Here is a 72,089-nt window from a genome sequence, read left to right on the forward strand (position 1 = left end):
GAGAAAGAGATACATTTATATGAGAATGGTTGGTAACCAGTTGCTTTCAGGATGCTCTACCACTAGCAAACTGTGCTAAGAGATATAGAGTTTCTTCTTCAACAAGACTCCTTGCTTTCAGGGTACATATAAAGAGGAGGGCCTGAGACTATAAGAAAGTGATAAGAGAAAACAAAATAGGGGGAAAAATAAAGCATTTCCCAAATATAATAGATCATTAAATCATCACAACCATTATCATGTTTTCCAGAAGAAATTGGCGTTCCAAAAAAACAACAATGAGGTATCACCTTACACCTGTCAGAATGGCCGCCATCAACAAATCATCAAACAACAAGTGTTGGCGAGGGTGTGGAGAAAAGGGGACTCTAGTACACTGCTGGTGGGAATGCAGACTGGTGCAGCCACTATGGAAAACAATATGGTGTTACCTCAAAACATTAAAAACCCAGTGATCCTGCTTCTAGGAATATACCCTAAGAAACCTGAAACACCAATCAGAAAGAATATATGTACCCCCATGTTCATAGCAGCACTATTTACAATAGCTAACACCTGGAAACAGCCCAAGTGTCCATCAGTAGAAGAATGGATAAAAAAGCAGTGGTACATAAACACAATGGAGTACTATGCAGCTGTAAGAAAGAAAGATCTCTTATCCTTTGAGACGACATGGAGGGACCTGGAAAGTATTATCATAAGAGAAATAAGCCAAGCAGAAAAAGACAAATACCACATGATCTCACTTACATACGGAATGTAATGAACATAACAGTCTGAGGAATACGGTAGACCCAGAAACATGGAAGTAGGGCACAGACTGACATCCATCAGAAGAGGGGGTGGTGGTGGGGGGAGAGATAAACCACAGAACTTATATGCATGTATACATAACCAATAGACATGGGCAACAAAGCCGGGGATGGGGCGGTGATGGGGAGGGGGGTGCTAATGGGGTAAAAAAGGAGAAACATCTGTTAACAAAAAAATTAAAAAAAAATTTAAAAAAAAACTAAGTATTTCCCTAAGTTCACCCAAATAATAAGTGGGGGGAGGGAATATTTGATTTTTCATCAATATAACTAATATTTCTAGAACATATTCATTATGTCAGACACCACTCACAAAGCCCACATTTTTAACCACAGTATTATGCCTTCCTAACACCGGTCACAAAAACATATAGAGGAGAAATCATGGAAAACACATTTTAATATTAATTTTTAGAAAGGCAACCTCTTTATATTTAAAGGCAAACAGAAACATTGATTTCAAATTTTAAAAAAATTTTTTTGGTTTTTTTTTTTTACTGATATTTAAAATAAATATTTTACTTAGTTTTAATCATTGTTTACTATGTGTAGAGGCCTTGTTTCAGTTTCATTTGAAATATGAACAAAATATACATGTAGAATAAGAAAAGTTACAAAGATTTTCAAGGCATTGATATTTCAACAGAGCCAGAGACACAATGTCTCAATCATCTTGGGAGGATTCCTTTAGATAAATCTTTTAGACTTGAGTCATTCTAAGTATGACTTAGTGGCAAAATGAATGCAAATTTATTTAATTAATAAATTTAATTTGCTGCCAAATGTATAAAACTAATATACAACATCTTGCTCAAAACAATTCTAAATATTAAAAGATATTTCAGAAACATCTAGAAAGACAAATAATAGCTTGTTCATTTGATAATTAGTTCTGAGGCTGCTATAAAAGTCTTTACTCATTAAATATCCAACATCTATTCAACATAATTGATATACCTGCGTATGTAATTATTTTGATTGTAATCGATTCTATAAATAATGCATGCCATTTACAGCACACATCATTTTGATTTGGCTTCAATATTTATTTAAATATATATATATGATATTATTTCTGTCTGATTTCTGAAATACATTTATATTAAATATTCACAGCATTTTTTTGCTATTTAAACACTATTTGATTCATTCCTATTTAAATATCAGTCCTTAAAGCATCCACACTAGAAGTATCATTAATCATGAAAAACCTATTAAAAACAAGAAAGTTTAGTTAAAGTTAGTTTTAACATTACTTCACTCTTACAAAACAGTTGAATACATCTTGCAGAAATGTAAGCAGTTTGCTCATTCAAAAGGCCCATGCCACCTAGATTCTTATTTTGCATTTTTATTTTGCAGTTCTTAATTTTTCTCTTTTTGTTGATCTAATTTTCTTACCATTAGCTTTACATCACTTATAGTAATACATTTTTTTGGCAATGCTTGTCAAATGGACTTGAAAGTCCCTCAATATCTAAAGGGCAAATAAAACCCTGACTAAGAACACTTTTAAGTCACTATCCTTAGAATGAACCATCTAGCAGTCCGGGATCTATGTCACTATCCTTTCTTTCACTTCCCGAGGATTTTTACAAAAAGCAAATTGCTTACTAGGGACTGTCTGGATATTCTTGCCCTGCTATACTCCCTCCATTTCCTTTCTGTGTCATGTTCCATAACCCAGAAGTTATCTGGAAAATAATCCAAATGAGATTACAAAAATAATAAATCTAATTATTTATTATTTCAGCAAATAAGTATTGGCTCTCCACTGTAACCTGGCTCTTTGCTACAACTGATAAGTGACATATGGTTTCTATTATCAAAAAGCATAACATACACCAGAAATTTCCTAACATGGTAAGAGCGACAATGGAGTGAATGATCCCCTACTCTAGGTCCAAAGAAGGGGCTCCCACTCTGGTTTGTGCGAGTTAGGAAAGGCTCCCTAAAGAGAATGGTATTTAAAACCAGTCCTAAATGATAACTGCAATTGAAGTGTGAGGATAAAAAAGGGAACTCTAGGCAAATTGTTCCCTAACTAAAGGGGTCCATTTGCTTGCCCGTATCAAAACCCAATGAAACGGGACCAGGATTTTGCAGCAAAAAGTAAAGGTTTATGTCAGGAAATGACCGCTAGCCCAGAGAAACGGGCGAGAAGTGCTCTGAATCCTGGCCCCCAGTGGCTCCTAAGGGATGGATCATATTTGGGGAAAGTCATTAATCATGGTAACAATGGAGTTGGGGTCCTGGGCTCTACTGACTGTTTGGGGCCAGGGTAGGAAGTAGTTAATTATTGTGTTGTGTCCTGATGTCAGTCATAGTGTTATTCTGTCCCGTTTCGTGAGGATGGGTCAGTAGGGTCGTTCTGCTTCCACGAACCTGGGGCTGAAACACAACTAAGGTCAACCTGTTATCATTAGTTTGACCAAAACTCTGTTTCCGTGATCAACAGACCTGAGGCTTTCTTTTTAAGACAGTTCGATGTTGACAAGAACTTAATGTTCTAATGATGTAATGATTAAGGGGTGAATGTGCAGTATGTCATGGTGTTGTTAGACTGGAAAAAGCTAGCTTGAATTAAGGAAAAAGTCATATTAAAGAAAGGTTATAAAAGGGTAAACCACAGCTTAAAGTGGAAAAGAACATAGTCATCTCAGGGAAGGATGAGTCATTCTCAGCAGCTCTGTGATCTTAGATTATGGCTGAAGGCTCAAGGGTAGGTTTAGCGAGTGGGAGCCCTTATTAACCTTGGAGAAGTGAGCATCATGAAGGGTCTTCTTTATGAAATGAGTTAGTGTATATAAAAATCCTAGGATGATACCTGTTATAAGAAATCATTGAATAAATGTTACCTATAATTATGCATAGTAGTATTGCTTTGTTATGAATATTATTATTCTGATCACCTATTATTATTAATTGAATGGTTATACTCTCCCTCTACTTTGCCCAGATTCGTGTGTTAAAAACCTAACCCCCAAAGTATTAAGAAGTGAGGTTTTTGAGAGATGATTATGTCACGAGAGTGGAACCCTCATGAATAAATTAGTGCTTTAAAAAGAGGGACCAGAGAGGTCCTCGGTCCCTCTCACCCTGTAGGGCACAGAGTGAAGACGGCCATCTGTGAACCAGGAATTGGGTTCCTCACCAGACACAGTACTGAATCGGCCAAGAAATGGGTCTTGGACTTCCCAGCCTCCAGAACTATGAGAAATACATGTTTGCTCTTTATAAGCTACCCAGTTTATGGTATTCTGTCAAAGCAGTTCAAATGGACTAAGACACGTACTCATTAAAAGACACTGACTAGAAGGAATAACATCCATAAATTGGTATCTCATACTTACATATATGTGAGTAAAGACACACATTATAACAATTTAACAAAATTAATTTATGTGTATGAATAAACACAAAGATAGAATGTGGCCTTGTTAATTAGGAAGAGATGACAGTGTGGCTTTTGAAACCAACTTCTCCTTGACTTAGCATCACTTTAGCGTTCTTATGGTTGATGAGCGTATTTCATTGTTTCGGGGGGAAAAAAAACAAAAAACTGCAGTTCCTTCATAAGTGAAACTGAGTTTAAAAGGGGTGATTTAATTTGATATTGCACCACCAGGTGTTTAATTCAGTCGCACCTCATTATAAAACGTTTCCCCATCAAGGGAACCCAGCTTCACTGCGGGTTCAATCATGTTTCTCGACAGGTTTTTTTTTTTTTTTCAGTGCCTCTTTCTCACTGTTCTTGTATCTGAAGTAGGTAACATGATGGGAGAAAACTCATTTTTGTTTAAATGTTAATGTGCTGTGTTTACCTACTAAGTATCACTTACGTGATGAATGGTTCTAGCTTAATATTGCGCACATGTGCACTTTGAGAAACTAGATTTTGTAGGTGCATAAAAAAACAATATACATACATGGGCCTTTAAAAATAAATGGGAACTTGAAGTCTGCCTCAGTTTGATGGGAAACAACAAAGCAGTCAGATCCAACTAACAAACTAGAAGAGAAAATATTTCTGGACTGCCTAAAATAGATGCAAACTTCCCTATGACCTTTCAGACCCCGTGTCGCATATTCAAACAAAGCATACCTGTAAATTGTCATCTGGTAGCAATTATTTCCCATACATAACTGGGCATACAGGGCCACCTTTATCCAGAGGAAAATATAAAACTCTTCAGGGAGAAAATACAGTCTTAAGAATTATGTTCAGCTACCACTACAGTGATTTGATAAACCATCACTCTTCAGATTCTTGATTGATAATGTAATAGCATTTTTTAAAATACCATTTATTGAACAATTACTATATACCCTGTGTCATGCTTAGTATCTAAAGTGAAACACTTTAATTTACAACAGTCCTATATGCTGTATACGATTGTTATCTTCACTTTACAAGTGAGAGAATTGAGATCTGCTCAGGTTAGACAGCTGGTAAAATGATGGTGACAAGTGATTTTTTACACATTAGGTCTTCATTTCCTACCAACCCCATTCTTTACTATACACAAGCGATTCTTTGCAAGCTGATGTAAATCACTGTGCCAACATGGCTTCAAAACAATTCCTCTCCCCATTCCCTTAGCATCAGAATCCTAGCTTCACCCTATACAGAAATGCTGGGGCCACGTGAGCTGTCTTCTTCACAGAGGTGGGGTGCTCTTTCTAGGTTGTCTCTTATACTTACCTCCTAGTTTGGGTCTTGAAAGAAGTTATACCTCCTTATAACTTCAGCTCTTCTAGGGCATTAACTCCCTAAGTTTTCAGTATCTAATGCAAGAATTGTTCCACTCTCTACCAGTCCTGAGCCCACCCAAAATGATCAGTTTCATATGATGTTGCTATACAGTTCAAATGACACCAATCTCATCATAGAATGTATAAGCCTGAAGTAATCAAGCCAGTGGGTTGAAAGTATTACTTGTAAAAAATAATAGGTATAAATAAGATTAGATAGATAGATAGATAGATAGATAGATAGATAGATAGATAGACAGATGACAAAGTAGCAGCTGAGATAAAACCATGAAGCTATACAAGATCTATGATAATGTAATTTATGTCACTAAAAAAAAGGTTCAATGCCAGTTTCCTGTGTCACTTGATAATTAATTTAATCCAAACATCCTAGAGTACCTGTTCCCAGCTTCTAAGCCACACATTGTATTTATTTGTGAGAGAGATGAATGAGGGAAAGAGATAGAAACAGAATAACCCAACCCTAATGACTGCTTGACCAGTTCTCACAAATGAAAAGTACTTCTTGTTTGGTTTTTCTGAAACTTCAGTGCAAGAAATAAATCTTTCCTGAACCACAGAGGATGCCAGCATGCCCACCTTTATACAACTTCATAGACACCCATATGACACATCTTCCAGTTCAAATCCATAGCTGTCTTTCACCTCGAAACTTGTGTAGGTGCTAGAAGATTCACCCACCTCAAACCGCCGAAGATCACTGGCCTACTTGCCCTTGAGTTATATGGGCTCCCTGCTAGCACCCATAGATTATGCAGCTCTGTCAAAGAATGAAAGGGGGTGAAGAAGTAGAAGGAAAGCAGCATTTACTAATTCCTAGCATATATCATGCCTTGTGCTAAGTCCTTTCACCTGTAGTATTAATCCTGTTTCATAGTAGAGGAGACAAATTATAAGAAATTTGTCCGTGGTCCTACCTTCTGTCAAATAAGTAACAGTGATGGGACTTAAAATCAAGTCTTCTGCCCTGGCTGGTTTGGCTCAGCAGTCGGAGCGACGGCCCAAGGACCAATGAGTCGCGGGTTTGATTCTGGTCAAGGGCACATAACTCAGTTGCGATTCATCCCCGGCCCTGGTCAGGGTTGTGCAGGAGGCAGCCACTCGATGTGTCCCTTTCACATTGATGTTTCTCTCTCTCTCCCTCCCACTCTATCTGAACAAAAATGGAAAAAATTCTGGGGTGAGGATTAAAAAAAAATTAAGTTCTCTAACTCTAAACTCAGAATCCTTATTTCACCATGGTCTTTAAGAGTAGCTCCTTCTTTCTCTTTACAACAGAATGCTAATTTGGGGGGGGGGGGGGCGACAAAACTCCAAACTTTTGCTCAAGAGTTTATCACTTACGCAATAAAACTTTGATGTAATATATATTTTTTCTGCCAACAATAGAGATTTAAAGAGGCAATACCACCTATATTAGTTAATTAGCTGCAAAAAAAAAAAAAACTTTTTACAACTCAAAAGTGCTAAACTTTAGAAAATGGCTTGAAAACCATACATGATCTCACAGTTTCTGCATTCAAGAATCTGGGCATGGCCTAGTTGGGTCTTCCTCAAGGTTACAATCAAGGTGCTGGCCGGGGCTGTGTTTTCATCTGCGTCTTCCCCAAGGAAGGACCTGCTTCCAGATTCACATAGTTGTTGGCAGCGTTCAGTTCCGCATAGGTTGCCAGACTGAGAAACTTCAGTTTCTTGTTGGCTGTCAGCCTGCGGAGGCCCTCAGCAACTTGGCGCATAGCCCACTCCGTATGGGAGCTCATGGCATGCTAGTTTGCTTCCTCAAAGCTAGTGAAAGAGAGTCCCCTGGCCAGGCTGCACAATTTTATGTAACATAATCCAGTACAGATCATCAGTCATGTAAGTGCCATCACCTTTACCATATTCCATTAATGAGAAATAAATCACAGGTCCCACCTACATTCAAGGGGTAGAAATCACAAGAGAATGAACATGCGGAGGTGAGGATCATCGGGACAACCCAAGAGTCAGTCTGCCAGACTACCTATTAATGAGTTCTTAAACCCATTTCCTCATTTATAAAATAGGGATGTTGATTCTATTAGTGTTCATGAGTGTATTAGCCAAGTTTCACAAACTTGGTGTCTTAAATAATAAAAGTCGTTGCCTCACAGTTCTGGAAACTAGGAGTCCAAGGTCAATGTTGTTGGTAGAGTTAGCTTCTTCCGAGGGCTGTGAGACAGAATCTGGTCCGTGCATCTCCCTCAGCTTCTGGTGGGTGGCTGGCAATCTTTGGCATTCCTGGGCTTGTACGAATATCAGCCCAGTCACTTCTTTCATTTTTAGGAAATATTGTCCCTGTGTTCCTGTTTCCAAGAGATGAAACCTTTTTATAAGGACCCCAATTATATTGACCCCAATGATCTCATTTTAACTTGATTTTCTCTGTAAAGTTGTTATCTCCAAGTAAGTCACATTCTGAGTTACTAAGGGATAGGACTTCAAACAAATGAGTTTTTCAGTGATACAGTTCAACTTCTAACACTAATGAAAGCCATCATCAGGCTGGTTGGGAGGAATAGAAATTTTTTATAAGGGTTAGTTCACAGACTCTCACATGGTAATCTCTCAATAAATGTGTAATTTTAAGTGAGTATGATTGATTTTGGCTCTCCTACTTTGAGACAGGACTCCTCATTTTCCAAAGATCGCAAAAGTAGAATGTCGTGTTTGTCACTTCTGCCTTCCAAAACTTATCTTGTATTCCATTAACTTAAAAACAATTTCCCTACCTTGGCTGGTTTGGCTCAGCGATTGGAGCATCAGCCGGTGGACCAGAGAGTCCCTGGTTTGGTTTCCGCTAAGGGCATGTACCTCAGTTGCGGTTTGTGCCCAGTCATGGTTGGGGTCGTGTGTGTGGCAACCACTCCATGTATCTCTTTCACATCGATGTTTCTCTCTCTCTCTTCCTCTCTCTCTCCCTCCTGCTCTATTTGAAGATAAATACAAAAATGCCCTCCGGTGAGGATAAAAAAATAATAATAATAAAATAAAAACAACTTCTCTGAGTTTTATAGCCTTTTTTTGCATGTTTCCTTCTTAATAACGAAGTACATTTTTAAACAAAATATGATTATTTATTTGTTTATTTATTTCAAACTCATTAAAGGATTTTTTTTGCATGTTTATTTTGTATCAGGCAATTTTTCATTTGGTAAAAAAATTTAACATTTGAAAGCAAAGAAACAGAACAATTATTTGACTAGCTGACGGTCATAAACTAAGGACAGAAAATGCATATAAGAGGATATCCTTTAGTATCAAGTGCTAGACCTGGAGACAAAGTTCACAGTTTCAATAAGTTGGAAAAAAAATACCAGCCATCTCTTCACAAAATGCCCTTCCCACAACAACAGTCTCACCCCTTCAGATACAAGTTTGCTTTTAAAAGAATGCAATATTCCTGAACATTGGAGGAAGAGAAAAATGCCTTCTCTCCCCAGAGCCAAGATATCTTGATGAATAATGAACAAAGGTTAATTAATGTCTTAATCTGCTTGGGTTGCCAAAACTAAATACTTACGGTGTTTTACAATAGAAATGTATTTTATCACTGGTCTGGAGGCTAAAAGTCTGAGATCAGGGCCCTGGAATCGTTGGGTTCTTGGAGTTTCCTTCCAGGCTTACCTTTTTATTTTTTATTTTTATTTTATTTATTTATTTATTTTTTAAATTTTTTATTTATTTTTTTGTTGCAGATATTTTACCTTTTTTACCCCATTGGCACCCCCCTCTCCACCCCCGCCCCGCCCTGTCCCCGGCTTAGTTGTCCATGTTCATTGGTCACGCATACATGCATATAAGTTCTGTGGTTCATTTCTTCCCACCTCCCCATCCCCTCTTCTGAGGGATGTCAGTCTGTGCCCTACTTCCATGTGTCTGGGTCTACTGTATTCCTCAGACTGTTATGTTCATTATATTCCGTATATAAGTGAGATCTTATTCAGGCTTACCTTTGGAAGGAGAAAGCAAGCTCTCTGGGATCCGCTCTTGTAAGGGCACCAGCTCAGTCTGAGTGCCACACCCCGAGGGCTTCGCCTCATTGTAATTCCTTCTCAGAGGCTCAACTCCAAATACACATGGGCTGGGGGAGGGTAACACAATCATTCAGTTCATAGCAATTAGTTTGGGGGAGTGGGGGTTTTCACGGAGCAGGAATTAAACCTCCCTGATGGTTGTTTGCTTCTTTCCTCTCCTCCTCATCTTCCAGTGTCCACACGACTGTTCAATGGCACTCTTGCAAAAGAAGTTCGAGAAAAATGGCATTGAGGTGTGAAGAAAGATGGCTCAAGTTTGAGCATTTTCTGACATACTCATTTTACCTGTGGAAAAAGTCCTATAATCTGGCTTCTAAACTTAGTAATGTAGCAACTTCTGCCACTGTCTCCTTAGACACTCTGCTGATTGCGAGTATCAGTTGACAGGTTAACGGCAAGTCCTCTGTCGGTGGGGGACAGAGAGTTGTCACAATGGTAACTTGACTAGTCAATTCTAGTCCCACTTTAACTTTGGACAGTGAAATATCTCTAATCTCTTCAACGGCCATGAGCTGAAAAAGGGAGAGTACAATCTTCCCTTGGGAACATGCACTTCTGCAAGGGTGACCTTTCTCCCACACAGTTCACTCCTTACATCACTGGAAAAACAATTTGCTAGCAAATGACTTTGCTGTCTGGTGCCTCTCGGTAAGCCTCCCAGTGACATGACACCAACAGCTGCTGATTTATCTGACAGAGTGGGATACTAGACAGGCTTTTGTCCCCAGATGTGGGCCGTGGTCATCAAACCATGCACTTGGCAATTAGCACTAGTCTGTAATACAAATTAGTGACAAGTATAGACAAACGACCTTAAATTTTAGCAAGCATCACAATGACCTGAAAGGGCTTCTTATTCCACAGATCTCTGGGCCCCACAGTTCCAGTTTAGTAGGTTTGAGGCAGGGCCTTACAATTTAACAGGTCCCTAGGTAGTACTGCTGCTGGCCTGGGACCACACTGAGAACCACTCCCGTAATCTAAACCCAAGCACACAGTGCAGTCTCCTGTAAAATGATGAGTTTTCTGTCATGTCGGTTAATTACTGGCCACAAAGGTTCAGATTCCGTTAATTATATTTACACTAATAAAATTAGTCAATGTGTCTACTCCCCTACACAGTAAGTGATTAAAATGAATGTAGGCTTATTGACACAGCGCAGACTTAAGGGTAATAACCACAGAGTTCTGGTACGCATTTCATGCACACTTGCTGCTAAGACCATGTTTCTTTTATATTATGGCATTTCCCATCTTCAAAAGGAAATGTAACAATCAGAATGTTGATAATACAATAATATGTTCTATATGCGATCAATTTTGTTTGATCATTTCTAGTTCATAGGCAGCAGCTCTTTGTTGAAAAAATAATATACCAGTGAAATGTTTTATTAGATATCTGCTTTTATTTATAAAATTAAAATGCATTCTATATTAGGGGAGGTTTCTGTCTTGATATCCATATTCAATATTCTTTTTTTTTAAATCTTACTTTAGCTCTATTGAATTGGTATCCAGTAAGTATTTTTATTTTTAAATATTGCAGGTACATCTTGAACTTAAAGGAAAGGCTATCAGAACTTTAGCTACAGCAGAAGTGGCTACAGGGCTCTGTTATCAACTGTGTTAATTATTTATTCACACCTGGTTCACCACTGATTAACAAAACCTATTAAGGCCTTCCCTTGAAGACCTTGCTGTTGACATATATTTGCAGCTGTTGTTGATTTTTTTTCCAAATTAGCACATTATGTGTTTGGAAAACAGACAGAAAACAGCTGCAGTGTCTGAATGCATTTATTATGTACTCTTCTCAAAATGCTATTTAGGTTTATAGTAAATGATGAAGCCGAGTGAAATGGGCTGTTAGCGCTGCACTTGGAGTACGTGCGGGTCTAGCAGGAACCAATGCTGAAGGAGTCACACTAAACCTTCAGCCTTCAGCTTGGAAATGATTCCACACGTTTCGAAGCTGACTGTTCATGCATATGCATCAAATCGGGTGTCACTCCACAGCGGTTTCCCTTTCAGGTCAGGAAGGTCTGGAAAAGAGGTTAACGCGATTAAAAATGCAGATGGCTTTAGACGGGTTTAAATGTTTATTAAAATAGCATTACCTTGACTTTCATGTTATGCTATACTGAATGCTTTATTGGTTTTAGAGTCTCTCCTAAAGCCATTTGCTCCAGGTTGTAGTAACAAAATATTATCTTTAAAGGCTGGATTAATAATTAAAAAATATTTTTTTATATTTAAGATCTTGATAGTTGCTGTAATAAAGCAGCAGCAGGCAACATATCTTCCTGGAGTCAACTATCTGGCATTTAGCTGTGCTTAGAAATTATTTCCTACCCAAAGTACTGGTTCCCACCTAGACACGGGGCAACTTTGGGAAAATCAAGGGGTTCTCTATCTCCAAATAGTATGCAGAGACTCTCCTCTTACAGGAAAAGGAAATAGAACGAGAGAAGCGGTCTGACTCTCAGATCACATTTCCAGTTGCATCTGCTTCCCTCCTTTACCCCATACTTCAAAATCAGGGCTGACTGGTTATTCTTGCTGATCTTTTCTATCCCAAGTCCCATTTTCCAGTAGAGAAGCTATTGCATGGAGGGCTGACTGTACAGCAGATGGAACTTCTCTTATCATTGCACGCCGTGACAGTGCTCCTTCCAGTTCCTAATTCCATCAAGTTGCATAAAGCTTTCTCAAAATTTAAGGCTAAAAATATGCACATTCATCTTTATCAGAGACAGGTGTTGTCTAATTAGCATTCTTTGTTTACTTCATCATTCTTGTTACAGATATGCTTACTAGATCAGACATACACATCTGTCTATGTTATTAATTATACTGAAAAATACCAAACTATATTAAAATACCACTGCTATAATGTAAGGCCACAGCCCTCATGCACCCTGTCTCCCTAACCTGAAACAAAGCATGATTCTACACTTACATGACATTTGGCGGTGTTGACTGCCAGCAAGATAAACAGACGCTGACTATCTTAAGCAAAAAAAATAAAGAAAGAAGAAGAACTTATTTGTAGCCTACAGAATCACTAGAAGACTGCAAAACTAGACTTACAAAACCAAGAAAAATCAAAGCAGTCTGGAAGACCAAGCAGCAACAAACACGTCACTACACACCACCACCATGGAGGCATTATTTCATCTCTGTCTAATTTGAACCATATGAAAAATTCTAGGTAAGGACATTTGATAGACAGAGTCATTTGCCAGTGTGCCTCATGCCAGTTGGCATTTCGATAATCTGTACTTTGGGAAGTAGGATATTTCATCTTGCCAGAAAATACACAATTGTGAATTCCCCAAACATTAAGAAGGGTTGTGTATTTGTAGGCAAAAGAATGACAAATGTACTCACCATTTTTCAAGACCCAAGTTTAAGCCTGAACTTCTAAATAAAACCTTTCCTAAACACTTAAACTTGGTCATTTTTATCTTTCCCTCTGACAACTAACCCCAGGGTAATTGAGTCAGTATCATTCAGTTTATAACTTATAAGCATTAAGTGTATTTTAGAATTTTTTTTCACATTTTATAGGTTTCTTTTCAATAAGATTGTTAGTTCCTTGAGAACAGAGCACATGATTAAAATTTTTGTATTTCATCACGACATATACCACATCCCAAACATAGATAGTAGGGTGACTGATGACCAAATCAAAGCTGAACCCAAATAAATATTTACCAAACATGACATCAATGAGACAATATGCAAATAAAATTGTTTTAAGGATACTGCTGTAGCAGCATACTTATTTTTTTACATCTCCTTAGAAATTCTTCACAATGAGCCCTGGCCGGTTTAGCTCAGTGGTTGGAGCGTCGTCCTATGGACCAGAGAGTCCTGAGTTCAGTTACCGCTAAGGGCACCTACCAAAAAAAAAAAAAAAAATTCACAATGATGATTTGTATAAACGACTTGTGTTGTAAGACACCAAGTACATAATGGATTAATATATACTACCACTACATTCTTTAATAAATTCTCTGAAATTCTGGTAAGCAGCTTTTGAAATGATTCCCAATGATATCTGCTTCCTGGTATTTATGCTCTTATGTAAACCCCTCCTACAGGCTTGCTTCTAATGAATACAATATGATATAAAAAGTGGTATGTCATCTCTGAAATTAGGTTAAGAAAGGTACTGACTGGAGAAGATGGTGGCAGGCAGGACCAGAGGGAGGGTGAGTGTTTGAGAGAGTGTGAGTGGACGTGAAGGTGGACGACCAAACCCGAGCAGTGCAGAGATGCGGAGCAGAAGGTTCCTGTGCTGTGGACGGAGCAGTCGGCTACTGCGGGAAGTGGCCCTTCAGGGTGCTTCCCCATGAGACGCTGGGAGCTCCCACCATTTTGGAAGATCCCGGGTCTTCCCTGGGAGGAGGCAGTGGGAGCGGCCAGGGCCCAGCAACCTGAGCCCACCAGTGCACCTGGCACCATCAAACCAGTGGACACCCTGTGTTAACACAGACCAGTGCACAGTAGTGGAGCTGCCAAGGTGCCAGTTGTGGAACCTCAAACAGCAGGGAGCCCAGTACCAGCCTCCATGGTAGCGGCCAATCAGGGTCGAGATTTACCCCAGCAACAGAGACTCGAGAGCAGAATCCATCCCCAGTCAATAGAAGCACAGACCAGCAGCTGAGACCCATCCTCCAAAACTACAGCAAAGGCTGAGCAGGAGCTGAGCCCCACAGGGCAGCAGCACTCCCCAGCCTCCAGTGGCAGGACCTGGGGCTCCACAGAGGCCTGTGCAACCCAGAGGCCCATAAGAGGGGTGGGAAGCCAGGGCTCGAGAGGGACCAGTGTGATCCAGATGCCCATGGGACCTGTAGGGTGCTGGAGCACCAGAGAGGCCTATGTGACCCAGTTGCCCACAAGATATGTGTGGAGTCGGGTCTCCAAAGGGACTGTGCAACCCAGCTGCTCACAGGACCTGTGTGGTGCTAGGGCATCAGAGAGGCATGTGTGATCTTGCTGCCCACAAGATAGGCATGGACTCAGGTCTCCGAAGGGTCTGTGCTATACACCTGCCTGCAGGACCTGCGTGGTGCTAGGACACCAGAGAAGCCTGTATAACTCAGCTACCAATAAGATCAACGGGGAGCCAGGGCTCCAGTGAGGCCTGTGCAACACAGCTGCCCATGATACGGGCAGGGAGCATGGCTCCAACAGAGCCTGAGCTATACAGCTACAGGTGGCACCAGCGACCAGCTGGGAACACAGCTCCAGAGGAGCCCACGTGATCCAGTGTCAGCACCTACCAGGGCACACCAATACCAGTCCCCAGTAGTCAATCCTCAGGATCCACAGCAGGCAAGAGGTGACATGCAACAAAACAGTCTGGGAGGCACAGTAGCCTTATTTCATATACAGTGAACTGCCTACACATCCAAACCCCTCACCGGGTCTAGAGCTACCAAACAGAAAAAATGGGGAGACAAAGAAACAACACCCAAAGGAAAGAAAAAGAGGACTCACCAGAAAACGAACTACAGGAAATGGAAGACAGCAACTTGTCAGATAAAGAATTCAAAGCAATGATTTTAAGGGTGTTCAAACAATTTGGTGAGAACTACATGCAACTTAATAAGAATTATGAAGAGCTCACTGGGAACTACTTCAGCTTAGAAAAAGAGGTAGAAGCTATGCATAAAAATCAAGAGGAAATAAAGAACGACATAGTGGTTATTAAAAATAGAAGCGTTCAATAGTAGATTAGAAGAAGCTGAAGATCAAATCAGAGACTTGGAAGACAAAGTAGAGAAAAACACCCAAATAGAGCAACAAATAAAAGAAAAATTTAAAAAGCAGGAGGAAAGTTTAAGTGAGCTGTGGGACAATACAAAATGTAAAAACATTTGCATTATAAGGATACCAGAAAGAGAAGAATCAAAGAAAGAAATAGAGAAGCTGTTTGAAGAAATGATGACAGAAAACTTTTCTAAACTGGTGAAGGAAAAAGTCACACAAATCCAGGAAACACAGATAGTCCCAAGCAAGATGAACCCCAGAAGACCAACAGCTAGACACATCATAATAAAAATGGCAAACATTAAAGACAAAAAAAGAATCTTAAAGAAAACAACAGAGAGATGGAAAGTTCCCTACAAGGGAGCTCCCATTAGACTGTCAGCTGATTTTGCAATAGAAACAATGCAGGACAGAAGGAAGTGGCGTGAAGGGTACAAAGTAATGCAAGGCAAGGGTCTGAATCCAAGACTACTCTATCCAGCAAGGCTATCATTTAAAATTGAAGGAGAAATAAAGAGCTTCACGGATTAAAAAAAAAAAGCTAAAGGAATTTACCACCATCAAACCAGCACTGCAAAAAATACTGAAGGGACTGTTGGAAGAAGAAGAAGAAACAGAGCGAGAGAGAGAGAGAGAGAGAGAGAGAGAGAGAGAGAGAGAGAATACAGGAATAAAATTAAAATGACAACTAATAACTATCTATCAATAATTACCTTAAATGTAAATGGCTTAAATGCTCCAATCAAAAGACATAGGGTAGATGATTGGATAAGAAAACACAACTCATATGTATGCTGTTTACAAGAGACCCACCTGACAACAAAAGAGTCACACAGAATAAAAGTGAAGAGATGGAAAAAAATTTTCCAAGCAAACGGAAATGGAAAAAAGCTGGTATAGCAATACTCATATCTGACAAGATAGACTTTAAAACAAGGGCCATCATAAGAGACAGAGAAGGTGACTACATAATATTAAATGAATCAATCCAACAAGAGGATATAACCCTGGTGAACATATATGCACCAAATACTAAAGCACCAAAATATATTTAAAAACTTCTGGAGGATTTCAAAGGAGAGATCAATAGCACCACGATCATAGTGCGTAACTTTAACATTCCACTGATACCACTGGATAGATCTTATAGACAAAAAAATTAACAAGGACATAGAGTCCTTACAAGACAAGGCAAACTAGATCTGTTGGACTTCATTGATATTTACAAAACATTTCATCCCAAAGCTGCAGAATATCCATTCTTATCAAGTGCACATGGGTCATTCTCAAAGAGAGACCACATGATAGGACAAAAAGCAAGTCTCTACAAATTCAAGAAAATTGAAATCATACCAAGCATCTTCTCAGATCACAGTGGCATGAAACTAGAACTCAATTACAATAAAAACACACAAAAACATTCAAACACTTGGAGGCTAAACAGCATGTAATTAAACAACAAATGGGTTACTAACAAGATCAAGCAAGAAATTAAAAACTTCCTGGAAACCAATGAAAACAAACACACAACAACAAAAAATCTATGGGACACAGTGAAAGCAGTCCTGAGAGGGAAGTTCATAGCACTACAGGCCTACCTCAAGGAACAAGAAAAGTCCTAATTGACTTTCTAACCCTACGACTTAAAGAACTAGAATGTAAACAAAAGGAAAAGTCAGAGCTAGTAGGAGGAAGAATATAGTAAAGGTTAGAGCAGAAATAAATGAAAAGAGACTAAAAAAAAAAAAACAATTCAAAAGATCAATGAAACAAAAAGCTGGTTTTTTGAAAAGATAAATAAGACCGATGGACCTTTAGCAAGACTCATCACGAAACAAAAAGAAAGAGACCAAATAAACAAAATCAGAAATGAAATAGGAGAAGTAACAACTGACACCACAGAAATACAAAGGATCATTGAAACATACTATGAACAATTACACACCAACAAATTGGACAATGTAGGAGAAATGGACCAATTTCTAGAAACTCACAGCCTCCCAAAATTGAACCAGGAAGAGATAGAAAACTTGAACAGACCAATAACAACAGAGGAAATTGAAGATGTAATTAAGAAACTCCCAGCAAAAAAAAAGCCCAGGCCCAGATGGCTTTACAGGGAAGTTTTACCAAACATTCAAAGAAGACCTAACACCCATTCTCCTCAAACTATTCCAAAAAACCCAAGAAGATGGGACATTTCTAAACTCATTTTATGAGGCCAGCATAATTCTTTTTTTTTTTTTTTTTTTAATCCTCACCCGAGGACACTTTTTTGTTCAGGTAGAGTGGGAGGGAGAGAGAGGAGGAAGAGAGAGAGAGAGAGAGAGAGAGAAACATCGACGTGAAAGAGACACAACGAGTGGCTGCCACCCGCACGACCGACCAGGGCCGGGGACAAACTGCAACCGAGGCACATGCCCTCAGCGGGAACCGAACCCAGGTCTCTCGGGACTGCAGGTGGACGCTCTAACCGCTGAGCCAAACCGGCCAGGGCAAGGCCAGCATAATTCTAATTCCAAAACTGAATAAGAACACAAGGGAAAAAAACTACAGGCCCGTATCCCTGATGAACACAAATGCCAAAATCCTTAACAAAATATTGGCAAATTGGATCCAGCAATACAGTAAAAAAATTATTCATCATGACCAAGTGGGTTTTATCCCAGGGATGCAAGGATGGTAAAATATTCAAATATCATTAAATATAATACACCACATAAACAAAAGAAAAGATAAAAATTATATGATCATATGAATTTTTCATGCTGAAAAATCTTTTGACAAAATCCAGGACCCATTTATGATAAAAATGCTCAGCAAGGTGGGAATAGAGAAATCATATCTCAACATAATAAAGGCCATATATGTAACACCTACAGCCAACATCATACTCAATGGACAAAAAGTAAAAGAATTCCCCTTAAGAACAAGAACAAGACAGAGATGCCCTCTTTCACCACTCTTATTTAACATAGTACTAGAAGTCGTAGCCACAGCAATTAGACATGAAAAAAATAAAGGGGAATTAAATTGGAAAAGAGGAAGTGAAACTGTCACTATTTGCAGATGATATGATATTGTACGTAGAAAACCCTAAAGACTCCATCAAAAAATCTACAGTACTAGACTTAATAAATGAATTTAGCAAAGTAGCAGGATACAAAATTAATGTCAAAAAATCGATGGCATTCTCATACACGAATGATGAAATCACAAAAAGAGAAACTAAAAAAAACAATCTCATTTACCTTCACAGCAAAAAAAATTAAGATACCTAGGAATAAACTTAACCAAAGAAGTAAAAGACTTCTTCACAGAAAACTACAGGTCATTGAAAAAAGAAATAAAGGAAGATATAAAAGAGTGGAAGCAGCCCTGGCCGGTTTGGCTCAGTGGTTAGAGTGTCCACCTGCGGTCCGGAGAGACCTGGGTTCGGTTCCCGTTAAGGGCATGTGCCTCGGTTGCAGTTTGTCCCCAGCCCTGGTTGGTGGTGCGGGTGGCAGCCACTCGATGTGTCCCTTTCACATCGATGTTTCCCTCTCTCTCTCTTCCTCTCTCTCCCTCCCACTCTGTCTGTGCAAAAAATGGAAAAATGTCCTCGGGTGAGGGAAAAAAAAAAGAAGAAAAAAAAAAAAAGAGTGGAAGCATATACCTTGTTCATGGATTTGAAGAATTAACATCATTAAATGTCTATTCTACACAAAGCAATCTATAGACTCAATGCAATCCCCATCAAAATACCAACGACATATTTCACAGAACTGGAACAAACACTCCAAATTTTATATGGAACCAAAAAGACCCCAAATAGCCACAGAAATCTTGGAAAAGAAGAAAAAAGTAGGAGGGGTCACATTACCAGATTTCAGGTTATACTACAAAGCCACTGTAATCAAAACAGCCTGGTAGTGGCACAAAACAGGCAGATAGATCAATGGGACAGAAGAGAGAACCCAGAAATTGACCCAAGACAATATACTCAATTAATATTTGACAAAGGTGGCAAGAGCATACAGGGGAGTCAAGACAGTCTCTTCAAGAAATGGTGTTGGGAAAATTGGACAGCTACTTGAAAAAAATAAATAAATAAAGGTAAACCACCAACTTACACCACACATGAGAATAAACTCAAAATAGATAAAAGACTTAAATGTAACTTGTGAAACCATAAAAATTCTAGAAGAAAATGTAAGCAACCAAATTTCAGACATCATATGCAACAGAATTTTCACTGATACAACAACTAAGGCAAGAGTAACAAAGAAAAAAATGAACACATAGGACTACATCAAACTAAAAAGTTTCTGCACAGCAAAAGAAACAACCATTAAAATGGAAAGGGATCCCACTGTATGGGAGATCATAATCACCAATGATGCATGAGATAAGGGGTTAATTTCCAAAATATATAGAGTGCTCATACAACTCAACAAAAGGAAGACAAAGAACCCAATTAAAAAATGAGCAGAGGACCTAAATAGACACCTCCCCAAACAGGACATACAGATGGCCAAGAGACATATGAAGAAATGCTCAGCATCACTAATCATCAGAGAGATGCAAATTAAAACAACAAGGAGGTATCACCTCACACCTGTCAGAAGGGCCGCCATCAACAAATCATCAAACGAGTGTTGGCGAGGGTGTGGAGAAAAGCGAACTCTAGTACACTGCTGGTGGGAATGCAGACTGGTGCAGCCACTGTGGAAAACACTATGGTGTTACTTCCAAAAGTTAAAAATTGTACTGCCATTTGACTCATTGATACCCCTTCTAGGAATATACCCTAAGAAACCTGAAACACCAATTAGAAGGAATATATGTATCCCTATGTTCATAGCAGCACTATTTACAATAGCTAAGTTCTGGAATTAACCCAAGTGTCCATCAGTATATGAGTGGATAAAAAAGCCATGGTACATTTACACAATGGAATACTATGCAGTTGTAAGAAAGAAAAGATCTCTTATCTTTTGAGATGGCATGGAAGAATCTGGAGAGTATTATGCTAAGCAAAACAAGCCAAGCAGAGAAAGACAAATATCACATGATCTCACTTATTTGTGGAATTTAATGAACTAAACAAACTGATGAACAAAATAGACCCAGAGACACAGAGGTAGGGTACAGACTGACAAGCCTCAGAGAAGGGAGGTTGGGGGGAATGATAAGCCACGGAACTTTCATGCATGTATGCATGACCAATGGACATAGACGACAAAGCTGGGGATGGGGCGGGGAGATGGGGAGGAGGGTGTCAATGAAGGAAAAGGGAGAAACATCTGTAGCAAAAACAAATTAATAAAAAAAGAAAGAAAGACACTGACTCTGTCTGGTTCCTGTCTCCCTGTTTGCCTTTTGCCCTCTCGTCCTTCTCACTTGCTTACTCTGATGAATGAAGCTGCCATATTTTGAGCTATGCTATGGAGAGACCCAAGTGGCAAGGGACTAAGTTATGGCAGCCTATCACCAAAGACAACTTTGAGACCCCAAGTACAACAGTTCAGGAAAAACTGAATCCTACACCTACCATGTGAATGAGTGGAAAGTGGACCTTCCCCTAGCTGAGCCCTGAGAACTGTCCAGCCAGCTGCTTGATTACAGCATAACCTGTGAGAGACCTTAAGGCAGAGAACCCAGGCCCCCCTTCTCCAAAGAGCCAAAGAAACTGTCATATAATAAAAATGTCATTTCAAGGCACTAAAGTTCCAGTGATTTATTACACAGCAATAGATAACTAATAGAGATCATAATTACTAATAACAAATAACAGCTCATTTTGATTTCTTTATAATATTTCATAGCTTTATTGAGATATAAATGGATGTGTTTTTAAAAATTGCTTAGGATCAGATAGCTTCACTGATGAATTTTGCCAAATATTTAAAAAAGAAATAATACAAATTCTTCTCAAACTCTTCCAAGAAATGGAAGAAAAGAGAACTCTCTCAAACTCGTTTTATAAGGCTAGCATTGCCCTGATACCAAACCTAGATAAGGACACAACAAGAAAGAAAGAAAGAAGTGCAAGCCAATATCCTTGATGACATAGATCCAAAAATTCTTGACAAAATGCTAGCAAATCAAATTCAACAGCTCATTTAAAGGATCACACACCATGATCAGCTTATTTTTATTTATGCAACTCTTGGTTTCTGCATTATTAGCTCTTATAATAAAACTAGAGTTGATTTTTTCTGTGGTTCATTTTATTGTGGTAGACCTGAATTAAAAATAGCTTCGAAATACAAGTGTATTTGTCCTGGTTGGTTTGGCTCAGTGGTGAGAGCGTTGGCCCATGGACCAATGAGTCATGAATTCAATTCAGGTCAAGAGCATGTACCTTGGTTATGGTTAGTTCCTGGCCCTGGTCAGGGTGGTGCAGGAGGCAACCAGTCGATGTATCCCTCTCACGTCTCTCTCAAGTCAATGTTTCTCTCTCCCCCTCTCTCTCTCCTTCCCTCTCACTCTCTCTGAAGATAAATAGAAAAAATATCCTGAGGTGAGGATGAAAAAATAATGATAATAAATAAATAAATAATTACAGGAGTATTTAAATATTTGTTTTCTAAGTTGTGTACACATACACTGTCTTAGCTTGAGTTCCTTAAAATATACAGGATGAAATAAGTGAGTGTTAACATTTTAAAACAGGTAGGATGAGAAGCATCATACTGGTTTCTTGATGAGCTTTTAAACAACAGAGCAAATCAGTGGCAGTGTGTTCGTTCAGCCAAGTGGTACATATCTATACATGTTCAATGGAGAGAGCATGTCTCAGAGAAATCTATACCGGACAGAGGAGAGAGGTACATCTACCCAGCTCCCTTCTGTTGCCTGTTTCCATTAGTCAAATTTCACCTGACAGTAGACCAAATTCCACTGCATTTCTGCCTAAGGAGGTCTTTCAAAGCCAAGTTTACAATTCTGGGTATGGCGTTTCAGTCAAATCTTAGAGGAAGACACAACTCTGGGTGTGGGGCTGGCTAGCTTAAGTGGTGGATCCCCCAGACTGTAGTAAAGTTGCTTGTCCAGCAGGCCAGTGTCTGAAGGCTCTTTAGGCAATGTGGGAGGACTCCAAACAACTGCATACATGTATTATGGAATTTTTGTAAATCAGGATTATTTTTAAAGTAATAAAACAGTGCATGTTTGGTGGATCACCTATAAATTTTGGCTAAATGCCGTATAATTGAACTAGGTGATTTTGACACTCAGGGAAAATCATAACTAAAGAAAATATTCAAGGTGGTTTTGAGATATAATGATTATCTCTTAATTTACTGGTTTGAAAAGAACAGGTTTTTAGCTGTATTTTGTAAAGAAAGAATACCTTCACATACAATGTCTCTTTTTTTCTAAATATTTTTGTAATTTTTTAGCTCTTTAAAAAAATAATTCTGATAAACACTAAAGTTAAATGAGCTGTATATAGTCATCTATTGTTTACCCAATACACACACATATTCAGACAGACATAAAGCTACACTACATTAAGCAAATATATAAAATTATTATACTCAATATACAAGAAACATTTGTTAAAACCAGGGCTATTTTCACTGTCACTTTATATAGGCAACTAACATTAAATATAATTTCAAAAATTTTAAATTAAATAGCTGCCAACTTTTCAAGAATATCTATTGTATATAAAAAATATACCTGTGCATCATCTTTTTCTAAAGTTTATTGCAGATTGACATACTTTTTTTATTGACTCAAAGGCAAAATAAATCAGAGTGATTTTTTTATTCTAACTTATTGCTCTATATAGCAATTAAAATGTGTTTTTATTTCTTTTGTTGGTTTTCATTTTAGTTTGCAAAATGTGAACTGAATACTTTTTTCTTTTAGAAAAGCACATTTTCATTCTACTTTAAAATAAACAAATATGTCATTGAACTTGATTGTATACTTATGTATATGAAAGCTGTCATTTTTACTTCAACTCCTCATTTCAAATCTCTATCCTTTTGTGAAAAATAAATAGTTTGTGTCTAAAAATCACAAATCTATCCACAGCAAAACAGTACAGAAAAAAAGTCATTTTGATTTTTTTTAAGCAAAAATGTCAACTCTCTATATAGGAAAACTTAATAGGTTGTAAATATTGAGTCAGATTCTGCAACTTTCAGCAGAGTATGCAGATAATTTTAATTCTATGTTAACTCTTTCATGTAGGATTTTCTTCTTACAAAAACTACTTTAAAAATAATAAATAGTACACTTTTGGTTGTTGGAAAATATTAAGCATTGATCAATAAATAAGTCATTGCTTTAATGTCACTAGTAACACACAGTGGTTCTTACTTATTTTTTGTGTGGCTCTTCTGCAATTTTTAAAAATATTTTTATAGATTTGTAGCATATAATTCAGTATCGTGAACACTACATATTTAAAAAATAGCAAATGATGAAAATGATGATGATAATGATAATAATGATGTGTTCATGATTTTAGTCACTTTAACATGCACATTTTTTGAGAAATTCTTAGCAGATAGGTTTTTTTTCTTTCTTTTAATAAGAGCCTTTTCCAATTTCCATGATTTACATAGGCTTTGAACCATCTAAATAGCCAATGTTGCATTGTATTCTAGAACTTCAGCTTCTAAATCCACACGGGAGAGCTGTACATCATTACTTTCCCATTTTAGATCTTTATCTTTAAGATTTCATTGCAAAATAAGAAGCATGTGATGATTTTTGGATCTACAAATACATGGGATATTCTAAGTGATTGTGAATTCTTCACGTAACCTCCATTTGGTAAAAGCCAATCTGCTTTTTCTTGAAAGAGGGCAAAAATCACTCTTTACAGTGGTAAATTACAGCCACATAAAATTTAATGGCATGTCAGTGAGATGGTTTTGCAACTCTACAATGTCCTAGTGGGACTGTCCCACTGCCGGAGTCAGAAGGTAGGAGATGGGCCGCGTCAGACAAAGCTGCACTACGACATGCACACGGGCCGTTCAGCGGGCTACTGAGCTGTCCTGTGTTTCAGTCTCTTTATTTATAAAGAAACAATAATAGGGATACTTTGAGGATTAAATTAATGAGTGAATAAGTGGAAAGCAGTTAGAAAAGTATCTGACAAATGCTTGGTGCTATGTGAATGTAGGCTTATATCTTGTTTATAGTATTTTTCACTGTCATTTTTTTCCTGATAGAGTTTCTCACATTGACTTATAATACATTTGCTTATGATACATATTGACATAACATTTGCTAGGGCAACATGCCATATTTGAAATCACACAGAAAGTAAAGAATATTACACTGTATGTTGTATGCCATGCATTTTCCAGCTCTCCCTTTTAAAGTTAGTAAGTACAAAATGAAAATGGGAATTCTGGCCAACATACATTTTTTAAATTATTTATTTAATGTCACTCATCCCCATATGGCTTAACCTTAGATAAATGAATAAATCACTCATTTTGAATTTAAATATGAATTATACAGTCCTATTATGCACGCAACAGATATTTATTAAGCACTGATGATATGGGAATCATTGAGTTTGACTGCAGTGGTGCATGGAACTTACCCTCGTGAGGTTTGAGATTTATCACCCATGTAAATATACATGTAAGAAAAAAAAAATATGATCCAAATTAGGAGTGATGTTACTCTCTATAGGTACATAGCTCTGGGAAGAATGCTTTCCTTTTTTTTTTGTTAGTGTAAACAAAAAGTTTTATTTTAATTTTTATTAGATTTATTGGGGTGACATCGGTTAATAAATTATATAGGTTTCATGTGCACCTAATTCTATAGGTTTCACCCCCCAAAGTCAAGTCTCCTTTGGTCACCATTTACTTCCCTTTCACCCTTTTCTACCTCCCCCCCGCTTTCTTTCTGGTAATCACCATATTGTTGTCTGTGTCTAGGAGGATTTTTTTGCTTAATCTCTTCACCTTTTTTACCCGGACTCCCAATCCCATCCCCTCTGACAGCTGTCAGTCTGTTCTCTGTATCTTAAGTCTGTTTCTGAATTGTTTGTTTATTTGTGTTCTTTAGATTCCACATATAAGTGAAATCATATGATATTTATCTTACTCTGACTGGCATATTTCACTTAGCGTAATACTTTCCAGGTTATCCATGCTGTGGCAAAAGGAGAGATTTCCTTCTTTTTTAAGGCCAAGTAGAAGTCCATTGTGTAAATGCACCACAGCTTTTTTATCCACTCCTCTGTTGATGGGCACTTGGGCTGCTTCCACATCCTGGCTATGGTAAATGGTGCTGCAGAGAACACAGTGGTGCGTGTCTTCTTTTGAACCAGTGCTTCGGGTGTCTTTGGACATACTCCGAGATGTGGGATTGCTGGCAGTTCCATTTTTAATTTTTTGAGGAAACTCCATACTATTTTCCAAAGTGGCTGCACCAGTCTGCGTTCCCACCAACAGTGCACCAGGGTTTCCTTTTCCCCAAACCGTTGCCCACACTTATTGTTTGTCGGTTTATTGATGGCGGCCATTCTGACAGGTGTGAGGTGGTATGTCACTGTGGTTTTAATCTGCATTTCTCTGATGATTAGTGATGTTGAGCACCTTGTCATATGTCTGTGGGCAATTTGTATGTCCTCTTTGGAGAAGTTTATAGTCGGGTTCTCTGCCCATTTTTAATTGGATTGCTTGTTTACTTGGTATCGAGTTGTTTGAGTTCTTTATAAATTTGGAATATTAACCCCTTATCAGATGTATCCACAAATATATCCTCCCCTTCAGTGGGTTGTCTTTTCATTTTGTTGATGGTTTCCTTTGCTTTTCAAAACCTTTTAGTTTGATGCAGTCCCATGTGTTAATTTTTTCTTTTGTTTCCCTTGCCCAAGGAGATATATCAGAAAAAGAATATTGCTATGAGAAGTGTCCGAGATTTTACTGCCTATGTTTTCTTCTAGGATTTTTATGGTTTTGAGTCTTCTGAGTTGAAGATGTCTAGAAAGGAGAGTACAGTCAATCCCAATATTCAGTCAATCAAAAATAGCTATCTTTTTTCTTCCCACTGTCTCTTGTATTTGTCTTTGACTTATCCTTTCTATCCTTGCTCCTGTCTCTCCTCGTTACACATTTGAATTACTAATGCATATGATTAGTTCAAAATCCTTAGATGGCTTTGCTGATTTTATTCTCAACACCTTGAATTAACCATTCTGTGAACAATTAACACTGCATTTAACCTCTTTAAATGTTAAATACATTGTGTTCCTCCTCAAAATCAAAACCCTAGTGTGGGTCTAATAAAGCAAATTTGAACTGTTTGGCTTAATTTCTAAAATCTATTGCCATCTAATCTCACTTGGCTTTTCAAATATATTTTTTTCTTCCACAAGTCAATATAGATCTTCTATTGAAGTTGAAACCAATTCTTCATCATCGAGAAGGTAGCTTGTGACAAATCTGGCAGGGGTTTTCGGTGTTGTTTATCTCTCCCTGATTAATCCTCTGATTCCCATCCACCAAACCATACACTGTCACTCATTAAAATTTCAACTCGAGCCCGGCTGGTGTGGCTCAGTGGCTGAGCATCGACCCATGCACCAAGAGGTCTCTGGTTTGATTCCCAGCCAGGGTACATGCCTAGGCTATGGGCCCAATTCCAAGTGGGGGGCATGCAGGAGGCGGTCAGTCGATGTTCTCTCTCATCTATGTTTCTATCTCTCTCTCCCTCTCCTTTCCTTTATCAGTAAAATCAATTAAGGAAAAAATATTTTTTAATAAAAATTATAAAATAGAAGTCATCTTTAAAAAAAAAAATCTAACTCAAGTAACACTTCCTGCTTAAACTGCCTAATGACATCATTCCTCACTGGCTTTCCCTATCTGTGGCTATTTTTATTTTTTTATTTTTTTATTTTTTTATTTTATTTATTTATTTTTTTATCCTCACCCGAGGACATTTTTCCATTTTTTGTTCAGGTAGAGTGGGAGGGAGAGAGAGGAACAGAGAGAGAGAGAGAAACATCGATGTGAAAGGAACACATCGAGTGGCTGCCACCCGCACAACCGACCAGGGCCGGGGACAAACTGCAACCGAGGTACGCGCCCCTAGCGGGAACCGAACCCGGGTCTCTCAGGACCGCAGGCCGATGCTCTAACCGCTGAGCCAAACCGGCCAGGGCTCTGTGGCTATTTTTAAACTACTGCACAGAATACAGCATATTGCTATGTGTATTATATGTCTGCAAATACAAGATAAAGAGCTTCTGTCCTCCTGGGTCCATGAACATCAGTTGGAGTATAATCTCCTAGCTTCTTGTGTTAGACATATAGTGTGAAAGAGAAATAAATGTACATCGTCGTAGTTCTCAAACATGTTGGTATCAGAACTTCTTTTTTCTCTTAAAATCTATTGAGCATCCCAAAGGGCTTTTGTTTTTATTTGTTTTTTTATCCTCACCTGAGGACATTTTTCCATTTTTTGTTCAGGTAGAGTGGGAGGGAGAGAGAGGAACAGAGAGAGAGAGAAACATCGATGTGAAAGGGACACATCGAGTGGCTGCCACCCACACAACCGACCAGGGCCAGGGACAAACTGCAACTGAGGTACACGCCCTTAGCAGAAACCGAACCCGGGTCTCTCAGGACCGCAGGCTGACGCTCTAACCGCTGAGCCAAACCGGCCAGGGCCCAAAGGGCTTTTGTTTATATGGGTTTTACCTATTAATAATTACTAGGTTTCAAATTAAAACAGACATTTATTAAATTTTAAGTCTTTTCTTTGTAATGTTATTTAAAATAACATATTTTTGTAGCATAGATATATATTTCAAAAAGCAAAATTAGTGAGAAGAGTTTTATTTTATTTTTTTTGCATTTTTAAAACTTATTTATATCTGCCTTAAATAAAACAGAAATTTCTATTTAATTCAGCATTTGGTAAGTTGAGTATAAAAATACATGAAAGAAATATGACCCTATACAGATATGTAGTTGAAAAAGAGAGGAATGTTTTAAGGCTTTTCAGATAATCATGGGTCTTACTCTGTGATATGAGACCAAAATACTCAACAAGTAAGGGTAAGGATTGATAAGGAACCCAAAGCCATATTAATGAAGATTTCATACTTGTTACATTAAAATTTGTTTTTTATCTTGCATTTTGTATGGATCGGTTATTGAGACATACTCTTGTAATGCTAAGCATTGGTCATCTGGAAAAAAAAATAGTACAGTGAGTTATTCATATCTTCCAGTTCTTGATATTTGTATTCAATATCAAATATAATGACTGTTAAAATCATCACCGATTTCATCTGCAAAATCTGTAAATATTGGGGAACTGTCAAGCACACTATGGCAGCTATATAATTTTCAAATTTTTTTCATTCGAAATCTTAAAACATCATATTGATCATAAAAACTGTCAGTTGTTTTCCATGAAGCAACAGGCTCACTTTATTCATTTATTTTAGAATCTGTCTGCCAAATACCCAATCTTAAATAAGCATAGTTTGTCAGTAACTCATTCAACTAAAAATTATGTTCTGTGAAGAAAGTACTAATTCATCTCACAACTCAAACAGTCTCACAATTGCTTTTCCTAGAGGCAATCGGCATACCTTTGTGTGCACTGAGAGTGTGGCATGCATAGTTCCCATTGTGTCACACAGAATAATGAGAGGACATGTACTCAAGGGTCAAAATTTAGTAAAATTGATCATCTTTTCTGCTTCATCAAGGACATTTTCAAATAAAACTGCCCGTTTTCCTTCCTTTTGCCAGTACAGTGCAGTGGAAAATGCAGTGTCCAATAGTAGGCTAGTTTGCACCACGTTTTTATCCACGGGGTTGCACCACTAGTGCAAATGTCAACAAGGTTGACATTTTGAAACCCGTTTGGTCCTTACCAACACTGTGCTCAGGAACTACGAGGTATCTTGACCCCTACTTTGAATATCACTATTTCATTGCGCTAAATCATAAGCTGAGGAGTTGCATATTATTGCAGCATAACCTTTATAACCCTGAAAAATACAGATGCAAAAATCCTGGACAAAATGTTAGCCAACTGAATTTAACAGCACATTAAAAATGTCGTACACCATAGCCAAGTAGGATTTATCCCTAGGAAGCAAAGATGGTTCTACATACACAAATCAATAAATGTGATGAACCACACTACCAAAACAAAAGATACAAATCCATGCCCATATAATAGCTTTAAAAAATCATTGGCAGAATTTAATATCCTTTTAGAAAAAAGACCTTAACATGTTAGGTATTGAAATAATGTGTTGAAATAAAATAAAGGCCATAATTGATAAGCTCAAAGCTAAACTGTATTTAACAATGAAAAACAGAAAGCTTTTCTTCTAAGATCATGAACAAGGAGGCACAGATGCCCACTCTGATCATTTCTATTTAACACAGCACTGGAAGTACTAGCTAGAGAAAGCAAACAACAAAAAGAAATAAAGACATCCAAATCTAAAAGAAAAAACTAAAATTATCTCCATTTTCAGGTAACATAACAGATAAGTCTGAAGACTTCATGCACACATACATACAAAGCAACTAATAGACAAATTTAGCAAAGTTGCAGAATACAAAAATCAATTGCACTTTTATGCACAAACAACAAATTATTCAAAAAGGAAATTAATAAAATAATGTCATTTGCAGTAGCATCAAAATGAATAAAATACTTACAAATAAATGTAACCAAAGATGAAACACCTGGACACTGAAAACTAAAACACTAATGAAAAAAAATTAAAGCAGATACAAATAAATAAAAAGACCACAGCAATCAGACAAGAAGGAAAAAAAAAGTATCCAATTTGGAAAGGAGGAAGTGAAACTGCCATTGTGTGTAGATGACATATTACACATAGAAAACTCTAAAGTCTCCACCACAAAACAACTAGATTTAATAAATAAATTCTGCAAAGTAGCAGGATACAAACTCAACATCCAAAAATCATTGGCACTTTTATATACCAATAATGAACACACAGAAAGAGAAACTAAAAAAACAACCCCATTTACCATTGCAACAAAAAATGAAGATACCTAGGAATAAAGTTAACTAAGGAGGCAAAATACCTGTTCTCAGAAAACTACAGGACATTGTAAAAAGAAATAGAAGCAGATATAAAAAAGTGGAAGCATATACCTTGTTCATGGATTAGAAGAATCAACATCATTAAAATGTCCATACTACCAAGGCAATCTATAGATTCAATGCAATCTGTATTAAAATACCAATGGCATATTTCACAGATCTAGAACAAATACTTTAAAAGTTTATATGAAACAAACAAACAAACAAAAAACAGAATAGCCCCCGCAATCTTGAAAAAGAAGAGCAAAGTTGGAGGGATCACAATTCCAGATATCAGGTTATACTACAAAGCCATTATAATAAAAACAGCCAGTTACTGGCACAAGAACAGGCTTATAGACCAGTGGAACAGAAAAGAGAACCCAGAAATTGACCTAAGACATCATGCTCAGTTAATATCTGACAAAGTTGGCAAGAGCATACAGTGGAGTCAAGACAGTCTCTTTTATAAATGGTGTTGATAAATTGAACAACTCTGTGCAAAAAAAAAAAAAAAAAAAAAACTAGACCACCAGCTAACACTATATACAAGAATAAATTCGAAATGGATAAAAGACTTAAATGTGCCCTGGCCAGTTTGGCTCAGCGGTTGAGCTTCGGCCTGCGGCCAGAGAGTCCCGGGTTTGGTTCCTGCTAGGGGCACGTACCACAAGAAAAAAAAAGACTTAAATGTCACCCGTGAAACCATAAAAATCCTAGAAGAAAATGTAGGCAGCAAAATCTGACATCACACATGGCAGAATTTTCACAAACACACCACCTAGGGCAAGAGAAACAAAGAAAAATATTAATAAATGGGACTACATCAAATTAAAAAACTTCTGCACAGCAAAAGAAACAAACATCAAAATGAAAAGGGAACCCACTACATGGGATAACATAATCGCCACTGATACATCAGATAAGGGGTAGATTTCCAAAATATATAGAGTACTCATACAACTCAACAAAAGGAAGACAAAAAATCTAATTTAAAAATGAGCAGAGGACCAGAATAGACACTTCTCCAAATAGGACATGCAAATGACTAAGAGACATATAAAAAATGCTCAATCCCACCAATCATCAGAGAAATGCAAATTAAAACGACTATGAGGTATCACCTCACACCTGCCAGAATGGCTGCCATCAACAAATCATCTGACAAGTGCTGGTGAGGGTGTGGAGAAAAGGGGACTCTAGTACAATGCTGGTGGGAATGCAGACAGGTGCAGCCACTGTAGAAAACAATTTGGTCTTTCCTCAAAAAATTAAAAAGGGAACTGCCATTTGAACCAGTGATTTCACATTCTAGGAATATATCCTAAGAAGCATGAAACACCAATCAGAAAAAAATATATTCACCCCTATGTTCATAGCAACATTATTTACAATTGCTAAGATCTGGTAACAGTCCAACTGTCCATCAGTAGATAAAAAAGCTGCATGGAATACTATGCAGCTGTAAGGAAGACAGATTTCTTGTACTTTTAGACAGCGTGGAGGGGTCTGGAGAGTATTATGCTAAGCAAAATAAGCCAATCAGAGAAAAACAAATATCACATGATCTCACTTAGTTTTGGAATATAATAAACAAAATATATCCAGAGACTTGGAAGTAGGAAACAGACTGACAAACCTCAGAGGGAGGGTGGGAGGGAAGGAGGGAAGAGATAAACCAAAGAACTAGTATGCATATATGCACAACCAATGGGCACAGACAACAATACTGTGAAGGCGGGACAGGGATGGGAGTGGGTAGGGGAGTGTCAAAGGGGGGGAAAGGAGGGACATCTGTAACAAAAAGAAATAAATCTAATAAAAATAAATAATAGAATAAATGTTATATTGTTAATATGTTCATGCTCAAAGCCAACTATAAAGTCAATAAAATTTCTATCAAAAACACAATGACATTTTTATATAAATAGAAAAAAGTCCTAAAGGAAACTGGAGGACATTATGCTCAGTAAAGTAAGCCAGTCACAGGACAAATACTACATAATACCACTTATATGAGAATTCTAAAATAAGAAAAAAAATCATAGAAGCATAGAATGGAAGTGTTCTCATCACAAGGAAAAAATCATTCTTTTCTTTTCTTTTTTTTTCTATATGCGATGATTGAGGCTAACTAAACGTATTGTGGTAATCATACGTATGTCAAGCCACTGCGCTACATACCTTAAACTTATATATTGCTGCATGTCAATTATCCTTAATAAAACTAGGGGAAAAAGAAGCATTAAATAAAATTATAGTTGGCAGGGGCTGGGAGGAGGAAGAAATAGTACAAAGTTTCAGTTATACAAAATGAACAAGTCCCAGTGCTCTATCAAAAGTACATCACAGTGTTAACAACATTGCGTTGTATACTTAAAAAACGCCAAGAGGGTAAATGTCATGTTTAGTGTTATAACAATAATAATAATAATAATAATAATAATTATAATTATAATAAAAAGGGAGCATGAAAAACTTTTGGAGGTGATGGGTATATTAATGGCATGGATTGTAGTGATGGTTTCATAAATATATACTTATCTCCAAACTCCTCAAATGATATACAATAAATAATACAGGTTTTTGAATGCCAATTATACTTCAATGAAATGGTTTAGATATAGAGATATTTAGATAAAGCTATAAATATAGATGTATATGATATAGATAGAGGATACTGATATAGATATAGATGATAGACATAGAGATAGAGATAGAAAGAGGTGTCAGGGTGGCTCTCCTTGAGAGGATGACATTCAAGCCAAAAGGGAAGGAGTTAACCTTGTCAAGCCTTGTCTCAGAATCACACAGAGCATGCTAGAGGGAATGAGGAGACCAGCACCAGTAGTGGGGCATATCAAGGTGGGAGAAGGGTAGGAGACAGAGTCAGAGAAGTGAAAAGGGTCTATAGCTCATGTAGGACTCTTTGGATGCCTGTAAAAGTACTTTGCCTTTTCCTCTGAATAAAAAGGTTAGAGGCATTCAGTGGCTTTGGACAGATGAATTATAAATGTCCTAAAAGGATAACCCTGGTTGATACAAGGACTGTGTAAGAGGAACAGGGAGAAATGGATATAGGGTAAGCAACAGTCTTTGCCATATGTAGTGTCTAGTAGTGAGCATCTTGTGGATGTTTCATAAATTCTTATTGATTGCATGCATAGGTACTGTCATTTTTTTTATTCAAAGATTTTAATACAGTCTTTTTAATACTGTCTTTTTTTTGTAATTATAGGACAAGCCCTTATCAATTTTTTTAACCCCGAGAACTGTGAAGTATTATTTTATGGCTTCCTACTGTATGGCAAATGTGGGTTAATGTTCTTGCTCCATACCTCTAGTTATTTCAAATATGCGTGCAGTACTAGTCACTAACTTCCTGAAGCCTCTTAAAGTTATTTACAACACATTTATGTATGTTCCATGCAACTAAATAGCAATTTTCTTATAATACAAGCTGTAGTTGTGATGGGAATAGATGCTATAAAATAAATATAGAAAGATGACTTCATTGCAACAACAACAAAAATTCTGCAACAAAATACACTTGCAAGAACTTTGTTAGGTTAGATGGCATCTCCCTTCACATCCATGATGCTTTATAAATTTTGCATGGCCTTGGTTTATCCACTTCCGTACTCCTGCCAATACCGAAAGAAGTTGAAACTATCTTAAAGGAGGGATGTTTAAGTCAGGTTGCATTTCTCCAGACTTCTCTATCCAATCCTTTCATATCACTTACTTGTATTAGCATCACCATTCATATGATAAGTCTCAACTTTATTCTTTTCTTTCTTTGATTCACAAACATAATCAACTTCTAAGTCTACTGAAGTTTTCTCTGAAAAATGTAAGTACTGATACCTCTTTGTGTGATCATTCTCGCCATAATGTTCACTGCACAGCTGTAAAAACTGCGTTTAATCTCTCTCCAGTTGCAGTCCATCTCATAACACAACTGTCATGGCCTTTGTATTAGTCAGGTTTTCCAGAGAAACAGAACCAATAGAAGATGTAAAGAGAAAAATATATAGAAGAAGTGATTTATTACAGGAATTGGTTGGCACGGTTATGGAAGCCAAGAAGTATGCCAGCTGGAGAACCAGGAAACTCAGTACCATGTTCAGTCTGAGTCCAAAGGACAGCAAGGCTTGAGGATAATGGCATAGGTCTCAGTCTGAATCTGAAAAGCCTGATAACCGGGAGCACCTATGTCCCAGGGTAGGAATGTGTCTCAGCACAAACACAGAGAGCACACTGTCCCTTCCTGTGCCTTTCTGTCCTATTCGGGCTCACGACAGATTGGATGAACTCACCTGCACTGTTGAGGGTGATATTCTTTACTCAGTCTACTGATTCAAATGCTGATCTCTTCCAGAGACACCCTCACAGACACACCCAGAAATAATATTTTGCCTAGGCATCTCTTAGGTGAGTCAAGTTAACACAGAAAATTAACCATCACAGCCTTCGAGGAGAAGTTGCCTGTCCACTGGACATGAGAAAGAAGATCCACAGTTGCCTCAAGCTGCCTTGACTACTTCCTAAAAGGGCAGAATAATGATTACAAGGATCATTTTTCTGTGCTAGAAACATCTAAGAGATTTCACCAGTTTGAGAACTAAGAATCTTTGACTTCTCCAATTATTGATTGACATTTCCTCGTTGTATTTCTGCTTACTCTTTCTCTGTCTGGCAAGTTTTTGATAATCCCTAGGCTTTTCTGCCTTGTTTCTCCCCTGGCTGTCCACCGGTGCCTTTGCTAGCTTTCTTCTTTACCTAGAATTTCTTTGCTTCAACAGCTATTGGACAAAGTGCCTGGTAGAACTAGCTGGCATCATTCACCTTAGCATTAGTGACTCCTGTTGTTGACATTACTAGTTGAATCCACAGCATCTACAGCTAAATTATACCAGGCCCTGTGTCCTCACACACTCCCAGGAACAGGATGACTTTATTCCAGTTATTAAATGCAATCAGAGCCCTGGGTACAGTAAAAAAAGAAAGTTATATTTTATATATATATATTCTCTGTTGACTGTTAATTCAGTGACAAAAACCTTGGCTTTTTAAAACAACATTTTTGAAAAAAATTACTTCCATGAGGTATTTTGTCCCATAAATTAATACTTAAAACCATTAATATTTATGGTTTATTATTTTCCAGGGCTAGACCTAAGAACTTTACCTATATTAATTCAATGAATCATCACAATATCGGACCATGTATCAGCCCCATTTTATAGAACAGACACTGTTCCAAGTCAGAGAGGGTGGCCAATCAATGCTGTGATTGACAGCCTACTCTCTAAATCAAGTGGTATGTGATAGATGGAGAATGAATCTCTGTCAAAATAATACAAGGAGGTGAACTCATTAACCGAAGTAGTCAGTCTTACAGATAGACTGGGGAGAAGACTGACACTGTGCAGACAATACCAGCCACAGCAACTAGGATAAGAATTTCTTTCACAATTCCTTCCACATATGCAGTTATTGTTCCTCAATTCTAGAAAGAGCAGAATTCTCCCCTAGAGTGTCACCTGTTCTTTTCAAGGGTTTACCCACACCCAATTCTATTTCTTTGGATGATTCTTTAGCCTCATTTTGTTCTCATGTTATGCATAATGATTTGAAAATCAAATCTGCGAAAACAGTCTTAGATTGTGGGGATTATCCTAGTGAGGACATAAAGTCTACCTGAGGAATCCGACGATGGCAGGGGCAGAGGATAGTCAGCAAATGTTCCCACCTGAGTCAAAAACCCAGATTATATTTCATAGCAAAAGTGAGGCAGTTGATCAGAGACTCACGTAATACAAACAAAACTGGAGAAGGACCCGCATAGGCAAGACGTTGCATCCAGCAAAAGTTACCAATTGAGAATCAAGGTAATTGGGAAATAAAGTGCACAACAGAATTCCATTACTGAAGAGACTTGGCAGGGGATCAAGTTACAGGAAGGGCAAAGGAAACCAGGCTGCTGGGGAAATGGGCACCTGGAGGTTCCCCAGGAGCCAATGAATTGCGTTACCTCGCAGGACGTAATCACAAGAAAACAGGACCCGCATCACCACATTCCTGGGAGAATGGCGCTCAGAATCCAGGCCAAGACCCAGCAATACCTATTCAATTCTTCTCTAAGAATCACTAACCAAGGGCAATCTATATTTGGTCTGGACATAACATCAGTCTCAGAGCCTATAAAAATATTAAAGTTATAGGTACTGAGAAACAGTAGAAAGAGTTCCGAATTGAATTCAGCACTCATTCATCCTCAGGTTCCCATTAAACAAACCCCTCCTCTGCATTGTGTTCAAACGATGCGTGCACTCAAGTCAGGAAAGCCCTCTGTCCAGTTGGGAGGGCTGCCTTCTGCCTTCACCTCCTCCACTGTGTGACCTTTGCAAAGCAGCTTCCCCTACGTGAGGGCGGTCGGACTGGTTGCGCCATGAGGTCCCATGTACCACAAACTTTCCGAAGTTCTGGAATGCAGTAGAGATGTGTACCCTAAGTATGATTTTTGAAAAGTTTGGGATCAATTTAGATGCTGGATGATTCTATGTGAACAGGTAACTTGATTTATTCCTCTGCTAAAAATAAGCTCCTTCTTCTCTGTTTCTCCTTTCTCTGATGGAGGCTTCATGTTGTTTCCCCCTAAAATAATTGTTATTATATGTCAAAATAAATGGCTATAAACAACAGCTAATCAGACATACAGAAAGGAGTAATTGTCTTAGCACAAATTCTTAAGGTTAAACCAGCCAAGCCAACAAGAGAAAGCTTTGAACTCAAGATTTAACTGAATGAGGACAAAATGCTGTTGCCAGAAGACAAAGCTACAATTATGTGCTTTAAACAATGACCGGATTGTAAGATCCATGTATTAAATAGGAACTCTTAATTAAGAGATTCCTATGATATTGCTGCAGGTCCTTAAATGTATAAAGGGCCCAATAAATGCAGTTTAAATTTAAAAAATGCTTAATAATGAGACAATAGCTAACCATCAATGCTCACGTTCTACGTTCCAGGCACTGTGCTAAGGGCTTTAAACACAGGGATGCCTTTAATCCTCATATCAAACCTTTGAACTGGGTGAATTTTAAATAAGAAACAAAACAAAACAAGCAAACAAACGATGATACAGAGAAGCCTAGTCACGTGTTTAAGTTTGCACAGCCAGTGAGTGCCGGAACTGCCCAGCATTGCCATGGCACACCCTGGCTCCCGGGCATCCTCTGAGCTGGCTCTGTAACCCACAGCAGACCCCACATCAGATGGCCATGCTTTAGGAATAACTACTCGGAACCTGTGTAAGGCTGAATCCAAACATAAATTAGTTTTGCCATATGGCTATTGTTAATATTAATCAAGATTTGTAAAGCATCTTATATGTGGAAAGCTTTATACCTCAGGGTACTGTCAAAGAATGTATTATCAGTTCACCTGTTTCAAGAAACCAAACAAAGGAAGAGCTCCCAGAGACAGGGCCACTTCCCCATTCTGAAGTTAGGGTGCATCTTCTCCAAGTGTTTAATGCTCTTTTTCTTTTTTTATCCTCACCTGAGGACATTTTTCAATATTTTGTTTAGATAGAGTGGAAGGGGGAGAGAGAGAGAGAGAGAGAGAGAGAGAGAGACATCGACGAGAAAGGGACACATCGAGTGGCTGCCATCCGCACGACCCAACCAGGGCCAGCGACAAACTGCAATCGAAGTACATGCCCTTAGCGGGAACCGAACCCGGGTCTCTCTGGACCGCAGGCCGACGCTCTAACCACTGAGCCAAACCGGCCAGGGCTAATACTCTTAACACAAGCTCTGAACTCACCAGAGTTCTTTTGACATTTATAATAGAAAATCTGTCCGTGAATTTGCATGAGAAACAAGTGGTGAAAGAAGAAAATATTTGATAAATGTGAGGTAAGCAAAAGGATTGGAAATGGAAATAATAGATACAAATGAAATGATGATACAAATTGCAGCAAACTTTTTGTCTGGCCAGCACGTCAAAAAACTACATTAATATGTCATAATTTCCAAATCACTCATCTGGGCCTTTTATAAATAATTATCTAATACAAAACTCAATAATTTTGAGGGATGAGCAACTTCAGTAACATTTTACAAACATTGTGAATAAAAAATATTTTTAATATTTCCCCTATGTTTCACCAGTTTTCTCTCCAGACCACAGACCTTTCTAGGTATATCCAGTTACAGGACCAGAGAAATTAGGTAACTTGAGCCTTGAGCATGAGCCAAAAGTTTTTAGCAGAGGTTCTGGCTTAACAGTGATGGCAGAAGTGGTTTACATTATTTTTTCAACTAGATTGGAGTCTTTGGGAAGCCCAATAAGCGAAATGTCCTGCTCTAAGACGTAGGGAAAACTCATAGCACATACATCATTCCCACCCACAATATCGTTTATACCAGGAGGAACTGGTTACATATAGGGAGATCCAGTTTTATATGATCATTAAGCTTAGTCTTAAAAAGCAAATGAAGTGACTGACTATTCCCAATACATATTTCACCATTATCCAGACCATCTTCCCTCTTTTTTTTTTTTTTTTATCCTCACCTGAGGACATTTTTTCACTTTTTGTTCAGATAGAGTGGGAGGGAGAGAGAGGAACAGAGAGAGAGAAACATAGACATCAAAGGGACACATCGAGTGGCTGCCACCCACACAATCAACCAGGGCCGGGGACAAACTGCAACCAAGGTACGGTGCCCTTAGCGGGAACCGAACCCCGGTCTCTCGGGACCACAGGCCGATGCTCTAACCGTTGACCCAAACCGGCCAGGGCCCATCTTCCTTCTTGACAAATCCCCTCAAAGCACCATGCATTTCAAAACTACCATTCAGTGGACAAGACTACAAGGCAGTCCCCAAATGAATGAACCAAAATAATCAACTAGGTTCACTGATACCCTCAGGACGTCTTAGTGCACTGTATGAGATGATTACATGGTAACAAACATAAGGACTGGGCCACATGTTCTAGCCCCTGTGGATCCTGTAAGAATATACATAGATTTCCTTAAATTTGAGATCCAAATGTACTTTGAAAATAGGAATTATGTGCAAATGGAAGGCTATTCCATATCTCTTCAGGATGGCCTTGAAATTACCCCAGTTCTTCTGTAGATGCTTAGGTACATTCATGCCTATCTGTACATCATCCCATTTCTTAATCTCCCAAATAAAATAATAAACAGCTATTACCTGAAAACATGTTTTACTTTTTTGTTAATCTCTCTATTTTCTTGGTCTTTTTAATACATGCATCACCTTCTGCAATTGTAAAAATAATACAACTTTAATACAAAATGTCAAAAATGTCTGTTCGAAAACAAACATAATCTTACCAAATTGCAACAAACATAACAATCTTGATCGTCTCCTTTACCAGCTGCTGCTTAAATAATTGTCAACCTAAATACATGTTGGAAGCACCTGGAGTATAGAGCCACCTGCTTACATGTATTTTGGTATCATTTTTTTTCAGAAGGATTATAAAGCAGAAAGATTCCCATTTAATGCTTTTGAAAGGTATATATATCGTAAGTGTAATAAAAAGGCATACAGTGCATTCATCCGTAACATTTGCACAACCAAGGTCAGGTCTATTTGTTTATCAAAGAAAGAAAAAAGAAGGAAGATTTATGCATGATTCATTGTAATGGGCTTTGTAAGGCTCGGTTTTGATCCCTGCCAAGATCTGATTGATCTATTAATACATCCAAGGCAAAAAATGAAGACTAAATCAAGCAATCCAGGACCAACTTGGTCATGCTACAGAGATAAGGCCTAAAAGCCCAAAAGCAAAATTCTTTGCAAAGCTTGGCTGCTGACCTATTGACTGCCTGCTAAATATGCTGTTGCTGTGATTCAGGCTGGTTCAGGGAAGGAGACGGGAGGAAAAGGATGTTGCTGAGAAGAGGGCCCAGAAAGGGAAAGAGCCATCGTTGGCATGGGTTAATGGAGTCTGAGCTTATATTCACAGGTGTTATATTACACGTGACCTGCATTTCCTACTACAAGATGCTTTGTCTTTCAAGTTAAGGTATTGCCCCTCATTTATAAAGTCAAAGTATGTTGGAGAGAAATGATATGTTAACAAATGTATCTGTCTATGACCCATAAACCAGGAAACTGAAAAGATCTTTCATACAGGTGTTTAAACAACGCCTACTCACATTCTCCAACTCCTCACTTCCCATCCATTCCTCTGCCTCTGGAATTGGCTATTTTCCCCCTCCACTACCATTTCTTTGGCAAATTAAAGAGTAGCTTTAATTGCTTCCCTTACTAAAATAATCTGCTGCTTTTAAGTTTGTTAATTATTCCATTGTTGTTGTTCATCTGCTTTCCTCTTAACTTGTCCCCATAATCCCTTGATGGGTCTTACACCTTTCCTGCCCCCGTCCTAGGCAGCCCCCCGCCCTTCATCCATCCCAGGATTCTGCTTTCAAAGCTCTTCTCTTCTCGCTCCACAGGTCCTTCCTAGGAAGACCTTATCATCCATCTTAATGGGAGACATGGGCTCATCTTTACTAGAACTATACCTTCAGCACAAAAGTTTGTATGGATCTAAAAGTTGTATATACAGTCTGGCTGGTGTGGCTCAGTTGGTGAGCATTGACCCATGCACCAAGAGGTCACCAGTTTGATTCCTGGTCAGGGCACATGCCCAGGTTGTGGGCCCAGTCCCCAGTGTGGGCATGCAGGAGGCGGCCAGTCGATGTTCTCTCTCATCGATGTTTCTGTCTCTTTCTGTCTCCCTTCCTCTCTCTCTAAAATCAGTGAAGGAAACATATATTTTTTTTAATCCTCATCCGAGGACATTTTTCCATTTTTTTGTACAGACAGAGTGGAAGGGAGAGAGAGGAAGAGAGAAAGAGGAAACATCGATGTGAAAGGGACACATCGAGTGGCTGCCACCCGCACGACCAACCAGGGCTGGGGACAAACTGCAACCGAGGTATATGCCCTTAGCGGGAACCGAACCCGGGTCTCTCCGGACCGCAGGCCGACGCTCTAACCGCTGAGCCAAACCGGCCATGGCATGAAAGAAACATATTTTAAAAAAATAAAAATAAATGAAAGTTGTATATCAAGTTGCCAACTAAACTGAGTCACGACGTCATCCCTCAGTTGTCCTTATTTCTCATGCTCTAATCCCACCCATCACCAAGTCCTCTAGCTTTTATTACCTAAAATAGCAGCCTGCCCACACCCACACCCTGGCCATCATCTGCCTCCCACTCTGCTCCTCTCCAGACACAGCCCTCTCCATATATGTCTCTTACCGCTCTCTTAAAATACTGCTAGAGTCTCTGAATTGTCTCTAAGCTTGAGCTTTCCAAGTCCATCTTCTTGAAACATACTGCCTAGTGGAAGAGACAGAGGATAAACAAAAGAAGTCAATATGCTAGAAGATAAGTGCTATAGAAATAAGTAAATCAGGGAGAGGGGATGGGGAGCATGCGGTAAGGTAATGCACCGTTCACAGAACACCCATAGACTGACTCCTACTTCACATTTTAATTTCACCCCCAAAATTTTAAAGTTTCATACCAAGCCACTTATTTTTTCCTTCATCTAGAATATACTAGGCTGTCTGTCATTCCTCAATCTTTGTTTATGCTGGCCTCTCAGCCAAAAATATCCTCTCCCTCTTTACTCAGGAATTCATTCGTTGAAGCATTTTTGGACCTACCTAAAGTTGGCACATTATTTTGATCTTCTTGTTCCTTTTGTACCCTGTGTATTTCTCCACCATGCAGTTAATGCTGAAATGGTTATTTTCAGTTTGCTTTCTTGTCTCTCATACTGTGAGACAGGCAATAAGACAGGGATCAGATCTTGCTCATATTTATAAACTCAACATATTTAAATGGGCATTGTATTATTTGCCTTATGACTATATTTCTATGATTCCATGGTTGAGCAACTTCTGCTTCTTTTCATATTGACACATTCTTCTTTTATATGCAATGTTCTTTCTTTATTTAGAGTTCAGGATAGTTGATTTAAGACAGTTTCTATTTCTTTCCAGTGTTTTTTATTTCTATGTATTGTAGTTAAGTTTTCAAATATTCCAAAATCAGTCTTTCATCTATTTCAAAATTCCCTGGCTAACATGAGGTGGAGGTCACACAACTGTAGTCCCCAAGTCCAAATAGAGCAAACAATTTGTGAATATTATTTTTTAAAGAGATAGGAATGACCTCTCTGGAAAACAAGGGAAAGGTGTGGAGAAAATATGTCATACTCACTATATTGCAAAAAACAGACAGCTGAAAGAATAAAAACAATAAACTATTAAGTATGAGAGGTCATTGAGGATAATAGGAACAGAGAAATAAAATCAAAGACTCTGGGTGGCCAAGGAGACCACAGTTTAAATTATTTTCTCCAGATAATTTGAAGAGTATTTCCTCACTACATGTTTAAAGCATTGCTCTACTTACATTATTTTTAATAATGGGCTGTAGATTTATTGCATTTTTTCCCCACTTTCTATGTTTATATACATGCAGCCTGCTCAATAAACATGTATATTTGTGTATATACATATGATTTTTGGTTTTGAAAATGCTAAATATTTAATGTTTATAAATAATGGTTTTGACTGTAACAATAATTTTGTTGTTGAAAGTGAACGTTAATTTTAAAGAATGGTATAAGTTAGATAAACTGATAGCCTAGCAATCATGGGCAAATACGCCAGTAAGTTATTCAGGTAAATGAACAAGCACTTCTGGTTGTTGCTGGTCGTTATCATTAGTAATGGAAAACAAACAGCCAAAGGGTAAATGTGAATTAATTTACAGCATCTCATTGAAAATGCTTTGTCAAGAAAAATAGTATCTTTCAAATGAAAAGTAATTGGAGCAATGAATTAGCCTAGGTTTTAATTAGAAATGGAAAATCCAGTATAACTGTTACCTAATTTCACCAGCTAGGAAAACAGAGCAAGGTAAAATTTAGTTAAACTGATTTAATACTTATGCTTACTAATGAAGGGCTATCTGGAACATTAAGTTCGATACACTTTGAATAAAGTAATTATAAATGAGGCAATTAAGGAAATGGGTATTTGAAAAGGTATATATATCATGTAAAATTGTTCACCTTAATATATTGTTAAGTATCTGACAAAGCAAACTAACATGACTTTAACAAATAAGTTTAAGGATAAATGATTTGTATTAGCCAGATATAGAATACACAATAAGCACAAATTCCAAATATGAGCATTAAAAATGTTTAGCCATACAGCCAGTCGATGTGTCTCTCTCACATCAATGTTTCTCTCTCTCTCTTCCTTGCTCTCTCCCTCGCACTCTATTTGAAGATAAATGCAAGAATGTCCTTGGGTGAGGATTAAAAAAATGAAATAAATAAATGTTTAGCCATAGACTAGTTCTAATAGATAGGTAGATATATTCAAATAACTAAAATACCTTCTACTTTCTAATATGTACTCATGATGGAGGGCAAGATTTGTTTTTGTAATATTCTATTTTCTCATTGGCCTGTGGACATCTTTATTTGATACCCTTCCATATTTTCAAATTCATCATCATCTCTACACCCTCAAATCTCTTTTTCATTCTTCCCATTACTTGTATTAATGAAACTTCATGCTTCTTGAGCCTACATCTTTTTCCTTAACCAATGCTTTGATAAATGTTATTCTCATATGTGACACCCTTCAGTGACTCACCCTTGCTTATCAAAAAAAGAGAAAAATTAAATTTCCATAGAATGCCATTTGCAACATTTATGACTGTCTCAAATTCTCTTTCTGGATTTAGCTCTCTCTAAAACAAAACCTTGTGGTATAATCAAACTGAATACATGTTATTGCACAGATGTACACTGTACAGTTATTTTACATCCTGATCTCAGCTTGCACTGTTCCTTTACCTCTGGTTTGAATGGGCATTTAGCCTAACCTTTAATTCCCTTTTTTGTCAGAGCTCCACCTATCAGAATCGTACCCATATTTCAGGCCCTGTTGCAAATTTTAACTCATCCACAAATCTTTGAATCACCTATGAAATAACAATTTCTCCTTCCATTCAAATCTCATTGTGAGGCTATATATGAATTGCATTTCTATAGATATTTTTATCTTAACACATTTATACTGACTACCAACTATGGTCAAGACGCACTTAGTACAAGCGATACTGTGTTAAAATAAATAAATAAATAAATAAAAGACATAGTACCTACTCTCAAGAATATTATAAACTAATGAAGATATAAGGTGAGTGCATAAATGACTAAAAGGTTATGGAAATTTTCCTACGAAAAGTACCTAAAATTTTCTGGGAGGATAGTAAAAGCTACTGTGAGAAGAGCTTCATTTGTGATGACAACTGAGGTAGATTCTGAGCAGTGAAATAATTTGGGCAGCCAGAGATAGGGAGGATAACATTTCCAGTTAAATAAATATCAGCTAAGGTATGGAGATAATGCCCAGAGTATGTTCATAGAAACTGTGATGGACTGAATTGATTTTCCCCAAAAGTCCTAGGTTGAAGTTCTAATACCCAGTACTTCAAAATGTGACTGTATTTGGAGAGAGAGCATTTGAAGAGGTGAGTAAGCAAAGTGAGCCTATGAGGATGGTCCTAGTCCAATCTGACTGTATCTTATAGGAAGAGGAAAGTTTGGACATATGGAGATACTCCAAGGATGTGCACACAGAGAAAAGGTTATGTGAGGATACAGCAAGAAGGTGGCCATCTGCAAGCCAAGGAGAGAGGATTCCAAAGAAACCATGATCTTGAACTTCTAGCCTCCGAACTGTGAGAAAATAAATTTCCGTTTTTTTAAGACATCCAGTATTATCAAATTAATACAGATACCTTTAGATAGATGATAGATAGATGATAGATAGATAGATAGATAGATAGATAGATAGATAGATAGATAGATAGATTATATACATATAATATATACACACATATAGTGTGTCCCAAAAATGTATACACAAAAAAATGTAATTATAAAGCCAGTTTATTAAAAGACATTTCATTTTCAAAATGTGATAGAATCTACAGACACCTTGTATACATTTTTGGGGGACACTCTCTCTATATATACCCAGTCATAGAAGACAAATCTGGGCATATATGTTGAATTTAATAATATATAACAGGCTGATTGAATTAATACATATAAAACACTTAGGACAGTGTCTTAAATACTCAACCTACATTCTACTTGAAATGATTAATTTTCACATATCATGGTAATTCAGTGTCCCCTGCTTGCCAGTGATCAATTCAGGATGGGCAGCTCTGAAGCATTTTTGACCAATAGGACATGATAAAGTAGGGATGTTTGTGCAAAAAATTTTCCTACCTGAAAACAAGACAGAACAGAGACAGAGAGAGTCATTTTCCTGCTTCTGATGTTGTCTTGTCTGTATATGAGTCTGGGACCATGAGAGCCACCTTATTACCAGCCTGAGGATGAAGGATCCATGACATAGAAGAAGAAAAATAATGGTACCACTGACCTACTGAATCAACAAGACGTTTTGCTTGTCATATTGATTCAAACAATGCTTCCATTTGTTATTTTATTTTTATTAATTTCATTACTTACTATTTACAGAGCACACACACATGTGTGTGTTAAAATGTTTCAATATTTTTGTTTTATTTCCTAGTAATACTTTAAAGTTTTGAAAGTCACAACTGAATTAAACATTCAATTTCTTCTAACTCCTCTATGATCTTTCTTTTAATTCATTAATGCATTTCCACATCTTGATTTCCCAGTTATTCTTGATTGACCTTGGGACTTTTATCTTAATTCCTCTCAAACTGCTTTGGTCACAGTCACTGCTATTGAGTCAAGTGGCCATTGACCTACATCACGCCTAACTGAGTAACTGGTCATTCCTCATCCCAGTCCTTCAAGTATTTCCTTCACTTGTTTCTCACAATATCACAGACTCCTGGATTCTCCCTCATTTTCTGTCAACTTTTTTTTGCTCCTCTTCATAAATGCTGTACTATCCCATCATTACTCTCTTCTCTGCCTGTACACACGTGTTCATTCCCAAGGTTCTAAGCACCATCTATATGCTGTGACTCTGAAATATATGTGTACAGTCATCACAAACTCAACTAAATTTGTATATATAACTTTTGGACCCAATATCACCATATAAATATCTAGTAGGAACCATAGCCCTAATATATCCAATCAAGGCTCTTGATTCTTTTCCTACTCCAACTCATCTCTTCCAATAATATTTTCTGTCTCAGCAATTGCTACAACTATTGAGCTCATTGTTTGTATCTTTTTACATATTTTTTTCTGTATTGATTTTAGAGAGAGAAACATTAATGAGAGAGAATATCGATTGACCGCCACCTGCATGCCCCCCACTGGGGATTTGGCCCATAACCTGGGCATGTGCCCTGACCAGGAATCGAACCGGCGACCTCTTGGTGCCTGGGTCGATGCTCAACAACTAAGCCACACTGGCAGGCTCATTGCTCAGTTTTCATGTTTGCTTTTTTTCTATTACAATTCACAGCTAGTCCATCTCAGTCCTCTGAGCTTTTCTGCCCTAATGTATGTTAAATGTGATCACCTTTCATTCTTCAAACACTAACCACTGGTTTAGAGCTTCTTCATCTCTAGCATGGATTTCTACATGTGGAGTGTCCTAAATGTCTTTTTGTTTCCTACCTCTTCCTTTGGGTCTATTTCCCTCAAGTACCAAGTGATCTTTGTTAAATGTAAATAATTCATACTTTACATATGTTAGGTAATTTATTTTTCACAACAACCTGATAGGAGGGTTACATTAACTTTCCCATTTCACAGATTTAAAAAAATGAATAACTGGCCCAAGATTTGAGCTGATAACTAAGAGAGCGGGGTCAATGAGGCAGTCTGTTTTCTTCACCCACACTGCTTATTCACTCATGCCTACATAGACAACATTCTGTGGCTTTTCTTCATTCTTAGTGTTAGGATAAAATACAAAATGTAGACCAGGCTAAAAAATTCCCTAAGCAAACAAAACCATTTAAGCAAACTTTTCTCCCAAGTTTTACTTCTTTCCACTTCTTTACTCTCTAACCCTGTGCTGCAATAACCCTCATCACTGCCTGGAATTATTAAAATGTGTTTTTATAGTGTTTAACTTCATAGTATGTTAGCGTAGCACTGATTTCTTTACAATCTTGATACCTATATTTTAAAATAACTTTACACTTATATAAAATGTTTTTTATCTATTAGTGAAATCGCGGAAAAGGTTAACCTACAAGAAAAATCATATTTAACTATTCTTATATCCATGTAAAGTGCCCACACTGTGCCATTTCTATTGTAGATATTTGAAAATAATATACTTTATGTATGAACACATGAAATAATATTTTTAAATGCATTTTTAAAATATCACTGACTAAATAATAATTTTTACTTGGGATAAACTTTCTCTGGTCTGATGAATTTAAGTTATCCATTTATACTTGATAGCAATAAATTACTTTATAAAGAATTAGTTAATATAAATTAGAAGTAATTTCCTTCTCTAGTTCTCATTGTACTTAATTAATTTTTCCAGTTAAACCCAACCAAGAGAGTATTAACCAAGGCGCTGGTACATCCATTCTTGTTAGTTGGCACCATGTTTTAAAAACAAGATTAGCCCTGGTCACATGGCTCAATTCGTTGTGACTTTGATTCCCAGTCAGGGCACATACTTAGGTTGTGGGTTCAATCTCCAGTCCAGGCACTTAGGGGAGGCAATCAATTGATCTTTCTCTCTTATATTGCTGTTTCTCCCTCCCTCTCTCTCTCTCCCTTCTTCTCTTTCTAAAAATTGATAAAAACAAATTTCAGGGTGAGGATTTAAAAATAAAAAATAATTTTAAAATAAAAACAAGGTTAACATTTTACTCGAATGTGAGACTAGTTTTGCAACTCTTTGTAATATAGTTCAATATCTAGTCCAGTAATACCATCTCTTCAGAGGTTTTTGGATTCCTTTATTTCTTAAAGTACAAGATAAGAGCATAGCGCTTGTAAAGATAGAAAGTACATGGGGAGGCTTGGAAAGCAGCATGTATGTGAGACATGCAAAAGTAATGAGGAAGAACATTTGCAGATCTGAACTTCAATAACAGACTCTTCTCCTGGGAAGGTGTTTTCACAGACACTTCAATCATTTATGCTACTACTAGGCTTTGCTTTACTGGTGGGTGTTGAGGGGTTCCCTCCCCCCCTTTTCTCTTAAGTGGGTCAAGAGCACATATGTTTTAAACACAGAAAAATATGTTAAGGTACTAAATAATAAGGCCTTGGTTTAAAAATTAATAGCATTTGCGAGGAGGTAGTTTAAGTCTAGCTATTCCCCAGCGTGACCTCCTAGGCTGCCTGCTGTCTCAGCAGAAAACCATCTGCATTCTCTACAATGTATGCAAATACTACCAACTGTTATTGGAGAAACATAATGTTATACACATGATGTGCCAGGTAAGGAAAACAGGAAAGCGTTTTTCTTCTTGAATGTTAATCTCATACCGCCCTCCTTCCTTGTTCTCTCCCGGTGGTATCCCTGGGTGTGCTGCTGCAGGCGCACGGACTCTCAGCCCACTGGAATCCCGGTGAATGCCCCCGCATCCTGTGCTGCCGGTGGCTTTCTCAGGGTCCCCCACACTCTAGACTCCTGAACAAACTTATTACCTGCTTCCCAAAGGACGTTTAAAACGTCCATTTCTCGCCCTGGCCAGTTTGGCTCAGCTGTTAGAGCGTCGGCCTGTGGTCCAGAGAGACCCGGGTTCGGTTCCCACTAAGGCCACGTACCTCGGTTGCGGTTTGTCCCTGGTCCTGGTTGGGTCGTGTGGGTGGCAGCCACTCGATGTGTCCCTTTCATGTCGATGTTTCTCTCTCTCTCTCCCTCCCACTCTATCTGAACAAAATGTCGAAAAATGTCCTCTGGTGAGGATTAAAAAAGAAACGTCCATTTCTTAGCATTCCAAAGAGATGCAGAAAGAAAAATTATAATATTCCTCTAAGCCCACCGAGATTCCTATGAGCACATGGATTTGAGAAATGACCAAAGTAAACATTTATTAGAAGCCTTGGCCAATGAATAAAGCAGAGGCAGCAGAATGGAAGAGAAGGCAGAACTTGTGTCATGGATTTGTTGACAGACTAATCTTTTCTCCAGCTATCTGGGCCTTGAACCTTCCAAATATCTGTTCTTTAGAATTCCCCTTTTGGAAAAATTTAGTTGGTCTTTTCTTCATAGAATCCAGAGGCAAATGAATTGTTTGCTTCTATATTTGGCATCTAAATGACTGATCAGCAAGTTATCAACTTGAGGAAAAAATATATTTAAACACATCTCTGATCTTCAAAGGCCATAATGTGTTCCTATTTGTTCATGGGGTACCTATGCTAAAACTTCACCGAATGTTGAAATCAATGAAAACCTTTGAGTAGCCCCCATACACCAACTTGCTCATCTTTTAAAGTATATTAAACTACATAAGATTGACTTTAAAACTAAAAACATTCTTGTTATTAATATTTAGCAGATGTTCAGAGGTGGAAGAATACCCATTAAGTATTTAAAAAATGTATTTGCTCTATGATAAATGTATTTGTTCATAAGTGTCAACTAGGATTTTAAGCCTGTAGGAAGCAATGTCTGTAAAAATTTTAATTTTTATAAACTTTTAACATTAAATATAATCTGGAGGAATGTAATTTAAGGCTATAACATGTAATAATGTACTTTTTTTTTCTCCCTCAGAAGTATTTCGCTGCAAACATGCTATACAGAAACTCAAATCACATGACCAGGCTATGATTTACTATTGGGTTGTGTGACAAGGGGTTTAATCAACCTGAAAAATGTTGACACCTCAAAATTTGTGTTAGAAAGGAACATAATGCCTGATTTTTGGAACTTGAGACTAAAAGCTCACACTTTTCCTTTAATAAAAAAGTAGATAACTGCACACCAGTAGGAATAGATGGTGCAGAAAAATTCAAATTAAATATGAAAGATGCAAACTGTCAAGCATTAGAGATTTAATGAAGCCCAATATCTAGAGAAAGACCTCTAACTTGTCAGGTTGTTCTCCATAAAATGAACATTTTACCTGCACCAGGTTGTTCTTTTCAAAAGTTTATTTTTAATAGAAACCCTACTTCATGAGGACGCTAATGGAAACAAAACTCACAGATTCCTAAAATACTGAATAGTCACACATACAAACTAACAATAAATTGAAGGGAATATATGATAAATATTTTGAATTAAATTATTCCTAAGATGTATTAAAGTGCAATTTTCTAATCAAATTTATTTTTTAAATTATTAAATTCTGCTGTTCTCAGACTAATACAACAGGTTCATAATTTCATTTGTTTATTTCTTTTTTTTAACTCCTCACTTAAAGATATTTTTTCATTTATAATTTTTGATAGAGTGGAAAGGAGGGAGGAAGAGAAAGAGAGAAAAACATTGATGTGAGAGAGACAGATCAATTGGTTGTCTCCCACATGACCAGGACCAAAATACATGCCCTTTTTCAGAATCAAACTCTCGACTCTTTGGTCCACAGGCTGAGGCTTAACAGCTGAGCCAAACCAGACAAGGTCATTTGCTTATTTCTTTGTTTACTGTAACTGAATGGCTACAATATGCCAGGCTTTCCTTGGATTTTCAAGGGCATTTGTTTTGCTGTCCCCAGTAAGCATTATAGATATTAATTAGTCGATAAGTCAATTGTTCTTCTAAGACATTTGGACATCCTGTTTCTCCAGAAAGGCATAAATCAATCAGAAATATAAATTCAAACATGGATATAATTTTTAAGTAGTGTCATGAACTTGGCCCCCTGAAATCTCAGTGACTAAGTTTTTTCATCTGTACAATGGAGAATATAAAGACAACTATCTTATAGTGTTGTTATGAGGATTAAATGTGATATAATGTGCTTAGCACAGTGCCAGATATGTAGGAAAATGCCCAATAAATTTTAGCTCATACTAATAGTACTTACAATAGTGCTTGACAGCAGCAATACAAAAATTTGTATTTAGACACATTGTAATATATTTGTATATAGTTTGTAGGTATATACTTTACAAATATAGCTAATATATAACATTATATGAATTCTTTTTTTAAGTATTATCTCCCAAGAAAATTTATACATATATATGTACATATATGATCTACACATATGTGTGCACGCTTTGTGTGACATGCATGTGTATGCATATTTTAAAGGGAGACAGAGACCGAGAAATTTATAAGGAGGGTGTCCAACATCTTCCTTATTCTAAATTTTTTATCTTATTCTAAGAAATGCCATCACATTCCCTGGCCAGTGTGGTTCAGTCAATTGAGTGTTACCTGGTGCACCAAAAAGTCACCAATTCAATTCCCAGTCAGGGCACATACCCAGGTTGCAGTTTCAGGGCACATGCGGGAGGCAACTGATCAATGTTTCTCTCTCACATCCTTGTCTGAAGATAAATAACCCTGGGTGAAGATTTAAAAAATAAAAATAAAAAGGAAAGAAGCTAAACATGTAAAATAAGATAATAACTGGGTAAATTTTAATTCATCCCATTTATTTAAAAATTATTACAAAAATTTAGGTTGAAAAGTTTTCAGAAATATTTCTATCAGGTAAAATAGTCTGAAAAACTATATATACCATGTCATCAACTGAGTAACCAAAAATAAACAAAAAAAAATGTATATTAAAATATAAAGAAAATTCACTAAATGTTAATTATCGTTCAATTAACCACCACACAGAATATAATACAATTTATGTAAATCGTATTGATACAGAACGACTCACTCATTGATTTATTCAACAAATATGTTTTCAAGGAACATGTGCCAGGAACAGCAGTGACCAAACAGAGAAAAACATTCTAACTTTGTCAAATCTGTCGTTGGGTCAGGCAGACTATAAATAAATATAATTTATTACTATTTTAGAGGATAGGCAGTATAGAATAAGATAGAGCAAGATTAGGGAGATTCAAAGTGATGGGATAGTGCTTGAAATGGCCCTAACTATTGTCACAATGGAGGTGACATTTGAGCAAAGACTTCAAGGATTATTAGAGTTGATCACTCAGTTTTCCCTGCCATCTGTGCTAACAGCCCCTAAGGTGCCATGGTGTCAAAAAGCTCGTGTCATTGCTCAGGTCCACGGTGTGAGCTTCGTGGATCTGCGTGGCACTGCTTCATCTGCTTTAAATCCAACGGACTGAACGAGCCTCCATCTGGAGTGGACCGTTCCCATGCCAGAGAGAGAACACACATGGTGGAACCACAGAATGCCCTAAAGAGCCATTCTTCTTGGAATGACAGGTGTCACTTTTATTCATTTTTCAGTGGCCAAAGCATATCACTAGGTGAAATCCAACAGCAATGGGGCAAAAGTTCATCCCACAAGGAGCATCAGGGAGCATTTGGGAGGAATAGAGTATCTTGTTGACATCCCTTTCTCATATACAGTACACTTGCCCCGCCCACAGAAAGGGAAACAACCTTATTAATGTCATCATGTTCAAGTCCATGATCTCATGATCATCTTAGATCAGGGCTTTTCTGGATCCAGAGAGCAAAGAACTGAAAAGTCAAGTCATCTGTCCAACAGACCCCGTACACAGTGGTAGAATGTAGACAGGCTAACCACATAAATGTTACCATGGGAACAGGGTGAGAATGGGAAACAGTCACCACTGGCCCAGAGCAACACTGAGGTCTCCCCAGGGAGACACTTCAAAGGGCTCTGATGCAGGAGAAAAATCAGGCCCTGCTTCTGGTCCCGTGAAGGAGATCCTCAGTCCATTGTTCTCTTGGTATGTGTCTCTCCCTCTGGGAGATCTTTCTTTTCTGTTTTCCTTCCAAGTCTCATCTGAAGAAGACATTGGAGAATGCATTCTCCCTGAGGACCACACAGTTTTCTCTTCCTCCTTTCTGTCTGGGAGAGAGGGTATTTTCGTTTCAAGGAGTCCGGGTATTTTAAATCCAGACTGGCTCCTTTGGCAGCAGTACTACTCTTTCAAAAGCTTAATTAGCTTTTCCTCTATTCCTCAACTTCGAATGTTAGTAGCTTATCCACAATTGTTCTTTTTTCCAGACGTAATTGTAGGTAACTTGCACTTACCGAGCTTTGTTGTAAAAGCCACGTCTCTGTTCATTTTTTCTCGAGCCATTTTGTCTAACTTTAATTTTTTACTACGCATTACCTTAATGAATTTGGAGATTTTAACAAAAGGTTTTATGGCCACAATTCTAGCTAAGTTCTTGCAGAAGAGACTAAGTTTAAATTAGCCTTTGTTTTCAAAGGCTATCTCGGATTTCTTTTTCATCTGTTGGAGATGAGAAGCAACGCCAGCTTCTACAACTAGAAGCTTTGGGGAATCCTTGAACTTTCTTTTTCCCGTTCATTTTGGCTTGCAAGGCAGCCAATTGTTTTCTGATTTCATGTCTTTCTTGTAGTGCCTGGTCAAAGTAGCCTATATTAACCAGTGAACTCATAGCAAATGTTTTTCTTAGCCAATGTTGTACCACTTCATAACATAATCATTTGTTGAGACTCCAATAATAGTTTCCTGGCAACCCATTGTCAATAAGGAAAGACAATGAGAAGGGTTAGTGTGTTTGTTTAATCAGCACCCCAATTCTCCTATCAATTTCTATATTACCTTGCATTATTATGTTACAATAACAAAAATCTCAATGTGTTAGGGGTTTCACACAACACATATCTTGTGTTACAAGAATCTATGGGTCAACTGTGGCTGCTCTCTGTTGTTTCACACCAGGTCCCAGGCTGAAAGAGCAGTTCTATTGGAGTGATGCAGATCTCATAGCAGAGAGAAAAGATCAAAGATAAATCACACAATAGCTCTTAAAGCTTCTGCTTGCAAGAGGTATAGACCACTCTTTTCATTTCCTAGCAAAGCAAGTCACATACACAAATAGAGAGCAAAATCCTTTCTTATTAAAGTAAGAAATGTTTGGCAACCATAACAATCTTCCAGGGAGAGAGCAATGCAGGCATGCAAGGCAAAAGAATTTCAGGTAAAATGAACAGCCCATGAAAAATGTAGAAGTATGTCTGACATGTCCAAGGGATTGCAAGGTCAGTTTGAGTGATATAGAGTATGTTCCTGGAAAGTAGTGAGCCTCGGGAAGAGAAGAAGGAGCAAGATTGTCTAGGGCTTTCAGGCTGTTATAATTTGGCTTTTAAAGTGAAGGAAAAAATTGAAGCAAAGATGTGATGTGATCTAACTTTTGTATTAAAAGGACTACTGTAGCTGCTATGACTAGATGGAAATGGACAAAGGGCATAGCAGAGCAGGGTCATGAAGACGGAGGTTCCATATGTTTTGAAGGTGAACCACAAGGTCTCTGAGTAGGCTCGGCATAGAATGTAAAAGAAATAAAAGTCAGAGTTAGATTCAAGATCTCACTTCTGACTTCAACTGGAAAGAAGTTGTCACTTACTGAGGGAAGGATTGTGGGCAAGGCAGGTTTAGGAGTTCTGTTTCACGTACAAGTTTGAGGTTGGCAATGAGACATCCGCATGTGGGTGTGAAGTTGGGGAAAGAAGTTTTAAAAATAGGAAGCATGAGCCTATAATTTTATTTAAAACCACAAGACTGAATGAGATCAACACATTGGTGAGTATCATTAGAAAAAATGACAAAAAATCCTGGAACAGCTCCAATTTTAAGAGAAGAAAATGACGTATTTTACAGGAGGAAAACCAATAGTATATGATGTGCTGAGAGCTAAGTAACTAATGTGTTCAAGGAGGCAAGAGGGATCGAGTGTTTCAGATGATGCTGCCAGATTACTAGAATGAGACTGAGATTTGCCTACTAGCTTTAGCAATTTAGACGTTACTGTGACCTTGAAAAGAACAGTTATGTAAAGTGATGGAGCAAAACCATAACAGGAATAGTTTTAAGAAAAAAGAAAAGATAACAACGGTGACATTAGCTATAAATAATACATTCAAGAAAGAATGTAACGGGCCTGGGGTTAGTTTCATAGATTTCAGATTCAGATAAGATAGTTTTTTGTGTTTTTTTTTTGTTTGTTTTTTGTTTTTTGTTTTTTTTTTTAATCCTCACCCGAGGACATTTTTTCCATTTTTTTTTTTGTACAGATAGAGTGGGAGGGAGAGAGAGGAAGGGAGAGAGAGAGAGAGAAACATCGACGTGAAGGGACACATCGAGTGGCTGCCACCCGCACGACCAACCAAGGCCGGGGACAAACTGCAACCGAAGTACGTGCCCTTAGCGGGAACCGAACCCGGGTCTCTCCGGACCGCAGGCCGACGCTCTAACCGCTGAGCCAAACTGGCCAGGGCTCAGATAAGATAGTTTTTTGTTTTGTTTTTTTAATTAAGAACAACAGTATTCTACATTGGTTAATTTCAGAACAATGATACAGGTGTTTTGCAGTATACTTTTATTTTTCTTATTAAAAAAAGGTAAAACAAAAACAATGAGTCTTTTAGAAGAGACAAGAAATTCACACTTCAGGAATTTGACTACTGCTTACAAGATCATGTAGAGAGGAAAATATTCTAATCTGGAAAACATTGATTTATTATGGCTGTCTCTTCTATTGTCAAACTAATCTGTAGGAGCTAATTGCAGACATGGTGAAAACCCAAGTCTGGGGCTAGCTGAGGGATGGGCAGTGATTTATAAAGGTGAGAAGTAGGAGGAAACCAAGCAAGACAGAGGACACACACGTACTTCAGAAGTCTGGGGTTGAGACCTGTGGCAAATAAATCAAATTATCTGTGAAAGTCAGGGAGATGAGATATAGTGTTAGAGACTAAAAGGAGAGTCAGACAGATAAACTGAGTTGAAAGCTGAAGGTAATTCCAGACTGTGTGGGAGGGGGAAGGGACGTAGCAGGAGGAAAGATGTGGAAGATTTAATATTGGACAGAGGAGTTGTCCTAGACAACTAACATGACCTTGATGAAATTAATTCTCTACCCCTAATTCATAAAGTAAGCCAAATGGCCTCTGGAAAATATTATGGTCCTAAACATTTCCTGAATGTGATCAGACTGCTTCTGGACATTTTCAAATAGGTTTATCTGTCTATAAAGAACAAGTTACAAATATGGATCAGCACAATGTCCTTTATGGCAACTAGTTTGTTCTCTTGTATGAATGCACCCACCCTTAATCTATGATCAGAAGGTAGAGGAGATTCAGTATACACTATTAAGTGAATATTGATGTTCCTATAGTCACTGGATGAACTTTGTGAACAAATGACTTCAAGGATGTACAGAGCATGTTGATTAATTAAATCATAATTAAATACAATAGGAAAAATTGCTTTTCCAAAGACTGTTGAATACATTCTTAAAGAGAATATATACTTATGAAATAAAATTTTAGCCATTAAGCTAAATTATGCATATATGGGTATTATTTAGTTTGCAGATTTAATGTAGTTCAAAATTTAATGTATTAAATATTTATTTTAAAAGAAGTAAAAATATATATATAATAAAAGTTCCTTTGAGGCTCTTCAAAAAGTTCAATGTAATCAGTGAGAAATACAATGTAAAAAAAAAAAATAACTACTACATTGATACTTGCTTTAATCACATAATAAAACTGTTTAATACAATTGATTTTTCATTCTATTGCATCAGCTTAGAATTAAGTCCACTATATCAAATCCAGAGTTTATTAGAAAATGTTCGTGAAGTTAAATATAACAGGTTTGCTAAGATCAAAGAAATTTTCTTTTAATAAATGCAAAGGTTACATTAAATTTGACCATTTTTCTTCTGAATATTTTGGAGTATTACTATGCAAAGATCAGACTTTTAAGAGTTTTAAACTACCACCAAGTATGATCTCATTTTATCTGATATTTCTGAAGGACTCTTAAAATTAAATAAGATGACAACCCCTTAATTTGACATTTGTTTAATTTAAATATTCATAAGGTGATTGATATTTAAACATCATCTACTGAAGAGCTCAATTTCAATGAACCAATCAATGTGTTAAATTCAGATGTATTACTTTGGGATGAAAAGGGTACAGTAAAAGAGGAAAATATGTTTGTTTATACTAGAAAATATATTTAAGTGTTATATGTATTTTAATCTATAAAGCCTGATTTTAAAAGGTGGATTATTTTTTTCTGTAACTAAATAATATTATCTGTATTGAAATATTTTCAACATATTATTTTACTATATTGCAATTTAAACATATTTTGCTGTACAAATTAAGAAGACATTTTGTCCTTGAGAGAAAATTTTGCTATACTTAAATCTTTTGTTTTGAGAACAAAAAGGTCAATTTCATTATAGGAAACAAAAAAGAAAGAAAGTATTCTCTCAACCTTGCACATGAACTTCATATAATCTGCCCTTAATAAACATTATACCTTGAAAATGAGAATAATGTACATTTGTCTTTAAACAAATGTTCGTGTAAGGACAGGAGATAAAATATGAAATACAACTCAAAAAGTGATATTTTTTACAACCAGATGCAAAATAATTCAATACTCAAGATCTTATTCAACTTTAAAAATGATAGAGTTGTTTTAAACTCAATAGTTTGATATCTTGCATATTTTGTAAATTAAGAAACCTCAATCTCGGCCCTTTAACTAAAAATTAAAAAGTTTAAGTATATTTTTGTTGACTTAGAGAAAGTATTTCAAAATGCAATATTTTGTCTCAAAAGAATAGATGGAGAATTTTGAAATCAATAGAATAAGATGAACTTTCAAATACAAAAGGTACTAAGATAACTGGTAACTTAACGGGAAGAAGTATCGATGCCGTTGCAATAATCTGGTCATTATTCAACAGCACAGGAGTAAAGGGGAGACTAGCAGATTAACACTCCAAGTCTGTTCCCCGGTGATTGGTGGGAGAAGGGGCTGGACAAAGGCAATTTAGAGTCATGCCCAGTAAAGTCTGAGTGACGTGGAAAGGTGCTTACCTGCCTGTCTATCACACCTGGAGCAAGTCAGTACCCAGAATAGGTATAGCCATTGCAAGCACCAAACCTGAATATTTAATCTGCTCAAGAAAGGCTCTGTCTCTTGCTTCCTGCCCTCCCAGCTTGCAGGGTTCCCAGGCCCTTCATTCTCCTACGTGGCCCACAGCCGTGTGGGACCCACACAACGGACTGATGGACTAAATCTAGTCTGATGCTGATCTGGACCCAGCTGTAACATGAAACAGAAACCCTGGTCACTGGCTTGGCTTTTGGCTTTACTAAAGCCTTAGCTACCCCTCTTTCGAGACTGGCTTGAAGGAAATAGGACTTGGAAACTAAGGAACGTCATTTCACACAAATAAGAACCAGTCATTCTCCAGAGTGAGTCTTAGAAAATTCATTTCCTGAGGATCCCACAAGAGCCCCACTCCCACGCATGTGAGAGATATCTGGCCCACTCATTTCTCCAGGAACAGTATCACCCTTTGAAACAAAATGTAGGATGTGAAAACAAAATTATTTTATCACAGAAAAAGATTTTATATTTGCTTGGAAGAAAAGGAAGTTGTGCCTAGACATAAAAGCAACAGAAGACGCTATAAGAAAAGATGAATGGATTTTTAATATCTAGGAAAAGTAAATCATTCTGGGCCCAACACCAACAGAAACAAACTCAAAAGGGCAATCATAATTCATGAAAAATACCTGCAACTCTAACGACAGTGACCTAATGTTATTACAATAAAGTAAGTTCTCACAGATCAGTAAGAAAAAGCAAATAGCTTGAAAGAAAAACATTCCCCAACAAATCAGATGAGCAACTAAACAGCAGCATAAATGTCTCATCAAGAGTTGAACAGCTGACCTTACCAACAGTAAATGAAAGACAAAATTACAATTGAGAGCATTCCCGACCACTTCTGGTTGGGCCCTGCCCTCCTAGAATCAGTTTTTGCTGAAATAAACTCTTTAAACTTTAATATGCCTCAGTGTTTCCTTTAACAGTTTTGGTATCAGAAGAGGAAACCCCAACAGCCCGAGAGTAGTAAGTGAAGGATGGTGTGCCCCGTGAGCTGGCTGTTTTCTTGCCGCCTCTGGAGGGGGTCGGGAAGTCCCTTGGGTCCAGAATCCTTGCTCCACAGCTGTTTCCCCACCAGCTTGCAGACTGAACTTGAGATATCCTTTGCACCCTCTTTGGGGACCCCTTTTGTGTCCATGGAGTGCTCCAGTACTTCCAGTGGTATTTATTGTTTGTCCCGGCTGAAACTTGACAATATATGTGAAAGATTTTTTTTTTTTTTTTTTTATGTAGCTCTATGATCAGAAGTTACCAAATTGGAAGAGGATTGATATTCGGAGCATGATAGGACCTTTCTCCTCTAAGCCAAAATGAAACTCTGTGTCCAGAGGAAAAGAAAAAGATTCTGAAGCGACTTTGGAAGGATTTACTCACACATTCCGAAGACACACAGCTCTCAGTTTAGAGCATAGGAATCTCTTGTTTTCCAGTTTATTGAAGATATTCTCCCCTAAGGAGAAGTCTGCGCCATAACAAATACCTCCTGCTGTACGTGAATCAATACCTCCAGTATTATAGCAAATATAAAAAATTCACAATCAAGCCAGTTGGCTAAAATAGGTGGTTGTCCCTTCAGGTACTTTCTCTGATTTGTTGGATGACTACTGGTTTGATTTATTAAAAGTCAATAAATAAAATAATTAAATACAACCACAATTATAATGTTATTATTTAATATTCAAATTGCTACCTTTTAGACATAACCCTATATCCAATGTCAGTAAGGGTGAGTTTGTAATACTTCTCAGAGGCTTAAAAAAATATTTTTATATTTTGTTTCAGAAGTGCTACTATAGAAACTTAGCCCAAGATAAACAATAAGATAAAACTAAATACACACATAAAATGTATACACACGAATGGCTACTGGGGAATTATAGTATAAATTCAAAACTGGAAACAAATTCAGTGTACAATAAGACAATTAACTAAATAAATCTTCACATGTCTGTGAATTAGAATACTAGCATTGGTAATCACGTTTTATAAAAATACTAATGACACAGCCCTGGCCTGTTTGGCTCAGCGGTTAGAGCGTCGGCCTGTGGTCCAGAGAGACCCAAGTTCGTTTCCCGCTAAGGGCATGTACCTCGGTTGCAGTTTGTTCCCGGACATGGCTGGGTTGTGCGGGTGGCAACCACTCGATGTGTCCCTTTCACATCGATGTTTCTCTCTCTCTCTCTCCCTCTCACTCTATCTGAACAAAATATCGAAAAATGTCCTCAGGTAAAAAAAAATACTAACACACAGAAAATTAATATTATTTACTGATGAATTTTTAAATTTAAAATGTTATGCTATAAAATAGGATTATTGTAAGACTAAAAGGATAAGTATATAATGCATTTGTTTATAACTAAATAGTGCATTTTTGTGTATACTCATGTGGGGGAATATTAATATTAATATAAATAGAATTTTTCTGATTTGTATATACTTTTCCTGACCTTTGATCTAATTGAAAGAATTTGGGGAGACTACATTTTGGAACACTCGTTTAAAGTAAGATTTTTTTCAAACTTGCTTTATGCATAAAACTCAGAAAAGACTTTACTACTTCATTCTCCATCACAGTTTAAGTCTCAAACCTTATTATACACATTGGGATCACACCACCAGCCTGAGAAAAAATTTGGAGCTTGTTAGAAAAAAAGGTTTTAGGCTCCACCCCAAAGGTACTGCATCAGGTTCTACATTTTAACAAGATTGGGGGTAATTTTTAAAGACTGAGAAGCACTTCTCTAAAACGTTAAGAGGAAGTTAATATATGTATTACTTCTCATAAAGGTTTTTGCTAGTAACAGTATCATTTCAGAAAAAAATCAGTTTAAGATAACTTATAAAGTTGGTGTAGTAATTGGGACAATACTTTTATTTTTAATTTATCTTTATTGTTGAAAATGTTACAGATGTTCCTGCTTTTTTTCACCCATTGAGCCCCCTCCAACATGCTCTCACCTCTCCTCAATCCCTGGGCCTCATCTGAGTACTCTGCGTCAACTGATTATGCATGTATGCATATAAGTTATTTGGTTACTCTCTTCCCAAGCACCCTTCCCTCTGAGATTCGTCAGTCTGTTCCATGCTTTCATGTCTGTGGATCTATTTTATTCATCAATCATTTGTTCATTAGGTTTCACATATAAGTGAGATCATGTGATACTTATCTTTCTCTGACTGGCTTATTTCACTTAGCATAATACTCTCCAGGTCACTCCATGCTGTCTCAAAAGGTAAGAGAGCATTCTTTTTATGGCTGCATAGTATTCCATTGTGTAAATGTACCACAGGAAATAATTAAGCTCAGAGTGGAAATATATGAAACAGAGACTAAAAATATAATAATAATAATAATAATAATGAAATGAAGAGCTGGTTCTTTGAAAAGTTAAACAAGATTGATGTACCTTTAGCTAGACTCATCAGGAAACAAAGGGAGAGGACCCAAATAAATCAAGTCAGAAATGAAAGAGGTAAAGTAACAACTGACACCACAGAAATACAAGAAATTGTATGAAAACACTATGAACAACTATATGCTAACAAATTCGACAACCTGAGGAAAATGAACACATTTCTACAAAAATGCAGTCTTCCAAAACTCAATCAGGAAAAATCAGAAAACCTGAACAGACCGATAACAATGAATAAAATTGAAGCAGTAATCAAAAAACTCCCAGCAAACAAAAGTCCTGGACCAAATGGCTTCACAGAGGAATTTATAAAACATTCAGCGAAAAATTAACACCTATCCTCCTCAAACTATTCCAAAATATTCAAGAGAGAGAAAGATTTCCAAGCTCTTTTCTATGAGGCCAGCATTATCTTAATTCCAAAACCAGATAAATACACTATAAAGAAAGACAGCTATAGGCCAATATCCTTGGTGCAGTACTTCTCACATTTAGTAATAGTCTCAGGAATCTTAAAATGGTTATACTCTCAGACCTAATAACTACACTTATGAAAATGTATCCTAAAAAAAGTGTCCAAAAACATGGTAAATACTTTATGTATATAGATGTTGATTGTAGCTTTATCTATAATAGCAAAACATTACAAACTCAATGTTCAACAATAAGAAAATATTAAGCAAGCCATGGCCATTACCAGATAGAATTTTGTTCAAAAACATTATGTTTTAAAACTTATTTTTAAAATCCTTCTTTATACATTCTAATAGTGTTACCATAAATTAGCTTTTATTTCTAGTATCATTGCTTCAGTTGCTTTCTTCTTCTTCTTCTTTTTTTTTTTTTACATATATCTGGTCATTCTTTTCTCATCCTTTATTTTGCAATGATCCTATACCATTTTTTAAGATATTTTTTAAACACTTAATTTTTTTTGTGTGTTTATCCAATCTGAAAGTCTACTTTTAATAGGTGAATTTAAGCCATGGGTCTGAAAATATTTTCTTTCTTTTCTTTCTTTCTTTCTTTCTTTCTTTCTTTCTTTCTTTCTTTCTTTCCTTCCTTCCTTCCTTCCTTCCTTCCTTCCTTCCTTCCTTCCTTCCTTTCCTTTTCTTTTTCTTTTTTAATTGATTTTTTAGAGAGAAATAGAAACATTGACGTGAAAGAGAATCATTAATCAGCTGCCTCCCGCAAGCCCCCTACTGGGGATCGAGCCTGCAACCTGAGCATGTCCCAGGAATTGAACTGGGACCTCTCAGTCCATGGAGTGGGCTAAAAATATTTTCTATGAAAACCAGCCCTAGCTCTTAGCCCACACTAAACAGTGTAAGGGCTTACCAATACCTGGATTAAAGTTTAATCTATTCAAATTAAATAACTGTAGTTAACACATTTATAGAAGTTTCCAAAAGCTAGATGCTGTTCTGAGAAACTTACATATAAAATTTGTTTAATAACACTAAGAGCTATTATTATCCCCATTATATAGATGAAGAAACTGACACAGAAACTTGTCAAAAGGTGACAACAACTAGTGATGTAGCTGGAATTGGATCTCAGGCCATCTGGCTTCAGAATCATTGACCAATACAACATGTTGTTTCTTATTGATTACATGCTGAATGAAGCATGTGCTTCAGCATATCCTTACTATCTTACTTCACATATTATCTTACAGATGACTAGTTTTGCATTGCTACTATAACCAATTGCCACAAACAGTGCTTAAAACAATATGAAGTTGTGATCTCGCCGTTCTTTAGTTCAGAAATCCAGTGAGTTCAACAAGGCCATCTTCTTGGGGTCTTTGCAAAGCGGACCTCAAGATGTTGACAGAGTCGCTCTCCTTTCTGAAGGCTCTAGGGATAAATCTGCTCCAAGTCTGCAGAATTCCGTTCCAAGCAGTTGTAAGACTGAGGTGTTCTTCTCCTTTGCGGGCTGGCGGCGGCTGGCAGTAGTTCTCAGTTTCTAGAAGCTGCCCACATTTCATGTCTGCCTCCCTCCATCTGCAAAGCCAGCAATGAAGAGCTGAGCCCTTCTCGTGCTTCTGCTCTGCACTCTGCTTCCCTTTCCCCTCCACCTCTCTTCTGGCTTCCTCTTCTGCTTTTAAGGACTCCAGTAATTACCTTGAATCAACCTGGATAATCTAGGGTAATCTTGATATTTCAAGGTCTGTTGATTACTGACCTTAATTCCATCTGCAACTCCCTTCACAACAGTGTCTAGATTAGTGTTTGATGAAAGAACCAGAGGATGAGCAGCTCGATGGCACATGTCTAAAATATTGTCTACCAGGCTGTCCTTTTTCTTTTTCTTTGCTTTCTCTGTCTGAGTTTTCAGTCTGGAAATGCAGCCTTTGAAAATATTTATTCTGCCTTTGGTGTAGGTTAATTTTCTTAGCAAGAGAGCTAGAAAAATGCATTTCATCTCCATTATATTCAATTTCCTTTTAATTCAATGAACTATGCACTAACATTTTAAATAGGCGACGTGATGTATCTAAATTCATACTGTCCTCACAGAACAATTTTTGCATATTACTTTGCAATTCTCCATGTTTATATTTTACATAACTACAATCACATTGTATAGAATACTTTTACTTTGGCAATTTCAAAACTGTATTATAACTGATTATTTCACTCTTTTGTGAAATTTCTGTTGCCTGGGGGAGGTATCTGAGAAAACAATACACAACCTTCAAATCATATCGTTTCCTGGATCAGGGTCCTGTCAACTTATCGTCCCCAAACATCACTTCTCCTCATTTGACCCTCATATATTACATTGCAGCATAATGAGAAATTTGCAATTCTCACCTTTGTCCACTTGTCATCTCTCTGACTTCCTTTTCTTCTGCTACTAACTCCTATTTGCCTTTCGAGACTAAGCTAATGTGTCATTCCCCTTCAGGAAATTTGCCTAGCCTGGGTTAAGTGCCCCTCTTTGTGCACCCATCACATTTTTGCATACTTTTATCAGGGTATTTTTCATATTCAATTATAACCATCTAATTAGTTCTATAGCTTTCACCAGTCCTTGAAACACTGCCCTGTGCATTGCTAATAATTTTACCTGGGATGAGTTAGGTTTGGCTGCAATTAAAAAGAGCTCCCAAATATCATTGGATTAAGACAATACCGGTTTATGTTGTCCTCATGTTCCATGCACAGCAGGATTAGGTGGAGACTCTGTTTTGTGCTCTCTTCCCTAACAAAGTTTCCATCACCTGTGACCCTGCCAGGTGCCATCACAGAGAAAGGACAGACCCTACAATGACTTACAAAGTATCTCCCTGAAGTTCAACGGTCATTTCTGTTCACCTATCATTACCAAAGAAAGTATGTGACTATCTTTATCCTCAAAAGAAAAGGAAGTCAGCTCAGCTGGTGTGGCTCGGTGGATTGAGCGTCATCCAATGGACTGAGAGGTCCTGGTTTGATTCTTAGTTGGGGCACGTGCCTAGGTTGCAGGCTTAATCCCCAATAGGGGGTGTGAAGGAGGCAGTCGATAGATGTTTCTCTCGCACATCGATGTTTCTTTCTCTCTCCCTTTCTCTCTCTTTAAAAAAAAAAAAAAAAAGGCAGTCAAATCTTACCATGTGCCAGAAGGGGAGAGCAATAAGTATTGGGTGAGTAGTACTAATTACAGTCAACAATCACAGTCTGTTTAACTATGTCTAAAAGTTTGCCAGGACTCCCACAACAAATACTACAGATCAGGTGGCTTACGCAGAAGTTCATTGTCTCCAAGTTCTGGAGGGTAGAAGTCCAAAAGCAAGGTGTCGTCAGGGTTGGTTCCTGCCTGAGGACTGAGAGGGAAGGATGTGCACCAGGCCATTCTTGGCCTGATGACCATTTGCTCCCTGTGTCTCTCCACACTGTCCTCTCCTTCTGCACGTCAAATATTCCCTTTTTACAGGGACATCAGTCATATTGGATTAGGGCTTTCACTAATCCATTTTAACCTCACTTTAACATGATTACCTCTGTAAAGACTATCTCTAAATAAGATCACGTAATGAGGTGTTAGGGGTTAGGATTTCATGTATGAATTTGTGGGGCGGGACACCCAATACAACCCCAAATCAACCCCAAATATCATGTGAAATAATGTCACTGGCACATCATAGTGCCTCTCTTGATTTAATGACAAAATCATGACCATTCTCATATCTCTATATAATCTTTATAACTATGATTTTAATTAATATGTATTATACTTCTAGGCAGAATGAAACAATATTTATAATTGCTCACTGTTATAAAGTGTTAACACTATTTTTAGAGCTTCACCCCCCCCCCCAAGCTGATATTTACTTAGTCTAAGTTCCCTGCCATGAAATAACTAGGTATAAATGAATTTTAAAATTGAGATTTTAATATGTATTGCCAAAAGCTTTTTTGGGGAGGGCAAAGGTCTTCTAATGAATAATATAACTACCAGTAATTAACACAATATTTTTGACCAAAATTGTTTCCCGTCAATAATTACATTTTCATATTTACAGACTAGGACCCTAAATTTGCTTTAAAATGAATTTTATTACTACCCAGATGACATTTCCCCATATATTTGTTTACTTTTCAATTAATCTCTGACTCCTTGACTATATTATATCTGTTTCTATTCAACACTGAACATTTAAGCACATAAACAGTGGTTAGGAGAACAGTCCGAATATCTGCAAGTAAATGCTGACTACACCACTTAATGTCAGTGTGATCTTGGGATAAATTCTGTGATGACTTCCTATGCTTAGTTTAATATAGCATATTTTGTTATTTATTTTATTCATTTATTTACTTAGTTTTCCATCTTATTTCAGAAACTATAGTAATAAAGTTTCATTACAACAAATTTGGTATGTCGTATGGTGGAGATTTATCAGACAAGAAACAGTAAATACAAATATATAAGATGTGTGGTCTCTAAAGAAATTATATCCCATCCAACCACTGTGATCTTTGAGTAAAAATATAGAATTTATAAAATGGGAATCATAATATTCTCTACCTCATTGGATTCTTTTGGAGAGTAAATGAGTTAATGCATATCAAGTATGTAAAGCAAAACATGTCAGATAGTAAGCAGTGAATGTAGATTTTTATTACAATTATTATTCTATACAATTTAGATATTAACAGGTTTTTATAAATTTGCATTAAATCTTTTCAGAGTATAAATTGAGTACTTTTCCTCTTTCAATCGTTTCTTACCAATTTCATGAACACTTTTTAAAAATCAAAGTTATCTAGGTATAATATATATTCAATGAACTCCATCCATTTTACTTGTATATGTTGATGGGTTTTGAAAATGTATACACTCTGTAGTCACCATCTCGATTAGAATGATCACATCATTCTTAAAGCATTGTCTTGTGACTCTTACCAACAACCCACGTCACCGTGCATGACCCAATGTGCTGTGCAGAGCCCTGTTTCCAAAACTCCAGCTTGAACTTGCGTGGCCTCAGCCTCCCTCCACTCTGTCCTCATCTCCTCAACGGTGTGGGGCTCCTCCCCTCGTCCTCATCTTCAGACGAGCTCTTAGTCAGAAAGTCCACGTATAACAGAGTAACGTGCTTTACTGGTTCCTTCTTTCAAGCCCTGAAAAGAGTAGTTACTTGTATTTTGACCTATTTTCTAGTTTTTAACAAGAAGTTAAGTCCGGTCTTGGTGAAACAATCATGGCCATAAGTAGAAATGTATGGCACTTATTGAAAGAGAGTGTAATGTTGTAGTCAATGATGTGTTTATAACACTAAATATTGGGACACATCCACATGCAGAAGAGAGTTCAAAGGCACATGTCTTAGCAACCAAACCATGCCAATACCCTTGGTCTGGAAAGTTTCCTTATAGAAAAGTAAATATACTCATTTTTCATAAAAATTTAGTGAACAAAAATATCCTGTTTCCTAATCATGTCACTTAACAAACATATGCCATCAATAAAAATTCTACTAAAAAATTTAGACTAATGTTACAGTAAAGATTAGTGAAGAATTTATATAAATATTTATATAAGTAAATATTATTTTAATTGATATTTGAAATGTCAATGTTGCTGTTTCTAGTCATTATACCAAATGGAATTTTATCTGCAATTATATTTTGATTTATACTTCTTAAAAAATAGAGCATATTGTGTTATTTTATTTGTTTCTTTGTCTGTTGATGTATTTGTATATTTATGCTCCATCCTATTTTCAGGAATTATGGATAGTGGTAAAATTCTATCACAATAAAAATACAGTCATGTGGTAGGGATTCATCAGATAAGCAAAAGTAAATCGAAATATATAAAACATAATAAATGGTCTCCAAAGAAACCGTATCCCATCCAACTACATGTGATTTGAATAAAAACATACTCAAATTTTTTTTCAAATCAGCACTATTCTGTGCCTAGAATAGTACTAGTAGTTACATAAACCCAATAAATAATTCTTAGTAAGTTATTACTATATAAAAGAGGACAAAGTAAAAACAGAAATATGCAAACAATATATATTCAGTAGTGTGCCCATATTTTTATATAAGTGGAATAAAAATGTTTTGTTTTTATCACAATTTAGGTAATTTATTAACAATGGCAATGACTCAAAAGCAAAAATTGGTTAAGGGGCTGTCTTTTTACATTTCAGTCTTCATTATGAAATAAAGTATTTATAAATTTAGTTAATTCTGCACTTGTTTTTTTGGTCCTTGAACAAATTTAATGGCACCAATAACATATTTCCATGGTTTTAATTATGCACAGTATGTATTTTTTATGTTGCCAATTTTCCTAAAGAATAGTAAATGTTGCCCTGTCCTCAATAGCTTTGATTTGGGGCATTACCTGCCGAACACTTTCTCCTTCCTGTAGCAACCCTTCAGCATGTTGACACCCACGGCATTCCAGTGTGACCAGGCATCCCTCGGGATATCGTTACTAAGGACACAATTTTAACGTGTTCACTCTTTAGAAAGCAACTTATAACTCATCTTAACTATTAAAACTGAAACATTAACCCTAGTAGAAATGTGTGAGGAGAGATGGTGCTGAGTTTTAAAAGTATCTGTGCCTCTTTGATCCTGTATTTTTCCTCCTCTGCTACCATTCATTCAAGTACACATGTGTGTTGGTGTGTGTGTGCATGGGAATGTGCACCACAGAGACATGCTGTTCTGTTATGAATCCACATTCAAGGTATCATTCTTGCAAGATGGCTTTTCCTGCCAAAGGCTTGATGTTATTGATGTTTTTTTAAGTAAATGAACTGATACACTGTTTACTCGATATATTGGTTTGTACTCCCCCACACACGTACACGAAAAGAAAAACAAAAAATATTCTCTTTATCTTTATTCTCTCTCCCTTATACTCATTCAAAGACAAGCAAATAAATGTGCACATAAAGCAAAACCATTACACACTTTTAAATACTTTTTTATGGTGTCTTCTTTGATCATTTGTCCCCTTTGCTTTCTGAATAATGGAAGCACTATAAGAGCTACATAAAACCCACATGAGGTAGGTATATTTCAAATTAACTATGGTGACCCTTTTTTCTCAAGTAACCTTAAGCATTGTTGAGAAACTCTAGACAAAGCTTTGTTTTAATTTTGCTTTCTAAATGGAAGTCTCCAACAGTCTTTCTAGAACTCTGTCCATAAATGTCACGGTCAGATGGGTGAAAACAATTACAATGGACCTGTTCCATGCGAAGCAGGTGTTAAGAGGAGGCCAGGGAAAGAGCTGTACCCAAGGTCTCAAGGTGCATGCCAGGTTCAGATCGGTGGTGAGGAGGCAGAATGATCACTAAGTGGAAAGCAAACTGGCAGCGTGATTCAAACTTAAAGAAGGGAGAATCGTGTGTGAATGGGTTAGGAATAGACAATTTGTAGTAGAAAATAAAAGATGATAGATTAGATACATACATACATAGATAGGCATAAACAGACAGGTAGACTCAGTATTTAACCCAAAGACAGAGACATAAAGAGGGTTGAACCTCTGGGCTCTGGGAAGAGAGTGTGTTATTTTAATTTACTTCCACTTCCTGTTGCTAGGACTCGCTAAGGTGTAAACTTTGCCTGACTAAGTGAATATTAACAGTTCATATATGACTAATAATAATGCATTGAACACATATATGCACAAATGCTATGCCATATATTTTTTCTGTACTTCTTACTATAGTGAATGATGTACAACTTTTATCCCAATTATATAGATCATTAAGCAAAAGCTTGAAAAAGGTTAATTCTTATACTCGAGGTCATATAGATACTAAGTAATTGACAGAGTCAAGATTTCATCTCAGGTGTCCCTGCCTCCTGCCTCTGCAATGTCAATCATTCAGCCTACACTGTCAAAGATGCTACTCACCATTGTGGCTATTTAAATTAATTAAAAGTCAACAAAATTAAAACCTCCGCTCCTCAGTCTCACTAATCTCATGTCAAACACTCGCCGTCCCCCTGGGCTCAGTGGCCACCGGACTGGGCAGAGCGGTTATAGATTGCAGCCACGACAGAGTCCTCTGGGACAGCGCCGCAATAGACTGGACTGCTTTCCCGGAAATCAGGGTTCTCTTATCTAATGCAGGAGAGCTTATTTCAAAAACGGATAGTTAACACCCTTCCTCAAGAGGTCACGGTTCAGGTTGACATACTCTTTGTCCCCACTCAGGGCTTCTCTGCCTCAGCACTATTGACATGTTGGGCTGAATAATTCCTTGTGACAAGGGCTGTCCTGTGGCTTGCAGGCTATTCAGCAGCAGCCTCCCTGGCCTCTCCTCACCACATGCCAGTAGCATAGACTCTTCCCAGTGGTGACAGCCAAAAATATCTCCAGACATTGCCTGTGTCCTCCAGAGAACACAATCATCCCTGGTGAAGGACCACTTCAAACTGTCACTCATAATAAGGAGAAGGAAGCAAGTTCCGTAAACAATACACTCTTAGAAGAAAGTAATTTATTTTTTAAAATAAAGTTATAAAAACTTTATCCATTTCTGTGTCTGTGGCCATGGGTAGCCATAGCCAGGGAGGTCTCCAGCAAGCTTTTTTCTCATCAACAATTGCTCAGCTCTCTTCTCCTCTCAGCCGGGTGGATGGCTGTTGGAGACTGTGCACTTCTGAAGAAATACACTGACCCACTAATTAAAAAAAAAAAAACAATGAATGAAAGAGCAAAGGATGTACAAATAGGTACTGTGAGCCAGGGCTTGACATCGTCCACAATGTGTTCTGTTCTTACAGTACCATTCTTCGCTTGCTTCCCCCAGAAGCAGACCCTGAAACAAAAGATTCGAGCACAAGTACTTTATTTGAAAGGTGGTCTCAAGAAAAACTAGTAGTGGCCCTGGCCAGTTTGGCTCAGCAGTTAGAGCGTTGGCCTGTGGTCCAGAGAGACCCGGGTTCGGTTCCCGCTAAGGGTACCTCGGCTGCAGTTTGTCCCCGGCCCTGGTTGGTCGTGCAGGTGGCAGCCACTCGATGTGTCTCTTTCACGTCGATGTTTCGCTCTCTCTCTTCCTCTTCCTCCCACTCTATCTGAACAAAAAATGGAAAAATGTCCTCGGGTGAGGATAAAAAAAAAAAAAAGAAAAACTAGTAGTGGAGTGGGTTGGTGAGAGAGTCAGAATACAGGGATAAAGGATGTTCTATGTTCAGTTACCACAATGGGTAACTGGAGGAATTCTGACCATCAAGAAGGATCCTGTGTTGCAGCGTTATTATCCCTCACAACCCACACAAAGGGCAAAAGAACTTGGGTATTTATACATCAACAGTAGCCAGTCATGGATTGAAAGTCCTAGGAGCTGGCAAGTTGTTTATTAATTCTTCAGCACTTTTAGCTTGAACATGCAGAACAAGCTCAAGTGAAAAACAACAGCTCTGTGGGAGTGGGTTGGACCTAGGTATTTGGAAAGTTCTAGGACATGGGGGCAGGGCACAGCGAATCTGCCAGAGCAACCAACAGTGGGTACAGTAAATATACATTGGTAAACTTACTTCTAAATCTATACATCTTCTCGTGCACAGGTA

Source organism: Molossus molossus, unplaced genomic scaffold (assembly GCF_014108415.1).
Source record: "Molossus molossus isolate mMolMol1 unplaced genomic scaffold, mMolMol1.p scaffold_m16_p_1, whole genome shotgun sequence".
Lineage (NCBI taxonomy): Eukaryota > Metazoa > Chordata > Mammalia > Chiroptera > Molossidae > Molossus > Molossus molossus.